We start from the raw sequence: 72089 nt of genomic DNA on the forward strand, positions 1-72089 counted from the left end.
CTGCGACCTGATGTTCCAGGTGGCGGAGGCTGTTAGCCCCGGACGCCGAAGCTAGGCTAAAGGCCTCCCCTGCCACCAAAGGTGGGCCACGAGCTCCGGCGGCGGGCCGCGAGCCAAGCTTCGGTAGCGGGTGAGGCCTTTAGCCTAGGTTCCGTGTCCGGGGCTAACGAAGCAGGCAGCGGCGGGCCACGCGCCGAGCTTCCAGGTGGCGGAGGCCGTTAGCCGCGGACGCTGAAGCTAGGCTAAAGGTCTCCGCCACCACCGAAGCTCGGCTAAAGGCCTCCGGCGCCTGAAAGTCATTCGTCAGACTCCGCGTCATTCCGCCCGAAGAACCATCCGAATATTCAATATTAATTACAGCCACAGGTTCATATCTGGATAAAAGTATTCCTCCGTCTTCCCAATCAACCGATACTGCTATTTCTTCATCAGATTTGGATAAATCCTACAAATCAGCACTGGGCATAACGGGTGTCCCATGTAATCGAGCGTTTGGATTGGCACAGTACATATTACATGACATATGGGATACACTGTTAATGCAAGCACTGGATTTCCCCTTTAAGCGGATGAGATTTGTTCAAGAATGGAGATGAGGAAGAGGCGCGGGTGAAATCAGTCCCCGAAAACAGAGTTGAGGAACACAAGTTACTCCTGAATTCAACGTAGGACGAAGGAGGAGGAGGGAGGGAGGGACAAGCATGTCCAGGGAAACATAATGAGAGTCTCAGAAGTGGGAGTTAGGTGGACTATTCTACATTTAGACCGTGACAGCAGGAACAGTGGCAATTAATTACATGCTTGGTGCGTAATGAAATTGTGACATTGCATAACACCGCATGAGCACGATACCAATAAGTGTCTCCTATTACAGTATTTCTACTGCAGCCGAGAGATCCCTGGTGCACACCAGACGAGCTGCCGCACATACAAATGAGAGATGAAACAATGCGTTTCTTTTCTCGAGGCATACAAGGGAGGCTTTCAAATACCAGAAGGCCAGGTAAAAGCTGCCGAGGGTGGAACTGAAAGACACCAGATGTTGTTCTCGGCCTCCCCTCTGCCACTGCATTCTCTCTGAAGCCTCCCTCGGTTGTTGCACTACAGAGGGATGAAAACCAAAGTATTGGTTTGAAGGTCAGTTTCAATAAAAAAAATACTTTGGCAAGTATGACAGGCGGGTTGTGCTCTGGATAAATGTGGCGCTCCAACGCCAGCTAGCTGAAACTGATTGATTGACTCGCGAGATGTCACAGACGGGCAGCGCGAGTGAGGAGAGGGAGGAAGACAAAGCAACGGCGAACGCGGCTACCGTAGGGTGAGGAAGGAGGCGCCCGTTCATGTCCTGTGAGTGCGTTCATTGTTGCAGAGATGATATGCACACATTTTCACGCTCTCACACATGCACGCTTGCCGCTCAGCGCTGGCCTGGTTCCGGTCAGTAGCCCGTGGCCAAGGCGGGCACGGGAGTCAGCTGTCAGCCTGTGATGGATTGATACAGACACCCCACGCCTCCGTCCCGACACGCTCATATACCCCCCCCCCCCCCCCCCGATCCCCCTGTTCCAGCAGCTGGCCCGTGCCTGGTGGGCATGTTGGAGAGGAGACGTATTAAGCAGGGCTGGGAATAGGGAGCCGTCCTCCATCTTGACTGTGGCCTGTACGAGAGCCTGCCCTCCCGTCGCCCTCACCCAACCACCGCGTTGGATTCGTATGAGTTCGCCGTGTTGTGCTATATGAGAGTGTCAACGCGCTCTCCCTTCATCTGGCCAGCTGCCTGTAGTCAGCTGGAAGCCCGTCTGTGCCGGTGTCTGACTCATTGTGGACTTACTCGCCTCCGCTTTAATTTTTCTGACGAGGATGTAAAAGAATCCTGCATTGTGTGTGCCACTAAATGAAGAATAACTGTTCTCTCTATAAAACTGCTTCACATATTTAAAAATTTAAACAAAAACTAACACATGGAACCTCAGTTTATGACCCACCAGGCTTGGAAACAACATTTTTGAAGGAAAATTACCTTGCATTTGCAAACAGTCTAGCTTAGCTGAGGAAGTCTCAATTGTACTTTTTTGTTTTCGTGCCTTGTAAACATAAATGGCGGCTTTTATGTTACACATTGCCGGTATTTTTTTTTTTTAAATCAATCCTGAAGATGGCCACAAAGACAGTGAAAACTGCTCATGATAGTATAATTAGTGAGCTTGAAAGTATTTCTGGAAAAAAAGAAGGAAATGTAATTGGTTTGTTTAATTTTACCATCTGTATTACAAGAATAATATAAAAAAAAAAGAATTTCTATTACATTTAGACAAATAATTTACACTCACGTTCAGACAGTGGACAGTTTATGGCATTCAGGAGAAACCCCACATGAGCACAAGGAGAACACGCAAGGTCGTCACATAAAAGCTCAGGCCAGGAATTCAAATTCCCAACCTCATAAGCATGAGACAGGTGAGTCCATCATACCCGCAACTTTCATCTAGGATTCTTTAAAAAAAAAAAATCAATAGTCTCAACGGGCCGTGAGTGATGAGTGCAGAGTCAATCAATAGCACTTTCGTAAACACTTACTAATATTTGTAAATCCTCATCATGGCTATGAGATAATGAAAATGTAAAAGGCAAAAGAGTTTGGAAGTTCTGTGCAAAGGCTCGATTTTGCATGCGACCTCTGTGCCGATATATTTCGCTGGGTGTTTGCCCCGCATCTCCACCTCTTGCGTGCGTCTCCTTCTTTTTTTTTTTTTTTTTTTTTCCGTGGCTCGTGTGAAGTGTAATTGAAGGAGCAGTCTTCACATGGCCCCCAGGCATGGAGGGGACATTGTGTGCGCTGTGGCGGCAAATTGCTCTCCTTGCCTCTGCCAGCCGATACCTCTCCTTCTCTTCTCCTCCTCCTCTTGTCATAGTACTGCCTATATTCTCACCACTTTATTAGTCACTTCTCTTTATCACCCCCCCCCCCAACTCCTTTCCACCACATCAGCACGGCGTCCTCCAAGACATCCGTCTTCTGCTGAAGTACTTCAAAAAGAATTTGCTTGGAGGACCGCATTGATACTTTGTTATAATACAATCAAGAATACATAAACAGGGATGAGAATGACCAATTTGGAAAAACACCGACAATGTCTGTCGATGGGGGGGGTGTGGGGGGGGGTGTTGAGCACTTATCGGAACACGGAGTGCACAGCACTTTGCCGGGAATGTCCACTTTTTGTATGTGTTCGGTTAGACATACCGTTTTCGGTCCCATCCGCACGGTTACACTTTTTTCAAGCCATGCCGGTCTGAAACAGTTTTTGATTGCAGCATCCTTGTCAATTGCCCTCGCTCGATCTCCATCCTTTCTTTCTAACACTTTCGCCATCGTTAAACTATGAACACTCCGTCGGTCAGTTCGCGCTATCACTTGGCTAACTAACAAGTTACGCTGCGACTTCTGAGAACCGAGATCACACGTACATGGCAATGGTGAAACTCGATTAACCACTAACACGATTGGATCGTTACATTGTATAACTCTGTTGTCCAATCGAGTAATCTGCCGCAAACGAGTTCAAATAATTATGTCGCAAAATGCAAATATTTACACTACCGAGCAAGTTAGAACGGCATATGATAGTAGTGCTGGTGCTAGCACTGAGCTGAACTTGCAGCTCGGAGCCCGTCACCGAGAGGCAGGTGCACGGTACCCCCCCCCCCCCTGAAATGTTTTTCAACGGATTTGCGCTTATCTCGAGAATGGTCATTTTGGTCTGAAAAGGTCGGAAATCGCTCATCCCTGCACAAAAACTCTTTTTTAAATTACCGTAATTTATCAAAAATAATGTGCAAAATTTTCCAAAAATATTTTCAAAAAGTTAATAGAGCACATTATATTTAGATGAAACATAAAAATTATAATCACGTTGTACAGTTAAAAAAATAAATAAAGGTATACATATACATTTTGATATAATGACATATTCAATGTCTTATGTTACACATTTCTATATATTACGATAATGTGCGCCACCAAATTGAACTCTGGTGGACAGGGTGGGGGGCGTGTTGCATTTTACGATCGTTAGCATAGCATGTTTGTCGCTACCGCACCAAAGATCAGCAACGACTGCCGGTGAGTTTGTTTTAACTTAAACCAAGACAACAAATGTCGACTACAATGGCGAGTTGTGCAGCTGCTTTTAAAAGAAATATGTCATCACTCGTGACGATGTCGCCGCCAACCCGGAAGTAGAGTTGCAGTCCGAAACAACGATAGGTCGCCTCAATGGCTTCAGGTGGCTATCAAAACAATGTGAGCTCAAACTATGTAATACAAGCATCATGGGGACATTAAGAAAAAAAAACGGGAGAGTGCACACAATTGAAATGCTCGCTTTTTAAAAAATGTGCCAATTATGCTCGTTTTTACGTAGTTTGTGCTCATGTTGTTTTAATACCCACCTGAAGCCGTAGTGCTACGGATTGGAGCCGAATGGAGGGGGAGAGGTTGCGCTGCGCAACCCAAAACTCTTGGGATTAAAAAAATATTTCAAGTCATCAATGATGAGTTCCACAGCGAAGGACCAAATAAAGCTACTGTGGATCTTTTTTGGATTGGAGAAGAGTCATAAGGCTTCTATTGAAGGCTTGGCCAAAGATGTGTAATGTAGTGGATAAACTGCAGTATGCACAAACGTTTTATACACAAATACTTAATGCAAAAAAATGTTTCGGTTTGGACATGTCCAGAGGCGAGTGTGTGAATATATTGGTAGAAGGGTGCTGAGGATGGAGCTGCCAGGCAAAAGAGGGAGAGGAAGACCAAACAGAAGATTGATGGATGTTGTGAGGGAAGACATGAGGGCAGTTGGTGTTCGAGAAAAAGATGTAGGAGAAAAAGATGGAAAAAGATGACACGCTGTGGCGACCCCTAACGGGAAATGCCGAAATGTTAAATATTTATTTGAGACTGGAATATTTGTTACCCACAGTATTAATAAAATGTTATGCCATCATTGAGCATTTATTTTAGTTGGTTGAGGGATTCTGTTCTGACAATGACAGGGACCAGGACAAGCGTGTCCTGTGGCCTGTCCCGAGATTAAATTATGGCTACATCACCACATGGACAATGATTATTATTAATGATTGTTGTACAGACATTTTTTTTTAAAAACAATATAAGTACAAATCAAAAAAAATATAAATACAGATAATTCACAATATTTTGAGCATATGGTAGCAGCAAATTGGTGGTGCGCATTGTACATTGGTAGAAGGCTTTTCCTGATGTTTTAGGTCAACATTGCGCTTTATAATTCAGGACACATTATAATGGAGAAATTACGGTAATTGTCAAAAGTAGTCCCTTCTCCTGACTGTAATCAACATTTATGTTTTATTTTATTTTTTTTAACTTTAGACATGATTGTCCTTGTGTTGACGGATGAGAGGGAATAGACATTCTTAAATGTCCCATCACACAAGCACACCAGCAGAAATCTTATCCGGCGACAATATTTGAACGTTGAGTCTGTGAAATTGGGGGGACACAAAATAAGAACATTCCCACTTGGATAATCAAAGTGACAGAAGATCTTTGATAGCGGACGTGTAAAGTCAAGCGCAATCTGAGCAGCTCGTCTGTGGAGAAGTAAATAAATAAGAGGAAAAGGGCCACTGAGAATGAGCGAGAGGGACTGTGGAGGGGAAAAACCTGATGGGGGGGCGGGGGGGGGGATCGGGAACGGGGCGAGTGCTACGCGGGCCGAGACGAAGAACCGCATGCTTCATTAAGTGAGGAAGTAATCCTGGCTAATTAAGGCTCTCCATGACAGCACTGTCAAGGATGACTGATCCTTCAAATGGCAGCTCTCGCCACTGACTGACAGCCGCTTTCGAGGTGGGAACTTTTGTACTTATTCCCACAGCTTTCCCCTCTCATCACCGAATCAAATCGCCGTCTTTTCCCTTTGTATCTTAATTATGAAAAATATTGTCGGGGGGGGGGGGGGGCTGAGACGGGCCCATATTTGCGCGCCGTCGTGCGTGCGCACGTGAGTTTGTCGGAATTGCACCAGTACCTGGGCAAAATACGAAAGGAAATCAGTAGATGGAAAGCACAGCCCATTGATTACTTGACTAATTAATCAGCTGCATTGGCTTCATGCGGATCCAGCCTTATTGAGCGGAGGCTCGGCTCAGGGACTTTTATGAGTCCATAATGATTCTTCGGCCCACAGGGTCAGGGGGGCTCATCTGGCCTTTAGCATAGTTCTGGGGGGAAAGGGAAAAAAATATATGGTTTGAAACTCATCCGCTTGTTAATGTACAGTAAATACTGATGTACCAGCTCACGCGAGGGTGCAATATTTCTCATGACAAACTTTAAGCTATCCATCCATCCATTTTCTGAGCCGCTTATCCCTACAAGGTTTGCGGGAGGAACTTTAAGCTATTGATTTTACGAGCAGCAATTACGGACCCACCAGGTAGTGCATGTGCGCGCTGACCTATGCTTTTCACGCAGGAGTCTTGTCGTTGTTAGCGACTTCCAGCAGGAGAGCCCGCAAGAAAACGACAATCTGAGCCGGAAGCACAGCGAGCAGAGGACAAGCCGGGTGACCTCCACGCCCAGACTTTGCAGCAGCGTCCTGGCCGACAATCAATCCTCGCCTGCTCCCCACCCGGCCAGCGTGACACCGGCTCACGGAACGCAGCCCATCCCAAAATTGGGGGGGGGCGGCATCGCATCGACGTGCTTGTTAACATGCCTATAAAAGTCCCGTTCGCACTCGGGCAGGGTTGTTGCTCCGTCTCGACTCCCCAGAGCTCACGTGAGCAAGCGCCGGACATTGCTGACTATCTTGGGTCGACGGCGACGTGTCACAACAGGTGCTGGCCTGCACAACAGGTTATTGTGGGCGCTCATTATTGTTCATTAAATATCAAGGACAATTTTAATGACTGCCTCGGTCTTTTTTTGGGGAAAAAACGGTTTTGTTTTGTTTACCTTTGCCTGCGGTGAAAACAAAAAGTGCCTGTCGTTGGCGGAGAAGAGCAACTAATAAAACAATGCAGTTGTGAATTATTCTCATTAAAACGTCCAGGGGGACTTCATTTAATAATTGTGCAATTAATTAACAGTGAAAATATAAGGCCTCTTTCTTTTTTAACCTTGATGCCTTTAACTGTGTTTGAAAGAGCTTAAAAGAGTCAAGTTGTCTTTTTGTTAATGGGTTGTTTTCACGTGACGTCACCCGTTGGGCTGTATTGAATGGCGGCCATTATCCATCCCTTGAGGCCCTGATATTTTACTCTATGTGACAGAAATCACAAAGGAGGTGCATTTACCTGTATGCTAAAGCGGAAAACGAAAGGCGGTGGAATATTATTTTTTTAATATCGAGACAAACTCCATTTCTTCAATTTTTTTTCAAAAAGTAAAACCTGTATATTAGTTCACCACAAGCAAAGCGAAATGTTTATTTGTTTAAAATTTGATGACAATGGCAGAAAAAAAAGAATAATAAATAATAATAATATATTAGAATAAATAAAATAATAATAAATAAATAATAGAAAAATCCAGTATTTCACAAAATTCTCAAATCTTTCAAGTGACTCACAAAAAAACGATCTTAACTGCAATGTTCGATTAAGAACAATCGATTAAGCTTGTTAGCTTAGCTCGGCGACACATCGGCACAATGGAGGTTGAGACCGGGCTGCGGGATAGCGGCGTCGGGCAATCGTCCACAAACCCAAGTCTCCGCGAAGCACAGAACCGCAAAACGTCCAAAGTCTTTCGTCGGAAGCGTTAGACGATGTTACCACTCATGCAGCCGGACTTGTGTACTGGATCGCGAGGCTTTGAAGAGGGCGCCGGCTAGCGACTCTGGAAAAAAGCTTCTGCGAATTGGCGAGAGTTGTCAAAAAAAAAAAAAGTCAGAAGGAAAATCAGAAGAAGGCTCTCTGGTGGTTGGCAAGTCCTCTCTTGTGTACTTGAGTCCCGAGACGCCCGTGAAACATAGTAGGCATAGTCTTCCACACTGGGTACACGTTCGGTAGAGAGGTTAAATGGCGGCGCGCAGTGGGGTGTGGGTAATCTAGCAAAAAATGTGACGTCAGTGAAAACAACACACTGCCGTGCTGCGCATCGGCTGGTGCAATGTCGGCAGAACAAATGCGGCGAACGCATATTGAATGTAGCCTAGGAAGGCAATTGAATACAATTGATCAAGGCGGATTGGCAAGTTGCCAATCTTAATGGCTACGTAGCAATTTTGGAACAGCTGCCCGTGGGTCGCCGTGCTGCTGCTGCTGCTGCTTCTGGTTGCGGAGATGGACAAGAGTGGCTCGCTCCCCTTCAATCCCATAAGCTCTCTCAGTAAGCTCCCTGGTTCCCTCGGGTGGCCGGACTGGAGTTTGAACACTAAGACCCAGGCAGTAAAAGTTTACAGTCTCGTAAAGAGGACTCACGCAGACCAGCTCTCTAAAGATAACGCTAAATACACAGTGATTACAGTGTACGGTCGGTAGTTTGGAACTTGGAACAACGCAGAGATGATTTGCTGGATAATGAGCATGATTTCTTTTTCGGACTGCAATCGAGTGTTTGGCACGTGTGGGCCTATCCACATGTAGCTCATGCGTGGCTAGGTTAACCGCACGTTTCCAACGCGGACATGTTTGTACAAACATCTCGTACCGATAACTTTATTCCTAATTACTACTTTGCTCATTGCCCGTAGCACTCGTCGGAATGTGACTAGCGCTGCACAACTGCGAAATAACTTCACCTTTGAGAATATGCGGTTTTTATCGTGAGGCTACAGATGCTTTAACTTACAGTTTACAACTTCCCAGCGATGCTTCGAGTGTGTGAGCGTGTGGATGCGTGCGTGCGTGCGTGCGTGTGTGGGAGAGTGATTGTGTTTTAGAGGCATGAGCACATCGGGCCATTTTTAACCGCAGTCACAAGACGCCAGTATAAGGTTAGAAAAGAGATGAGCCTCTGCTCTCAGAATAGTCCCTGGGAGGCCATGAGGCCCCCACCACTGACCCTGGCTTGCATTCCAGTTGGCAGACACACAGTTGTTGGGTCAGACATGGTTTCTGTATGGTGAGGGACAAGACGATACATGAGGGGGGGGGGGGGGAGCATCGGGGGGTTGATGCGCTACATTTTACAGACAACTGCACTCCATTTGCCACAGCCCTATATGGAGATGAGAAATGGGACTGTAATGTGAGATTTTCTTTTTATTCTTTTGGGAAAAATAGAACCAAAATTCCTCTCGGCGATATTAGCTGGGATTCCAGTTTCATACTGTATATACCCAGCGGTACAGTTCAGCGCAGTTGGCTGAAATCTGGTTGCGTATCCGTAAAGGCGCCTTGGCAGGGCGACGACGACAATGTCTGCGTCGCTTGCACGCTCATTCACACTCACATTCACACCTACGGCCAGTGCAATAAACACGTGCTTTTGGACTGGAGGAGTTGCTGTGAGTGAGTTAGCGGTGCAAATCCCATTGCGCTCCCCTCCAGTTATAGAGACCAGTAAATTCAACAAAGAAGAGAAAAAGACAAGAAGTGGTTGGTCACAGTCACACACAAGTGTTGCTCTCTCGTCAGACTAAAGTACCGCCCTTTGACTCCCTTACCACAGGGGTTGGAATCTTATTGTTTTTTTCCCCTTTTTTTCTTTCGGCTTGTCCCGATTAGGGCTCGCCACATCTTTTTCCATCTAAGCCGATCTCGTGCATCCTCCTCTCTAACACCCACTGTCCTCATGTCCACAACATCCATCAACCTTCTCTTTGGTCTTCCTCTCGCTCATTTGCCTGGCAGCTCCATCCTCAGCACCCTTCTGCCAATATACTCACTATCTCGCTTCCGAACATGTCCAAACCATCTAACTCTGCACTCTCTAACCTTGTCTCCGAAACATCCAACTTTGGCTGTCCCTCTAATGAGCTCATTTCTAATCCTATCCAACCTGTTCACTCCAAGCGAGAACCTCAACATCTTCATTTCTGTGACCTCAAGTTCTTTCATTAGCGCCACCGTCTCTAATCCGTACATCATGGCCGGCCTCACCACTGTTTATAAACCTTAATCCTAGCGGAGACGCTTCGGTCACAGAGAACACCAGACACCTTTTGCCAATTGTTCCACCCCACTTGGACCCGTTTCTTCACTCCCTTACCACACTCGCCATTGCTTTGTGTTGTTGACCCCAAGTATTGGAAATCGTCCACCCCCACTATCCCTTCTCCCTGGAGCTTCACTCTTCCTCCTCCGCACCTCTCATTCACACACATATATTCGGCTAATCTTCATTCCTCTCCTTTTCAGTGCGTGCCTCCATCTTTCTAATTGTTCCTCTGCCTGTTCCCCGCTTTCAGTGCAGATCACAATATCACCTGTTGGAATCTTATTGTAACGAATGGATCAGACATTTTGAAAGGCACCCCATCCAAGCATCACCGCAGCGCTCTTCTGTTAGCCAGTTGAAAGCGGAACCTTGTTGTTGCGACTACATTAGCAATGAGTGCTGCTTTCGCCACCCGCAGCTTTTCAGCTACTCCGGCAATTGCACCCAAAGACACTTTACTCTCAAGTCGGCTCTTGTAACCTCTGCGCTACTACCACTGCCCCGGACTACAAGTGTTACCGCCACTCAGTCCGTAGACTTGCTGTGTATATGGAGATTGAGCACTGATCTGTTTTTCCCCAGTGGGAATGGCTATATGAAGTGCTACGGAAGTGTTGTATGGACTCTGTCTTTTATTTTCAACACCCTTCTCCCAGGTGGTGACAGCCCAGTGCTAAGTGCAGTAATAGCCAATTGATTTTGGTCCCTTTTTTTGTTGGTGGCTGGACATAAATCAAAGCGTCTGTCAGGACCTCACTGTGGTTGGGGGGCTTGTGCACGTGTATGTGAGTGTGTGTTTGAGGGAGGGGTTTGGGGGGGGGGTGTTGCTGAGGGTTCTGTTTGGACTGGGAAAGTGTCAACAATTAATCCAGCGTCTGATCTGCAGGCCACCAATCTCTGACCCTCAGTCAGCAGCTAAATGAGACAGCAGCACCCGCGATAAGCTAAAATCAACACAGATAATGTCCCTGTTAAAGCATTTTCATTGGCAACCTGCTAGTTTAGTTGGTCCGAAACATAAACATCCGGCTTTATTTTCACATTTGAACTGTGGGCTCGTTGATTGACAACAATTTGCAATCTAATATACCCATAATTATTTTACTCATAGCATGGCCTTTTACTTACATTTGTAATTTTGAAAAAAACACAAAATACTGAGACCTCCTCCTTCACGAAGCAAAGACCCTTAAAAAATAAGGTGGATCATAGAGAATACAGATCTGAGAAACACCACCACTGTGGTAATCCTTTTAATCCAATTATGGTAAATAAGGACGGCGCTTCCATCTAAACAAAACATTGAATGCCAGGAGTTCAGCAGGTAGCGATGGGCGGGTCTCTGATGCAAACAAGGATCCCAGTGGGAGACTTGGTGGTCTCCTGGGATACCTTCCAGCTCCTAAGCCCCCTATTGGGCCGCTTCCCCCCAAAACTCAGCACAAACCCAGATAGCTGGATAATATGGCTGGGACAATGGCTTTTGCACCACCCAGTATGTGACCAGCTTCGGCCACTCCAGTGCGGACCTCCTGGGAATGCAGCACGAGGAAAAAGCTCGGATGGAGTGTTTTGTGTCACATCTGAGTATTGAACAGGCATCTACCAGATTAGTTGGGGGCCTGACCCGCTCATTACTCCTGGAATGGTTGTGTGGCACTAACCTGTTAACCCAGACCCGGCTGACACCAGTCCCTCCTCCGCTATGAAAGAGATGATCTGTTCCCTGCAATGAACTCGGGACTGAGAAGGGGAGTGTGTTTTTGAAACAGTTACAATCTGTTTGGATTAGGACCATTGCCGAAGACACATGGAAATGATGGGCAGCCAGGACGAAGGGAGGAGAGGACTTGATGGTGGGGGGGAGAAAGAGATGAGAGGAAGGGAGACAGATGGGGAATAAAGGTGGTGGTGGTGGGGGGGGGGAGACGCAATATGGGGGAGGTGAGGAGAGTAGAGAGGTCGGAGCCTGGAATCTCAGGATCTAAGGCTCTTTTGGTTTGATGGTTCCCAGATGTTGTGGACCCACCTCAGCCCCTCCCCTCCCCCCCACGGTGTTTCTCTGCCATGATGAATACACAGGAGCCCAGTTAGCCGTGCGGGACAGATGGGTCAGCGCTTGTGTGGAGATGGGCCTCCTGCGGAGCGGGGAAATGCGAGGTGAGACGCATTCTCTCCTCTCCTCCCGACAGCCACGGGGCCAGAGAGGCCAGGCCCGCCTGTGCTTTGTCATCGTCTTTCCACCCACTGGCAATCTCCCTGGGTGACGGGAGAGTGCACAAATTGGCTGCACAATATGCACCTATGCCTACAGTACGCAGGTGTACACACGCAACGGCGTCAAACCGCTGCTCCCGTTTGCCAGGGACTGAAGATATTTGGTTCGAGGTGTCAACATGTCAGGTGGTACAACCGTACAATGTGACAAGGTCCAAAACAAGAGCTGGGTCAAAAAAAACAAAACAATCCTCTGGTTTTACATGACACTTGGTATTGAACACGCTATTTTTAAGATTAGATGAATGAATGAATTATGAATTAGATTAAAACCCGGCGTCTTTGCTGCTTTGAACCTCCCCTCTGGCCGCATAGTGAAAAGTTGAGTGGCCTCTGAAGTACACATTTGTCAACATGTCGTAAGGTGTCAACACTTTGGAACAACAGCCAGCGGCCCACCCACCTCAGTTCATGGCCAAAAGCGCCTCCCACCTGCATTTGTTCATTTCCATAAGAAGCCAGCAACAGCTGGGGTAAAATTAGACCTACTTTTTTTTCTATTAAAAAAAACAAAAACATGTGTATACACAGTACGTGAAGCTAGTTTGGAGGGGAATAAACTCGCTGGTGCAGTACAGACTACATGTATATACTCGCAGCGAGGAGTTTTCTGGGCATCTGCACTACACGATGAGCTGGATCCTTCCCAGGGTTCTCATCCCAAATTAGTGTGTCAAAGCTGTGTGGCTTAAAATACTCGCTGGAGCCGTTTATTGCCGTTGAGCCCTTAATTGTGACTTGATGTTTAAGCGTTCGCTCACATGCTGCTGCTCTCTTGAGTGAGGAGTTAAGTTTGGGATATTTCACAGACGCCTTTGCTTCATTTGCGGTAATGCATCTGGAGACAGACATTCTATCTCTCAGGGGAAAGCTGCGTATCCTCCTGTGGATGACACAGAGGGGAGCGTTCAGATGACCCGGACGGGAGACCCGGGGATGGGACTAATGCGGTTCTGCCCATGTGAAGTCACATTGAGGTGGGGGAGTCTTTATGATCAGGATTCCACAGCTGCTTCGTGTCACTCCTTGACCCTCAGCCCCAGCAGCCCCTCCAAATAAAAAGTCTAGACTGAACTCTGTCTCTCCCTCCACCTCACAGCCAAAACAGCACACCAGACCAAAAGGATGTTCTTCAAGACAGCCTCTAAGGTGTTTTTTTTCCGAGACTTTGCTTCTGCCTGGCAAGACACTGTTTCTATTACGGCCATTAATAAATAAACTGTGGCAATAGCACAACCAAAGAAATAGATAGCACACGATTACTTATTTAACCACTCAGATTAATTATTTATTGTTTATTCCAAATGATCTTTCTTTTGAGTGTACATTTTCAATTGGGTATCCTTTGTAAACAAAACCAGCAGTGCGTGATTTTGGATTGCCGGCGTTGGTTGATTTGATGAGAGGCAACGTGTAGCTGCTATACGGTGCAAAATGTACTGGGGGGTGGGGGGGTGGGGGGTATTCTTGATGATCATGTTACTGACATCAAAGAATAAGTACACCAAAGTCAACAGCCAAGCAGTATTAAACATCAAGCGAAAGACAGACCCAAGCACGCGCTCTGGTCCTCTCTCACGCTCGGCTCTACCTTGCTCGCATCAGAAACCGCCAGGTCCAGGGGGGACAGATAAATTATAATCCTTGCATCTTTTTCAAGTCTTCTGGCATCAACACTGATAAATGCCAAAGCACGCTCCGCCTCGAAGCTCCTAAATGAAGTAATTATTACCCCTGGTGTGACTGGGTGATGCGCCGCAAAAACCCGAGGTCAGCGATGAGCCGAGGCAACGGCAACTAGTGGAGCATATGTCCTCTGATGAAGTAAAGACCTTGAGTGGGTCTGAGTTGAATGATTTACACTGATGCCGAGCGACCTCGGAGGATTCCTGGGTCAGCACTTGTGGATCCATCCGTCCATCCGTTTTCTATCCCGCTTCTCCTCACTCGTGTCGCGGATGAGCAGGAGCCTCATTTTCAATGTTGGCAAACCGTCTATGAGGAAAAACTCCGGCTACGGGCTCATAGACAACAACAACATTTTTCATTTTGCCACTTAATTTATTTATATTTATGGGGACTAAAAATATTCTAAAATATAAACAATCTTTTGAAAGCAGGTCTCAATTTTTTTTTTGTGGGGGGGTGTGATTGGATTACTGTAGTATTTTAAAAAATGAAACTCGTTTGTGGAAATGCAGGGCGTCCACATGTAAAACTACTGTATATAAAATCCAAAACTATAACGGAGGAACCCCATTATGTCGCTTAACAAAATGAGTTTGATAAAGCATCGCTAGCAAATTTACTCAGGTAACGGAAAATTATTCATACGAACTATTTCAGATCAAACCTGGAGTACGCGGAGTTGGTGAGCCAAAGTGAAAGGAAGACTCTCCCCAAAATTCATATGTACAATAAATCCTCCATTTTTTGTTCGACCTTTTCAAACTCACGATAACCCCGGCATTCCGCCACAGTTGGCATTAGGTCACAAAGAGAACACGAACACCAGTCTTTCGAAACGAGCCTGCCTGAAACATCTCCGAGGTCCATGTTATGCCCCTCCGTCAGCGTCACGCCCCCTCTCCAACATGTCAAGTTCCGCCTGTGTGTATTCTGGCTCAAACGCCTGAACATTGTTATTTTTGTTTTGTTTGCTCAATGGCTGGAGTAGTAAAAACACGGAGCATGGACTCGCTGTTATACTCACTTTATTAGCTCTTAGCACACAACACTTCCTGGCTCCTATTTACAGTGATGCGCACGTGCACAGATTACACCCGCCCCGCCCCCCCCGCTCTTAAAGACGTACACTCATAATTACAAATTTATAGGACTTAAGCAGGCTATCAATGTGTTTTATAATGACAGCGTCCACCACCGCTGCTTTAGTTAGCAACACAGACTGGGCAACGTAGAGCAAAGACGAGCTAGACATGCTGCTTATGTTTACTTTTGATATAAATGGAGAAAGTTGAAAAGAAATGCTGTTGTTTTCAGATGCAAAGACTGTCGGAGTATGTGAAAAATCGAAGAAAAAGGGGTTAAACTGGATGAGATTTGGACGAGTGGGAAAGGTCTGGTCTCAAGCCAAAGTAGAAAATGCAGGATGAGATGGTGTGTCATTTTAAAATTCCACCTTGGCACAGCCTGATCCAGGATGAAAGCACAGACAATACAGTGCACAAAAAGCTAATTCTGTATTTTAAATATAGGAGGCAACATAAACTTAAAGCGGTTTGGGAGCATCATCATCATCATCATGAACCCATAGACCCACACCCACTCGAGCTCTGTCGTTGATAGCACGCAAGAGGGTGGCTGGTTGAAAAGTAGATCTTGGGGTAAAAAAAATCTGGGCACCCCTGGTCTAGACCACGTCTGAATAAAACTTGGTTCAACATTAAGTTTTGCTAGAAGAGCAGAAGTACAGTACATTTGCATCAGCACATCAGATTCCGATTTGAATGCAAACAAAGCCAAAACGTCTTATATTTCAGTACTTTTACATTAATTTTAATTGTACGCCTGAGGAAACGTGATGTTCAGTACGCTTTTTGCCAATACTTTTTATGTTTGTTTGTTCCCTCTTTGCCGTTTCTAACTGTCCATTGCAAATGTAAAAGCAATAAATTGTTTTGAATCTCCTCTCCTTCTGTTTCCTGACACATGCCCATCTGGCCGCTGCAGTAGGAAGATTGTATAAACCGAGTGTGTAAAACAGTCTTTACAACATTGTAAAGATTTACTATTGGAGTAAATAACGGTGAGAGAACAGGGCTTTTAAATGGAACCCAATCAATATGTCAGGGGAGATTGCAGTAGAGGACAAGGCTGCCTATGACGCTTCAGACGGGGGGGAACTCTATACAAAAAAATAAAAAAAATGTCTTAAGCATCTTATGATATATGGCCAGTCAAAATACAACACCAACACCAACCAGACAGTGTTTACAGTTTCTCCAGAGTATGGGCTGCCTTACATAATCATCGATGCTATAAAAAGAAGCAGAAAGATTTAAAAATTGGTCTGAAAAGGAAAGCTTTTTTTCCCCCCTTTTTGATGGCCTGCAGGGGGTGACTCCGGTGGTTGCAAAAAGACTGCATTAAAGTGAGAAAATGACAAGCTCCCATTACTCCTTGCTACTTCGATCCCATCGGCCGGCATTTTCATCCCCCCGCATCAGTCTCAACTTTTAAAGCAGTCGGGAAGAAAAAAATACCTTTGAAAAGACACTTTGTCACAGCCCAGGAAGGAACTTGAGAGGACCTCTTCAGAAAAAAAAAAAAAAAAAAAAAAATATATATATATATATATATATATACACATATCCATCAATTCTCTGAGTCGCTTATCCTCACAAGGGCAGGGGGAGTGCTGGAGCCTATCCCAGGCGTCGTTAGGCAGGGGGCAGGTACACCTTGAACTGTTTGCCAGCCAATCACTGGGCACATGAAGACGGACAAAGGTCACACTCACAGTTTCACCTGGGGGCAATTTAGAATCTTCTATCAACCTACCATACATGTTCATGGGATGTAGGTGGTGAACATGTAGATGACACAGGGAGAACATGCAAACTCCACAGAGATGGGGCCGGGATTTGAACCCCAGTCCTCAGAGGTGTGAGGCCAACACCCTAACCAGGCGCCCACCTTGCCGCCAGATATATATGTATTAGTCTTGAAGGACAATTCTGTTTGTAATTCCCAATTCCGATTAAAAACTAGATTGACTCTATCAAAAAAAAAAAAAAAACAATTTAGGGCAATACTATACAACGGTACCTTGGTTTTTCGAACGTCTTGGTTTTTGTACAAATCGGTTTTCGAACGAAAATCGGTATTCGAACACCCCGAGCAGGTGACCCATGACGTTTTGTTATTGTGCTTTCAAACCCACCCCCAAAAAGAACGGAAAAGACGTAACGCGCGCGACCGAATTAGTTATTCTGCACTTTTGTTAATAAAAAAAAAGGTTTACAAGGCTGGTGGCCGAGTCGCTACAGATACGGCAATGCACTCCCAACCTCGCATACTCTACTAGGCTAAAGCATACATTTTAAGCAAAAAATAAATATATTTCTTAAATGAATTATTTATATAAAGTATTTAAACAATACATGTATCTCTACTAAGCAGTTTATTATCAGGAAAAGCTAAAAAAAAATTGCTTAAAAAATATTTTTTAGGCTTGGAACGCATTATTTCATTTTCCATTCATTGTAATGGGAAAACGTGCTTCCGTTTTCGAATGTTTTGGTTTTCAACCGGCCTTCTGGAACGGATTGTGTTCAAGAAACAAGGCACCACTGTATTTTCAATGACCACTCAATGTTCCATACCAGTTCGTTTTCAACCCACTGCAAAATGGCTCAGTCACCATCCAAACAATTTCATACAGATAGCGCATCGATATTTGGACACGCATACACGTACAGTTAAATGCAGAAGTGCGATACATTTCCAGTGCAAGCAGCATTACCCCCCCCCCCCCTCCCCCACCACCTTCCCTCCAACCTCAGCCGCAAGAGCAATAAATCGCAGAGCCCATCTAACATGTTCATTTCCGGAGGCCAGCGAGGATGTGCCCGCTGACTTTCAAGTCAGCAGCCTTGTGAGGATCAATGGCAGGAGGCGGGGGGTGGGGGTCGGGGTGGGGGCGGGTGGGGGGGTGTTGAGGGCGAAGGAATTGAGCGGACATACAAAATCAATCAGCAATTTAATCGCTTCTGGAGAGGATGACATCAAAACAGAGGGAAGGGGAGAATTCTGCAGCTTCTCTGTTTTGTTTTAATTCAACACTTCGGTTGGACAATCTGACACGTTCGTAGTAACCACTTTTCCACTTTAGTTGAGCGTTTCTCAACGAGGGGAAATGCTCCCAAGGGAGCAGATGTATTTTCAATCTGAAGATCATACAATTCCTGTTTCTTTTACACACTCGTTGGCTCTGTTTACGCTGAAAGTCTGAGTGGCCAAGTTTGAATGAGCGCCTATAAATTTTCTGACGGTTTCAAAGTGGTCCCCGTCTCGTATGACAGTGTTTTCATTTACTGTGAGACGACACACCAAAATAGCGTGCTTGCACAGGCACACAAGTGTCAACAGTATATAGAGCACCACAGCAAAAATATGTAGATTAAAAGAAAAGTTTTATTAGCAGAGCTTTTTGAAGTGATTGTCCCGCAGATTACTGTTTGTCCTAAAATTGCTCAACGGAGGGGAACAGTTCCAGTTTGATGTGGTGTTCCCCGTTGAAGACGCAACCCGTTTAGCTCCATTTCCGAGTCTTGGAATTGACTATTGAACGCGCAGGCTTTACACCAACCAAACGAGTGACAACTTCGGGCTGCAGAATCAAATATATGGATTCTCCGAGCGAGAGAAGGGGAACACATAAAACCGCAAACGCAGTTGACTCAATAAAAAAAGGGAGTAACTTGAAAAAAGATTGCTGTTTTGAATGACTCCATGACTTTTTTTTTTGTATGGCGTAATGCCCATTTGCACATGACACTTGTGAGGATAGACAGTACAGAAAATGGATGGATAGGTAAACCATAATTATGTCCCTCTCCGTATGCTCATTTTTATTGAACAACACTTGTGAATATCACTCTGCATTAGTGGCTATATTCTGGAGTTTCTATAAGACAAAATTGCATCCAGCACGTCTCGGGTCTGTGCCAGACTGGCGGGTTGAAACCGACACATTCCTCCAGAAGCCAGACGTTGCCGAAACTAACAAACAGGAGTCAGGGGCCCCTTTCCCCAGAGAGGCCGACTGCCGAGACACATTCATTACCAACCCCCGAATCTTGGGTCGGATTAAAAATTCATGCTGTTTACAGCTACGACGCCCCCTCCTATTAAAGAATAGCGGCCCTTCTAAATAATGGCTCCACCAAACCGTGAGCAGATCGCTGACATCTCCGACGAGACCGCCGGTCGCGTATGAATGAGTGGGTTTGAAACTTGTCTGCGGAACACGGCGGCGGTTGTGTATTCTCCGCGTACTCCCACAGCCACATCGGCAACGGTGATATAAATAATCATACTGTTTACTGCAGCGAGGAGTGAAAACAGCCCGAGGGCGCGCGGTTCCCTCAAAGTCTTGTGCTTTGTCATGCTGCGTACGCCCATAATAAAGGAGCAGGTATTGTCAATGTGGTGTCCTTGGACTAAACTGGATTTTTGTGCAGCCCGTGCGGGGCTCACTGGCACCTGCCTGCGTGCTCTTCTGTTGGCTGATTTATCGGTGAAGGGCCCGCGATTATGAGCTCCGTTCAGTGTTAATTAGCATACTCTGCAGTGATCATTATATCAGGTTCCTGTGGTTACGACTGATTGCATTGTCCCTGTTGGGGAGGGGGAGATTTACCAATAGGGGAGCGCACATATTTGACAGGCCGGCACACACTAGCCCGTAAGCAAGTAGACACCGATGTCATACACATGCATATAAAAACATACGCAGCACATGGGTGCATTTTTGGGCTAATTACCATGTCAATAGGCAGTGGTGTGATAAACATGATAATGAACAAGTGAGAATCATATGGATCCACACCGTGCACAAATCCAACCCCTCCGCTCCCACCCCCAGCATCCCCCGGGCCTCAAACCGCTCCCCCGACGACCCAGCAAACAGGTGCAAGGTCAAACCGCTACGGCAAAAATAGATGCTCCTTGTCACCCTCCAAAATACTTCTCACATAGTCAATAAATGTTGCAGCTAGCTTGTGTGCTGTTTATGTTAGCATGACGCGCAACAGGTTGAGAGGTCATGTGCGCACAGGTCAGACGGACTCCCGTGTGTGCCCATAAACTGACCTTTGACCTGTCTTCTCCATCAGGGCCTTGAAAACAGCACCAGGATTTTACAGCGCATTGTTGTACTGTTTTGACCTGACGTTTCCTTGATTTATTTACGTTAACACACGAGGCCACAGTGGTGCATGCGGTTACCACATCTGCTGCGATGCAGGTTCAAATCATTGACTTGGGCCTTTTGTGTGGCGGGTTTGCATGTCTTCACTCCCTGTTGTGTTCCCAATGTATGCCCCACGGTCCAACAACTCCATGTTAGGTTTTTGTAAGACTCAACTGGCAACTGTGAATGGTGGTATTGTAAGTCTCTACGTAGACTTTGACTGACGGGTGGTCTGTTGACCCTAATCCACCCCAAGTCAGCTGGCATTGACTTAGCTTCTCCATCAACCCAGTGAGGATAAGTGTGAAAGAAAATGGATGGATGACGTGTTCATACAATTTTGCTTCTACCATGACCGTCAAGTTGACAGGACCATGAAGATTACTGAACATTATGTCTCAGCAACTAGTGCTAATTCCTGAGTGCTTGCTAATGTTGAAGATTTTCACCGTCCAACATTATCATCACTGGCGCCTGATGAAGGGCGTCGTCTTTTCTGTAAGTGACCCTCCTGTGAGCGTGGTTCAGAGTACACGATGTCAGTTCCAAAGTTGACCAACTTCCATCTCCTGGCGGTGGCAAGCCATTTCTTTTGTTGAATCTCATTGGTCGAGCGGGTGGGAGTGTGTTCACATTTTTCAGGCTTTAATTTTGCATGTAAGTAGCGGAGTAGTGGAGTTAGAAAGATGGAGGCACGCACTGGAAGGGAGAGGAATGAAGATTCGCCGAAGTAAAACAGAGTATGTGTGCATTAATTAGAGGGGCGGTAGGGGAAGAGTGAAGCTCCAGGGAGAAGAGATGGCGAGGGTGGACGACTTCAAATACTTGGCGTCAACAATCCAGAGCAATGGAGAGTGTGGTAAGGAAGTGAAGAAACGGGTCCAAGCGGGGTGAAAGAGTTAACGGAAGGTGTCTGGTGTTCTATGTGACAGAAGAGTCTCCGCTAGGATGAAGGGAAAAGTTTATAAAACAGTGGTGAGGCCGGCCGTGATGTACGGATTAGAGACGGTGGCACTGAAGAAACAACAGGAAGCAGAAATGGAGGTAGCAGAAATGAAGATGTTGAGGTTCTCGCTTGGAGTGAACAGGTTGGATAGGATTAGAAATGAGCTCATTAGAGGGACAGCCAAAATTGGATGTTTTGGAGACAAAATTAGAGAGAGCAGACTTCGATTGTTTGGACATGTCCAGAGGCGAGAGAGTGAGTATATTGGTGGAAGGGTGCTGAGCATGGAGCTGCCAGGCAAACGAGCGAGAGGAAGACCAAAGAAAAGACTGATGGAAGTGGTGAGGGAGGACATGAAGACTGTGGGTGTGAGAAGAAAGATGCACGAGATAGGCTTAGATGGAAGAAGATGACACGCTGTGGCGACCCCTAATCGGGGTAAGCCGAAAGGAAAAGAAGAAGAATTTTGCATGTACCTCATAAAAACAACAAATGACATAATTACGATCATAATTACAATACTGTTCGTCCAAGGACGTAATGTTGCGACGTGAACAGACCTTGAAAGGCCAAGTAGCGAACATGTGACGAACTCACAAGGAAGGAGCCTGTACTTGTGATCGGCCTCGGGCAAAAGCAAAGAAGAAAAAAAAAAAAATCCTTGAAATCCACATAATGGAGGACGTAATTGAAGCCCTGGGTTGGTGTTACAGTCCGTGAGAGAAAACACTCATATGTGGTACTAATTTATTTTGCAAAGCAGTACTCATGTTAATCCAATTTCTGGTTGAAAAATGGCCTGCAGAAACTGTTTAGCTAAGCATGTCCATCTGTAGTGATTCTTTGACATTTGATCTGACATCGTGGATTGGGACTTTTTATGTTGATATTGTTGGCCTCTCACCACAAGCAAAACTAAGGCACTGGCATGTCGACTGTCTTTAAATTCTCCCTCTTCTCTCCCATCACTCTTTAACATCACGACCTGAATGCACGTCGCGAGCACAAAATGAACAGAGACAAGGCGAAATCATACCCTGTCTTGATTAAGAAAAAAAAAAAAAAAAAAAGAAGGCAGTATTGACTTAGTCACGGCGGCATTCACGTCAATGCTCCTCTCAATAGATCAGCCACGCTATTGAAGCTTTCCTGCTATAGATCACCCGTCACCGACATTGGCACGCCAAATATCAAGCCGTCCGACCCACTGGCGCTCAACCTCGCTGCGGTTTGCTCCAGTACAACTAGATCCGACTTGTCTTTCCACCACAGGCCGTGTAGGCGCGATGCTGTCGGTTGCGTCAGCTACGTCAACACAGCCGGCACAGACCAAAGAAACGATCAAATTCATTCAAAAAAAGCGGACGGATGCGGTGCAGGAAACAAAGACCAACAGTACAGGGAAAATACGTCATTTACATATTATTGTTTATTCCGAGAGAGGGAGGAAAAATAGTGTGATTTTGTATTCATCCCATTCCAACCTGAACAGTCGCACTGAATGTATAGAACATGAGTCGTATTTCGTGCAGTTGCTGTATACTTTTAACACCTTTGAAACAAAGGTAATAACTGTATTACCTTAAACACGCTCTAAACTGTTGAAATCATTGATTGATATGGCTGATTCTAATGAATAATATTACTGCAGAATCTTGGGTACAGAAAATCCCAGTCATTGAAAACAAAATGTTCACACCGGTTGCGTTTCAGCGCGTCGGATGTGTCACAAACTGTAAGTCTCGATATGAGATAAAATATTAGGAAATCTTGTCAGGTTTCCTCAAAATGTGTGATATTCATGTTAAGGGCATATCGCATAAACCATTTGGAGCAGTCGGGAGTTTCAGCACCAATCCCAACACCTTCTTCAAATCCAAAAAACACGTTTTCGGTGTGGATGTGTGGGAGCGGCAAGCGTCCTGATTGACTCGCTGCCACCAAGCACAGATTGGCTGACACCTCAGAGGTTGTTATGGCTGAATCATAACGTGACTTTCTGTGCTGAGGCAGAGCCAGGAGCTCGTCACTGCCTACCTGCCTCAGGGCGGAGCTGCTTGATTTGATGAATGTCAACCAGAAACGGCCATTCTCACCCGCTACACACACACACACACACCACACACACACACACACACACACACAAGCCGTATATAAATCTGAAGTGATAAGAATGCGTGTTAAAGACGGAGACAAAACACGCATTCCAACGTGTGCGCGAAATGAGCAGGACACGCGATATCTCTTTGACCTTTCTCAGATTAAATTTGCCATTTTGTTGATTGCATGTCCGTAACCTGCCCCGAGTGCCCTGAAGTCTGGACCTCTGAAATTATTTCCCAATGTCATTCAGATCTTTACATTTTGTACAGGCGGCATGTAACTGGACAGACAGTTGCATGATGGGACGAATGCATGTGATCTGGTGACACCCACCCGTATTGATAAAGATTAGTTCAACCGGTCCCCACAAGTTAGTAGAGCTGTGCTCTGCTCAGAAACGCTCTGAATCTGACTCGGGTATAAGTGAAAAAGCAGTGACGACTTCATACAGTTGGCAAGTGGCCTAAACCCTGATCACGGCAACCCTCTGGTTATGTTTACAGAAAATGTATCTTTTTGTACGGGGAATTTCCAGTAAAGAATGTTTTTTCCCGCACTCACAATTTCAACTCCATATTCTAGCACTTAAAGTGTCGTACTACTAGCTATGTGTTCTTTTTTTGTGTCTTAATGTATGGAAGTAAATATGGATTCAACTGGCTACAATTCGCTGTCTGAAATTCACCGTCTCTGCCACCAGGCAGGTTACATAAGGTCAGATCCAAACAGCCAGCCAATCCAGTTACGCTTTCTTAGTATGTGATGTCACGTGACTAAGAAAGCGTAACTGGATGGGCTGGGTGTTCGGTTCTAACGTGAAGTAACCCTGCCTGGTGGCACAGACGATGAATTTTAGACAGCAAATTGTAGCCAGTTGAATTTCAGACGGCAAATTGTAGACAGTTGAATTTCAGACACCGAATTGCAGCCGGTTGAATTTCAGACAGCGAAGTCTAGCCAGTTGTATTGTTAACGTTGAAAAGTTACACTGAAATACAACTATTGACAATGTGATCACTTTACATTTCTAATCCAAATCCAGTTTTCTGTGGCATTTCAAATTTAAATCCTGGTGGCACATATTTCCTTTCATAGTAACATACCTCACCTTATTTGTTGTCCACCCTGACGAACTGTTTAGAGAAGTCGTCTATAACCACATTTGTGGTCTGCAGATTAATGACCTATGAGAAAGTCAGCATGCTTTCTAAGAATATGGTGATTCTTATCACTGATCACAATTATACATCTTGTTGAATTTATAACTATCTGTGGCAATGCTGTTGAAGTGCCATCGGAACCCTGACTCTTACAACCTAGCTTATTTTTCCAAATACACTTCCCTATAAATGCAAATTCCAAAATCTATCATGAGTAAGAGCAAATTTTCAACACATTTTATGCATGTGATATGACCGTTCACTTTAACCCAGCAGAATTACCGAAAAACTAAATGACATTGGGCAGCTCTCAGGCCCCCTGGAAGTTGGGGCAATAAAGTGCCTTGCTCAGGGGGAACCTGATAGAGGCTCATTCATTGGTTTTATGGGTGCTCGAGGAATCTTACCTCACCCACTGTTTACATTCTTAAACGTGTCCAAAGCAGCCAATAAAGTGCAGGGAAGCACTAATTTAATGTGACTGCGCTGGCTACCGCCAGAATGTAAGAGTAAACACAATTACTATGCATCATTAGTATCCAAAATCGGTTTGAGGGTTGAAGCCAGCCATACAACACGAGTTCGGCTCTCGCAGGATTTCCGCCGGTGTTAAAGAAGGAAGTGATCCTGATGTCTTCTTTTGAAGTCATGCTCAAAATCACATTAGTCAGCACTCAGGGCTCTCGTCATCTTCTTCTCAATGAACGATGAATGGAGCATTAAAAAGATCCAAATGCATTTGGAGGACCATGAACAGATCGGCTGTTGTTGTAATCAGAGCAAATAGGACATAAAACTGTCAACAATCACAAAGAGCCTGGATATTCCATTATTAGAAGTTTTTCCCCCCATATGAACAAAAGCATACTTAAGATAAAACTCTATTACATTTTGCAAACATGACAAAATCTTACTACGGTATGTGAGGTGCCCTGTATGAGATGCACTTACAGTAAAGAAAATAAGTATTTGAACACCGTGGGGTCTCAGTGATCCTTAGAAAGGTGAGGAATCAGCCCAGGACTACACAACAGGACTTGGTCAATGACCTCAAAAGAGCTGGGACCACCGTTTCCAAGGTGACTGTCGGTAATACATGAAGACGTCATGGTTTGAAATCATGCATGGCACAGAAGGTTCCCCTGCTTATGCCATCATAGGTCAAAAGGCCCATCTTAAGTTTGCCAATGACCATTTGGTTGATACAGAAGAGTCATGGGAGAACGTTTTGTGGTCAGATGAGACCAAAATGGAACTTTTTGGTCCTAATTCCACTAACCATGTTTGGAGGCGAGGGATGAGTTCCATCCCAAGAAGACCATCCCTACTGTGAAGCATGGGGGTGGTAGCATCATGGGGTGTTTTTCTGCACATGGGACAGGACGACTGCACTGTATTAAGGAAAGGATGGCCGCGGCCATGCATTGTGAGATTTTGGGGAACAACCTCTTTGCCTCAGTCAGAGCATTGAAGATGGTCGTGGCTGGGTCTTCGATCCGAAGCACACAGCCAGGAATATCAAGGAGTGGCTCTGTAAGAAGCATATCAAGGTTTTGGCATGGCCAAGCCAGTCTCCAGACCTAAACACAATGGAAAATCTTTGGAGGGAGCTGAAACTCCATGTTTCTCAGCAAAAGCCTGGAAATCTGTCTGATCTAGAGAGGAGCTGTGTGGAAGAGCGGGGCAAAATCCCTCCTGCAGTGTGTGCAAACCTGGTGAACAACTACAGGAAACATTTGACTTCTGTAGTTGCAAATAAAGGCTACTGTACCAAATATTAACATTGGCTTCCTCAGGTGTTCAAATACCTATTCGCATCTGCATCGGCATCACACAAATAAATCATTTAAAATCAAACATGGTGGCAGCGGCAGCAGGATCGTGGCTGACTGAGTCTATCGATGGGACTGGGAAGGTCGCAGGAAGGAAATGCTTTTAAAGTCACCCACTTGCTGCGAAGAGGCTTCAACAGGTATTTGACTGCTTTAAAGTGAAATAGTCAAGCTGCTACCTCAACACACCGAGCAAGCAAGCCAGCTTAAAAAAAAAACAAAAAAAATCAAATGCGTCCTTGTACTTTGGTGAAAGTGTGACAGACATTGCTGAAAAGACACACAAATATTCATGGAACATATGCAGGGGTTTTGTTGTCACTGCTCATTAAAACCATCTTTATTTTTACACATCAATCACCTCAATCCTGTCATGCCAAATCCAGATATATCGAACATTTTCATTAGCACAGTAATTTTGGGTTAATTATATTGTTTTTTCACAGTAATTTACTGTCACACATTTGATCTGTTTAAGCGTTTCTATCGAGTCAAACAATAATTTTATGCTATAAATAGAATAAGAAATTTTTTTTTTTGGCCTGCAACCGATTGAGGGTGTAGCCCACCTCCTCGCCCACAGTCAGCTGGGAAAAGCTCAGCACGCCCGTGACCGCAATGAGGACGAGTGGATAGAAATGAAATAAAGTATGTCGTCACCTCTATAGCTGACGTGGTATGATTGCAATATTGTGGGAAAGCTCAGAACATTGCAGGATTGTTCACGGTGCAGGTGGGGCAAAGGCCGAAAGTAGGAGAACCGAAGAAAATCTCTTCTTCTTAACTCTTTCCGAGTCCTTCTCAAGTACGTTGTAATAATTCCTCAAGGTTTTCCCATGGGTTTTTGTGAAAATCAAACATTATTGTACACTTGCATTTGTATATGGCTCGTGCAAGTGAATACCAACTGAAAAGACGAGAAAAGATCGATGGATTTCGGCAATTAAACGTGATGGATGGTGTCCAACCAAATACACACGACTGTGTAGCGATCACTTCATTTCAGATGGGAATTATTCTTCTCGATCTCAAATTCTCAAGAAGTATTTATAATGCCAAGTTGGCTCATTTGAGAACTTCTTCTTCTTCTTCTTTTCCTTTCGGCTTGTCCCGTTAGGGGTCGCCACAGCGTGTCATCTTTTGCCATCTTAGCCTATCTCCTGCATCTTCCTCTCTAACCCCAAATGCCCTCATGTCTTCCCTCACCACATCCATAAACCTTCTCTTTGGTCTTCCTCTCGCTCTTTTGCCTGGGAGCTCCATCCTCAGCATCCCTACCACCAATATACTCACTCTCTCGCCTCTGAACCAAAGTCCAAACATCGAAGTCTGCTCTCTCGAATCTTGTCTCCAAAACATCCAGCTTTGGCTGTCCCTCGAATGAGCTCATTTCTAATCCTATCCAACCTGGTCACTCCGAGCGAGAACCTCAACATCTTCATTTCTGCCACCTCCAGTTCAGCTTCCTGTTGTTTCTTCAGTGCCACCGTCTCTAATCCGTACATCATGGCCGGCCTCACCACTGTTTTGTAAACTTTGCCCTTCATCCTAGCAGAGACTCTTCTGTCACATAACACACCAGACACCTTCCGCCAGCTGTTCCAACCTGCTTGGACCCGTTTCTTCACTTCCTGACCACACTCTCCATTGCTCTGTATTGTTGACCCCAAGTATTTGAAGTCGTCCACCCTCGCTATCTCTTCTCCCTGTAGCCTCACTCTTCCCCCTCTACTTTTCTCATTCACGCACATATATTCTGTTTTACTTCGGCTAATCTTCATTCCTCTCCTTTCCAGTGCATGTCTCCATCTTTTCCAATTGTTCCTCTGCATGCTCCCTGCTTTCACTGCATATGACAATATCATCTGCGAACATCATGGTCCAAGGGGATTCCAGTCTAACCTCATCTGTCAGCCTATCCATTACCACTGCAAACAGGAAGGGGCTCAGAGCTGATCCCTGATGCAGTCCCACCTCCACCTTAAATTCCTCTGTCACACCTAAGGCACACCTCACCATTGTTCTGCTGCCATCATACATGTCCTGTACTATTTTAACATACTTCTCTGCCACACCAGACTTACGCATGCAGTACCACAGTTCCTCTCTTGGTACTCTGTCATAGGCTTTCTCTAGATCCACAAAGACACAATGTAGCTCCTTCTGACCTTCTCTGTACTTTTCCACAGCATCCTCAAGGCAAATAATGCATCTGTGGTACTCTTTCTAGGCATGAAAACCATACTGTTGCTCGCAGATACTTACTTCTGACCTGAGTCTAGCCTCCACTACTCTTTCCCATAACTTCATTGTGTGGCTCATCAACTTTATTCCTCTATAGTTCCCACAGCTCTGAACATCCCCTTTGTTCTTAAAAATGGGAACTAGAACACTTTTCCTCCATTCTTCAGGCATCTTTTCGCCCGCTAGTATTCTGTTGAATAAGTTGGTCAAAAACTCCACAGCCATCTCTCCAAATTGCTTCCATACCTCTACCGGTATGTCATCAGGACCAACTGCCTTCCCATTTTTCATCCTTTGTAATCCCTTTCTGACTTCCCCCTTAGTAATCATTTCCACTTCCTGGTCCTTCACTCTTGCCTCTTCAACTCTTCCTTCTCTGTCATTTTCTTCATTCATCAACTTCTCAAAGTATTCTTTCCATCTATTTAGCACACTACCGGCACCAGTCAACACATTTCCATCTCTATCCTTAATCACCCTGACCTGCTGCACATCCTTCCCATCTCTATCCCTCTGTCTGGCCAACCTGTAGAGATCCTTTTCTCCTTCTTTCGTGTCCAACCTGGTGTACATGTCTTCATATATGCCTCTTGTTTAGCCTTTGCCACCTCTACCTTTGCCCTACGTCGCATCTCGATGTACTACTCTTTCGCCTCTCCTCAGTCCTCTCAGTATCCCACTTCTTCTTCGCTAATCTCTTTCCTTGTATGACTCCCTGTATTTTGGGGTTCCACCACCAAGTCTCCTTCTCCCCTTTCCTACCAGATGACACACCAAGTACTCTCCTGCCTGTCTCTCTGATCACCTTGGCTGTCGTCGTCCAGTCTTCCGGGAGCTTCGGTTGTCATCGAGAGCCTGTCTCACCTCTTTCCGGAAGGCCGCGCACAACATTCTTCCTTTCTCAGTTCCACCACATGGTTCTCTGCTCTACCTTTGTCTTCTTAATCTTCCTACCCACCACCAGAATCATCCTACATACTACCATCCTATGCTGTCGAGCTACACTCTCCCCTACCACTACTTTACAGTCAGTAACCTCCTTCAGATTACATCGTCTGCACAAAATATAATCTACCTGCGTGGTTCTACCTCCGCTCTTGTAGGTCACTATATGCTCCTCCCTCTTCTGGAAATGTGTTTCACTACAGCCATCTCCATCCTTTTTGCAAAGTCCACCACCATCTGCCCTTCAAAGTTCCTTTCCTGGATGCCGTACTTACCCATCACTTCTTCATCGCCCCTGTTTCCTTTACCAATATGTCCATTACAATCTGCACCAATCACAACTCTCTCGCTGTCTGGGATGCTCAGAACTACTTCATCTAGTTCCTTCCAGAATTTCTCTTTCAACTCTAGGTCAGATCCTACCTGTGGTGCATAGCCGCTAACCACATTGTACATAACACCCTCAATTTCAAATTTTAGTCTCATCACTCGATCTGATACTCTTTTCACCTCCAAGACATTCTTAGCCAGCTCTTCCTTTAAAATAACCCCTACTCCATTTCTCTTCCCATCTACTCCGTGGTAGAATAATTTAAACCCTTCTCCCAAACTTCTAGCCTTACTACCTTTCCACCTGCTCTTTGGATGCACAGAATATCAACCTTTCTCCTAATCATCATGTCAACCAACTCCTGAGCTTTTCCTGTCATAGTCCCAACATTCAAAGTCCCTAACTCAGTTGTAGGCTCTGTGCATTCCTCTTTTTCTTCTGACGCTGGATCCGGTTTCCTCCTCTTCTTTGTCTTCGACCCACAGTAGCTGAATTTCCACCGACGCCCTGCAGGTTAGCAGTGCCGGGGGCGGGCGTTGTTAACCCGGGCCACGACCGATCCGGTATGGGATTCTTTAGATGAACGCTCATATTTGTTTGGCACAGTTTTTACGCCGGATGCCCTTCCTGACGCAACCCTCTGCATTTATCCGGGCTTGGGACCGGCCTACAGATTGCACTGGTTTGTGCCCCCCATAGGGCTGCATTTGGCTCATTTGAGAACAATGCATTTAAAAAAAAAAAAAGGCAGGAAGTCGTCTCCAACATACACGGAAGCGTGTTGCAGCCACACGTTAAACTTCGGTAAACCTCTCCCCAACAGACATTTTTTTTTAATATGCATTTTTCTCAAATGAGTCCACTGCGTATTTAAAAGAAGAAAAGAAACCGTCGGTCACAATGATGTTTACATAAGTTAATGTGTGGCTGCAACATGGTTCCGTGTATGGGGGCCTATCTCAGCGGTTTATTTTGTTTTTTTAAATATGAATTGGACTCATTTGAGAACATTGCATATTTAAAAAAAAAAACGTCCGTCATGGAGAGGTTTACCGACGTTTAACGTGTGGCCGCAACACGTTTCGTGTACGAACGAGCCAACTCGCTGTCTATTTTTTTTTCCCAATCATAGTTAATGAATGCAAGTTTGTGTAAAACCAGGGGTCATTTCCAGACTTTTACACACTTTCAAACTCTTGCGTGTAAATCTCGACGACTTACTCACCAGATCCATGTGTAGATCCAGTTGGCCATGACAAGCAGAACCGGGTTAACAGTCCACTTTCACATCAGGGAAAACATCAACTCTGGCATTAAATATGGGCCCTCTATGCCAAATGTCTCTCACTTTCCCATGTACCTTCGTTTATTATCACCGTCTAAATGTTTAACGGTAACGGACAAAACTCTGGGTGTCGTGCTATAAGACGCATTTTCGTGCCGTCTCCAGCCGACGTAGCATTGAGCAATGCTTTGCTAGACCGTCAATATAGCCAGTCACGTGTTTTCTGTGACGTAGGTGCACAGACTCGAAAGTCTACATCGAAAAACAGTTTTATTGCTGCAGCTATACATGCTCGCAATAACAAAACTGTCTATTGAGAAATTGTCTGTTCAATAATTGATCAGTATTTAACATATCATCTTTTCTTCTTATTTATAACAACAGACATTGGTTACAGTCTGCTAGCAGTGATGTCTTTGCCGGAAGCCCAAGCGCACTTGTAATGCCCGTGTATGATGTCACGCCGGCGAACATTATTTTTCCAGGAGACGTCGAAGGCTCCTCTCTAAATACTCCCACTCTTGCTTGCGGTGTGTGACTTTGCTATTTGCATAACTCGCAAAATAGTCTTGGTGTAGCGTCAGGCGCTGCCTGAATGGCAGATGGGAAGAGTACCTGGCTTAACAAGTGCGTGGCAATAGCCCGCAGTCGCATAGCCTGTCACTCACCTAAAAAGGAACGGCCGATTGTTTCGTGGTCCACTGAAGTGTCGGGACAATGTGGAATTTGACTTTCAGGTTTAAAAGAGCGGTGAAGGGCACGGGCTTAGAATTGCTTCTTCTTTTCCTTTTTTTTAAACGCGTCTGGTACATTTCTACGGATTGTGGCGGAGGTAGTCAGCGGAACAAACACACCCCGGGTTGTATCTGGATTTCATCACCGCTGAACAATCCTGCTTCCAATTAACTCGTTGAGAGAGAGCTAAGTGAGGCGAGAGCTCTTTAAACTGAGAGCTGTCGCAATCACTGTTTAAATGCAGATTTTTAAAGGGAATGGCAAAGGGTCATGCAACATCAAAACCACCAGGACTTGTATATAATGAGACCTGAAGTCACTGGTTTATCTCTCAGCCGTACTCTTGTTTTGTAGTAGAGCGTGTACATTTAGCAAGTATTTCACTCAACGCCATTTGACAACTGATTGTGAGGCTATTTGGATCATCCACCAATCGAGCAGTCTTGACGAGACCTCGTCCGACTCCGACCAGTGTCAAAATCTCTTGAAAGTAAACCCAGCTGTCAAACTCTGTAACATCGGGTAATTAATAAGAGTCACTAACGGGAAGGGGGCCCACGCTGTCAACAGCTGCTGTGGCTGTCGAGCTGGATTGGACCGACAGGAACCCATCAAACAGGTTTCCATTCACTTGCGTGCGGTGGCCACTTCGTCAATGGAATACTTTGGCTAATCATTAGCAGTTTAAAAAAAAATACTGGAAAATATCACCCTGCGTTGTATGATCGTTGAGCTCCATTCATTTGTTACCTTAGTCCCCCCCCCCCCCCCACACACACACCCCACGCCTCAATCCCCACCATTACAGCCATTTACCTAATTGGATAAAACGACTCCTGGATGGAAGCCAAAGGGGTTTTATAGTCAGTGTTTGCGATTCGGATGTTTGATTATAAGCTCTCTTTGATAATTACTCCCCGTTTGCTAGCAGCCAGCCGGGCCGGCTCCCTCCATTGCCTCGGTGCCGTGCTGCGCGAGCCCAAAAATCAACCACCGGGCTGTAAAAAGGTACCGCAGCGTGCCTTCTGGGCTCAACATCAGAGGCGTGTCTGCAGCTCGGTTTACCGAGGCTAATTAACCCTAATTTGAGGTAATGGCGTGATCAAGTGTACGCTATTAGCACAAATCCCCAATCGCCCTCCTCTTCGGAAGTACTCGTTCCTCAAAGGTGAGCCTTCTCTGCGCTTTACCTGAATGGCCTCTACTTGTTTCCTCTGCCTCCACGTTGGTCTCCTGATTCCCCTCTGTTCATTTAAGCGCAGACCGGTCTACGGTCTCATGCATCGGAAGCACATTTAATGCATCAAGGAGTCGTGACTATAAGTGAGAGCGATAGCTAGCCTCACCTGTAATGGCCCTGAGGGGGTCCTTGAAGCTGATGTGGTTATCAGTGCGCTGAGTGCGGAGGAGACATAATCCATTCCGTGGCCCATGGGGGTCTTTCATCGACCTTCCCTGTTTGCCAAGAGTCTTTCCTCCGTGGTCTGTCCCAGGCCTGTGATACGGCCCCATCCTCAGCATCCCTCTAGCCTCCTGATACGGTTGAGCTCCATTAGGTCCGGTCTGGATACGGTTACGGGCATGAGACCAGAGGGCATTAGCTTTCGTTCCTACGAGGCAGAAATCCCAAGGTCAAAGTTATTTGGCTAGAAAGTGCAGACACACGACATTCTCAATGCTCAGTTTGAAGTCGTTCTCAACTTTCTTTCAATCGACAGTATTTCCTGCTTTTACATCTTGGATCCCTTCAATAAAATAAGCGACAAACTAACGACGTGTGCATTTTGATAACTAAAAAAAAAAAAAACCTGGTTTTAAAAAGACATTACCTTTCACCTGAATAGTTTTCCTTCTTGTTCTTAGTATCAATCTTTAGAAGGTGAATGCTTGTACTTACTGTCACTGTCGAAGATTCAAGTGCACGCGTAGACGCGCGCACACGCACGAGATTACTATTGTTCTAACCCTTTTATTTTATTTCCTTCCCTATTGCTGCCTGCTCTTTGGCAGCCTGCATGCAAATGTAGTGGTTAATGAGCAGAAAAAGGCATTGAGGAAGTGGGGTGGGGGGGCGAGAGAAGATTTCTACGCCTCTGAACAATCAAAAGCACAACACTCCCCCATTCTTTGTACTTTTCTTTGGTTTACGAGTGTGTGTGTGTGTGTGTGTGTGGTGTGTTGGTGGGCGGGGAGGGGCTGGGCGAGCGGAGGGGGGTGGGGGGGTTGTTGCTGTCATGTGTCTGACAGATATTGAAGATAATTGTCCGCTTTCTTCGCCTTGCCTGTGTAATTCCATTGCTGCTGAAGCGCCGTCAACACTCACCTGGGCGCAGGAGGAGGGAGCGGCAGATGTGGGAGGGGGGCTGGGGAGCATGGTTGGGGAGGAGGGGGATGATGTGGGGAGTCCTTTCCACTTACTGCTGGGGATGAAATCGGTGAGATTCGTCCGGGTTTTGCACCGGTGAAGATCAGAAACAAGTTTAATGTGGAGACAAAAAAAAAAAAAGTGCCTCTTTCTCCTTCAGACGGTAAAAGCAAGCTCGTGTTGATGATGTACTCAATCTTGAAGACTAATCGTTCATTGGTCGGAATATATTTGAATGAGAAATAAAAATGTATGGTTGCCATTACAGAACAGCGGTGAGGTGTGCCGTCGGTGTGTCAGAAGAATTTAAGGTGGAAGTGGGATTGCATCAGGGATCCGCCCTGAGCCCCTTCCTGTTTGCGGTAGTAATGGATAGGCTGACAGATGCGGTTAGACTGGAATCCCCTTGGACTATGATGTTCACAGATGATGTTGTGATCTGCAGTGAAAGCAGGGAGCACGTGAATGAACAATTAGAAAGATGGAGGCACGCGCTGGAAAGGAGGAATGAAGATTAGCCGAAGTAAAAGAATATACGTGCATGAATGTGAGGGACGGAAGAGGAGGAGTGAAGCTCCAGACAGAAGAGATAGCGAAGGTGGACGACTTCAAATACTTGGGATGACAATACAGAGCAATTGAGAGTGTGGTAAGGAAGTGAGGAAACGGGTCCAAGCGGGGTGGAACAGTTGGCAGAAGGTGTCTGGTGTTCTATGAGACAGAAGAGTCTCTGCTAGGATGAAAGGGAAAGTTCATAAAACAGTGGTAAAGCTGGCCGTGATGTACGGATTAGAGACGGTGGCACTGAAGAAACAACAGGAAGCAGAACAGGAGGTAACAGAAATGGAGATGCTGAGGTTCTCGCTTGGAGTGAGCAGGTTGGATAGGATTAGAAATGAGCTCATTCGAGGGACAGCCAAAATTGTACGTTTTGGAGACAAAATTAGAGAGAGCAGACTTCGATTGTTTGGACATGTCCAGAGGCGAGAGAGTGAGTATATTGGTGGAAGGGTGCTGAGCTTGGAGCTGCCAGGCAAACGACCGAGAGGAAGACCAAAGAAAAGGTTTATGGATGTGGTGAGGGAAGACATGAGGGCAGTTGGGGTTAGAGAGGAAGATGCACGAGATAGGCTTAGATGGAAAAAGATGACACTGTGACGACCCCTAACGGGACAAGCCGAAAGGAAAAGAAGAAGTTGGCGTTACAGAAAGTCAATGGAAAGCATCCGCTATGAATGAGATTGAGAGCTTTCGAATGCTCTTGGCTACATATTGAAGTTATGCAATGTTAATGTGTTTACTCAAGATGTTGGTACGCTATACCTTTGTGTATTTTAAATGAACGATTCAAACACTCTCCTGAATCTGGGACATTTCACCATTGTGTACACACGTGTCGGTAAAACGGATGGAAAAACTGTTTTGGGATGGACCGTGCCTATGGAGGATACGCTTTAGCGACAGGATTTAAGATTCAAAAGCTCCAAGAGAATTCGATCATCGGTGCTTATGTACAGTAGCTGGCGGCACAGTAGTTAGCATGTAGTAAGCGCAGCAAGGTACGTCACCTTACCGTCGATAACATAACACGCATGCAAGTTAATCCTTTCGTGCTGGCTGAGTTAAGTCTGGCGGGATACACTGAGGTCTCACAAATTATATCTCGAGGCATGTCATGAATGATGGATTTTTTTTTTAAGCAACAGCATCAACCACAAAATAGTTGAACTTCAGTATTGTACCACCGTAAGCATGTTCCCCCGCACCTCAAATAATAATAGTATGAATAAGTCTTTTGCATATTAAATAGAGGGAGAGAGCTCATTCTCATTGTGGATCTGTTGTGGAAGGAAAGAAGGACAGTGAGAAGGGTCTTTTCAGTCCAAAATGATTCACCCCCCCCCCTTTTTTTTTTCTTTTGGGCAATAATGAAAACACAGGAATGTGCAGCCAATTCAAACAATGGTGCGTCCCACTGCTCAGTATCGTCTAGAAGGACTGGGCCGGCCTCCAGAACTGCGGTTACTGGAACCACTGCTGAATCCTGGGTGTACTACACAAGTACTGCATTTTTCCTTCCTCCCACATGAGCACAGCGACACACCGCTCACGCTGGCTGTAGAACAACTGCGGCTCACACTCAGTGGATACATCACACCTGAGTCGGGAATACTCTCGGTGGCGGTCGCTCGTCCGCGTGGAGGTCAGACTTTGACGGCGATATCGTGGGAGAAGGTCCTGGCTGTGTCCATCCGCCACTCGGTTCAATCAATGGGCTGCAGGTTCATCCTCTAATTAGCGCGGTGGGTGCCCCTTGCCTTCTCTCAGCAACTTATCAATAACACACTTCCACTTCTTCCCCGGGAGCCATAAATCTCTGGTGCTGAGCCTCCTTCAGGCGAGAGGAAGCCTGGACACATATGTTAACAATCGTTGACAGGTCTGCGCCCTTCCCTCTGAAGACCGTTGGATGAAGGAACGTGTTTACGTGTTACTGCATTGACTGAACAGCGTTGCTGCTTCCCTGAGCGACTCCTCGCTGCCTCTCTCAACCCCCCCCCCCCCCCCGTCTGTGTTACCGTCCTGGTCCACCCTCTGTTTTTCCTCTTTCCGCACTTTCACCCCCACGCCTTTCTGTTTTTGTCAGGTGTAGGGTCTGGGATTATGTCTAGTAGAGAGAGATAACCTGTAGGCCATGGATGAAGGGATTTGGAAAATGGATTCCCCCCCTCCCCTTAAAGTTAAACATGGAGGAGCCTGGTAGATTTATCACCTTCTAGAAAGGGCCATATCAGGGATACAGTCACATGGTTTCAATACCCTGTGATCATCATTTCAGTACAAATCTGATAATTGCACAATAAATCTCTGATTGTACTCCGGAAATTCCAATTGTTTACCTGAGATTTACAAAATCATGCACCTACTTACCTACCACTAAATGGAAGACAAAGGGCCAACGCTTGGCAACCACAGCAAATTGTCGCAAAACATAAAACTTGAAGATGGCTGAGCAGGTCTGTCATATGTCAAAATCTAATCGTACAAAATCAGGAATGAAATTGGACCCATGGTTACAATACGTTTTCACCTAGATTCATTTTCATTTATTTCTCAAATTCAGTCACTTTTAAAGAGTTTTGAAGAGCAGTTGTTGCCATGTAGTGGGGGGATTTGCGGTGAGTAGTGGCTTCTTTGCATGAGACAGGACTGGCTCCTCTGAGTTGTGCAAGGCTTAAAAGTGTACTGTATTTCTTGATCCTTTTTGACAAAAAAAAAAAATTTAAACTCACTGGCATGCCATCAAGACCTGGCTTTAATTGTGAAAAAACTGCATAACACGGCTCCTTCAAGTTGAAGTCAACTTTAACAACTGCTTTATTAGTGTACTGAGTAAAGTAATGCACTCAAGAGCCAGGTCGTTACGTGCTGATTCGCGTAGCATAAAAAAAAAATCTAATAAATTTGTCAGGAGGTTCATAATATTGATTTGGCTAACCAAGCGTTTGCAATGCCAACAACTGAATGCAAAGTTTCCAAGTCTCAAGCCCAATAAACAACTTTGGAATGCGCTTGATAGATTTTCAGCAAGACGCTATAAAACACCTGCGACCTCTGACCTCACACATCCACACGTTTTACGAGAGGACGCCCGCGGGTGGCGTCTTCATTTTTGTCCAGAATAATTCTCTAACACAGCATTTGGGAACAGACGGAAGTCGAGAAGCGAACAAGCAACATGGCTTCCTCTTGCCTCGTTTATCTCCAGTGTGCAGATCGCGACAGCTCAAGGGGGAATCTCAAGACACTCCTGCGGGCATCGTTAATTCGCGCATGCGCTCACGCTTACGGTTACAGTCTGTTCAGCGGGCCTTTTTTTTTTTTTTTTTGGTTCTTCTTTACATGATTTGAAAGAGCGTCAAAGAATGCGTTTGTGCGGGTTGAGCAGTCCCAGCATCCAAGTGACGTTCTCCAGACACGTCACAGCTGAGAGCTCTCACGGCTACGGAGCCAAACAGGGTGCGGCAATCCCATTACCGACTCGTCCTCGGCTGTCTCCTCTCTGCCGTGTTGTGAGCGAACGCCGCTTTAACCGGACAGCTTGGGCAAGGTGACATCCAACGTGTACCGGCGTGTACCGCCGTGTGCTTCTGTAGCACCATTTACCACCCAAATGACTGCAGCATGGTTCAGTTCCCTTCATGTAAAGGTGCACTGAATACAATAATAGAGGTCATGTGGTGAGTGCACCGCGCTCCACTGATATCTGTCAAAAAACACAGACCTTATATTTCCTTTCCGACACGTTTTGTAACATCGCTCAATACAACTCACGAATTTCAGACTTTCACATTTCACAGGGCGTCCGATGCACCAAAAGTTCCACGAGTCATCCCAGAATCGGAAAGTTTTCTGCCCGCCCCCGCCAACAATTGGGCTCCGTGAAACGTCATGTAATGCGTTGTGTTTCGAGCTGTCCCGAGACACAACGGTGACTGCGGCTGTCATAAAAGTCATTCCTAGATCATCGTTAAATAACTAAACAGCTCTTAAACACTCATTAAAAATCACTTTGTTTTTCTTGTCCCTCCCTCATGATGACCACACATAAATATTAAATATAGCACAAGTTTTCAGTATTGTTTTTTTTGCCACAATTCTGTTGATGTCTACGTGTAATTGTTAAAAGATTGTATGATTTCCACATCAGATTTTCAAACCAGTTCTTTTCAATCCCATTCGTGTCATTAGAATAGTAGAAAAATTAAATGGTCAATTTCGAGGAGGGAAAAATTGTACGTTACTTTCTTTAATTGTACTTGGGGTCAACAATACAGAGCAATGGCGAGTGTGGTAAGGAAGTGAAGAAACGGGTCCAAGCGGGGTGGAACAGTTGCCGGAAGGTGTCTGGTGTTCTATGTGACAGAAGAGTCTCCGCTAGGATGAAGGGCAAAGTTTATAAAACAGTGGTGAGGTTGGCCATGATGTACGGATCAGAGACGGTGGCACTGAAGAAACAACAGGAAGCAGAAATGGAGGTGGCAGAAATGAAGATGTTGAGGTTCTCACTTGGAGTGAGCAGGTTGGATAAGATTAGAAATGAGCTCAGTAGAGGGACAGCCAAAGTTGGATGTCTTGAAAACAAGGTTAGAGAGAGCAGACTTCGATGGTTTGGACATGTCCAGAGGCGAGAGAGTGATTATATTGGTAGAAGGGTGCTGAGGATGGAGCTGCCAGCCAAAAGAGCGAGAGGGAGACCAAGGAAGAGGTTGGTGGATGTTGTGAAGGAGGACATAAAGACAGTGGGTGTTAGAGAAGAAGATGCACGAGATAGGGTTAGATGGAAAAAGATGACACGCTGTGGCGACCCCTAATCGGGACAAGCCGAAAGGAAAAGACGAAGAACAAATTGAAGTAGAAAATGCATAATTGGCTTCATAATTCGAGTGGATGAAAAGTGATCCCTCGTTATACAGCAGAAAACAATAGGACAAGCCGAAGGAAAAGAAGAAGGTTGTTTTAAAAAAATCTCACTGCATAAATTGTCCTCCTTTTAAGGAATTACTCATACGCTGAGCCATGCTACCTTAAATAATTAACCTTTTTTTTTAGGAGGGCGTGCCTTGATGCACATAACACATAAGGGGTTTAATTTACATTCATGTAGATTAAACATCAAACAATGGAGTCCTCCCGTATCCCCAATTTGCATCAAACTTTGCACTACTTCCATTCCATGTATTGCAAGAAGGTATTTGGCCCTGATTCTGGAGTCATTTTTCATAGGTGACCTTTGGCTGAATTGATGCGCAGACTGATGGCAGCAAATGAAAACCCGAAGAGGATCACCCGAGTTTCAAACGCCAACGTAGCAGAGTTGCATTTTGATCTTCATGACGAGCGAACAGGCAACCGCAGCCGTAATCGGCACAATCTCCACGATCGCAAAGGCTTCCCTGGTTTTCATAAATGCAGATTCTTTCTTTCTTTTTTCTTTTTTAAGAGAAGAAAAATCTAAAAAGCAGTATAGATCGGTTCCACTTCCCCGTTGCCAAAGCGATCCCATGAGAAGATATTTGTTGGATCCGACAATCACGAACCCCACCTTGAAATGTTCACTTTATTCTTTCAGGGGGGAAATTTGAGATTATCCATTGAAAATTGGGATTTTGTCAGAAGAAAAATAAAAAAAAGAGAACTGGCTAATAGTTTCCAGTTTCCTATGCCATAGAAACATGAAGTTGTACTTGTGTAAAATGATACTGTTGGTTGTTTAGTAGTTGCGTCCTTCTGTTGTAGCAACACTGGCGTGTCTATTTCAGAGAAAAATATGCGTAGCAGTTTGAATGTGGAGCGCGTCTCGATGCGTGTGTGGGCGAGGATGCTGTACAAGTGTGCAAGCTCCAGCAATGTGCAACGCATTAGGTCCTGGCAGGCCCGCCGCATACTGTACATAAGTTTGATTCATACGCGCGCTCGTCTTCCAAACCTGATTTTCACTTCATAGTTTGCCAAAGATGACTCAATTTAGTACGCAGGATTCTCAACGCAAGGGACTTAAAGGGAACTTTTTTTTTTTTTTAACTAGATAAGGTCAATGGATACATATATACATCTACACAGGTATTTTTGAAAAGTGTATTCTTCCACTGTTGGGGTGAAAACATTTTGGTACACAAATCACATTTTGACAAAAACAACAACAAAAAAATGGTTGTAAGAAAAAATTTCTCTATTTGAATCTATCTTTATACACCCCCACCCGTCCAAAAGAAAAAAAAATCCCCAAAAAAGTCATAATAATAATTTTGAAATGTAACATCATAAAAGAGGACTGATACAATAAATTTACTGCACACACTTAAATAAACAGTTAACATAATGAGAAATGGCAGAATTACTCGTCTTTTCAAGCTCGAAATACACGTTAATGTGCAAGTAGCCATCATTTCATTTACCGTAAATCCTGGCCTACAGAGCGCACCTGGTTACAAACCTCACCGAGTACATTTGTAAAGGAAATACCATTTGGTACATACATACCCCGCAGCTGTGTAAAAGCTGCAAGTGCCCACATTTAAACCCACATTGAAACACGAGATATTGACAAAGAAAGATGGTACACAGAAAGAGTTTAACGCTACCGCTAACTCCAGCGCCGTGCTAACACTAGTGCTAACGCTAGCGCTAACGTTAGCGCCTTGCTAAAGCTAATGCTAATGCTAACAGGGCTGGTAAAAGTCACTTCCTCGGCACATATATTCCCCCGGTCTCATTCTTACCTTTTTCGCCCGAGTGCCCCCTTGCGGCCGTTAGAAAAAATAGACAAATTAGCCGGATCACCGCATAAACCGCAGGGTTGAAAGCGTGTGGAAAAAAGTCACGGCTTGTATCCCGGGAATTTCGGTACGACATGTACTAGGATGTACTGAGGCGTTATTGTGTGTGTTTGTGGCCACTTTTAAGTATTTGAAAACTTTGTTATTGCAGGTTTTGAAATGTACACAAAGTGCGGATGGAAATGTTTTTTATATTTTTGGTGCTAGTAACGGTTATTTTTCAAGTGTTTTTACGTGAGACATTACAAAAATTCCTCAACAAAAAGAGGAAGAAATGTAGAAATATGTATATAGATTTTATGAGATCAGAACTGTATAGTATACCGTACAAAATTTGAAGATATTTTGGGCGGGATAATAAACGAACTAAATGGTAGTGTTAAAACCTCATGCCAATACTCTATGAAGATAAAAAGTGTACTCGTTCTTATACTCTATGTAGTTTTTGAGAGTAATTAGAGCATGTCTGACAATTTGCAAGGTTATGTTGTCAATGTTTTAAATGATCCATATTTTACATTGTTTTTTTTTTTTTTGGGGGGGTTGGGGGCTCTTCTGTTTTGAAAGAAAATAGCACCTGCATCGGCCTCCCGGAGTGCGCTGCCCATCACAACATTGTTGTGCACTGCTGTTATTCCAGGTCGCCATGGTAACTGTCATCTATTTCTTGGGGGGAGAGGTGGGGGGCAGAGACATTTGGACTGCATATTTTATGCGTTGAAAGTAACTCCTAGAAAACAAAGAGGTCCAGGGGTTGAAAAAGTTCAAGAGGAGCAGAAGATTCCAGCGTGAGTAGCGCCACCACTGTTGTGTGTCTTCTCACGTTTGGGATTATGATTATGGCTTCTGCGTATGTTGCGTAATAACATGTGAAGACAGGGAGTTGGAAAATTTGACTTCATTTTTTTTCTTTTTATTTATTTTTTTTAAATCACTTCTCAGTAGAATCAAACCATTGCTGTGCCCCTCGCAGACATTTTCTAAGCTGTTAATACGTTATGTGCTGAATTTGGGTTTGGGTACTTTTCAACTCTTTCGCAATGACTGAAACCCAAAGAATGTCGTAATGATCGCTAACTACAAGTCCTTGAGATAATGAATGCTTTTTTTTTTTTTTTTTTGCTTTAGCTGCAACGTATAAGAGAGAAATTTAGAGCTTGATACCGTGACAGCTAAAAATAGAACGTGAATCGCTAACTCTGCGCTTATCTTTGATGTTGTTACATTGAACATGTTTAACCAAAATAAAAGCAGTGAGCGCTAAAAATACTTCATTTTCCAGCGAATGGCACCAGTCAGACAAATCCGGGGTCTCACCCGCCACCCTGACGACAACCTCTATTTCCGACCCACGGTGGCGACGTGACTCGAAGCGCCGCACACGACCGGTCTGCCGCCTGCCCGCTGCCAGAGGACACGATGACTGACCTCTGCCGTAAAATGTCGAGTGCCACGCACGCATACGGCTGCCGGTTGTGCACAGCGCTGGACGTGTGCGGCTTTGTGATTGTCCGGAACCATTTTGATGACGTGTTTGAGTCTTTCCCTCTGCACTCAGCGGGACTATTAAAGCATTTCCATTGGCCAAACTACTTGGCTGTACCTGGGATTTCAAGTATCGTAATTTCCAGCCTATAAAACGCGACCTTTTTCCACACGCTTCCAACCTAACCCGGCTAATTTGTGCGTTTTTTTTTCTAACGGCCACAAGGGGGCACTTGAGCGTAAAAGGTAATAGTGAGACCGGTGGAATATATGTGCCGAGGAAGTGACTTTTACCGGTCTGGCCCAGATAGCGCTGCGCCAGCTTGCTGCTGCAGTGAGGGATTGCCAGTCAGGGATTTTTACCGGTATGTTTTTTTTTTTTTTCAAACCGGACCTGTTCGTGCGGCGTTAGCATTAGCACGGCAGCGCTAGCGTTAAACTCTGTGTACAGTCTTTCTTTGCAAATATCTCATGTTTCAATGTGGGCTTTTACACAGCTGCGGCCTATGTATATACCAAATGACATTTCCTTTACAAATGTACTGGGTGAGGCTTATAATCAGGTGCGCTCTGTAGGCCGGAAATCATGGTAATTGAATTGCTCCATGCTGTGCTGATATTCTTAATGTAAATATGGCTAACACGCTATAATAGCCAATTCCCTGAGCCTCTTTCATAAACTCAATACAATACTTTTGTTCCATCTCTGCACATACATTTGATAGCTTTCCGGAAGTTTTCATATGTTATCACTGACTGCAAACCTCAAGTGCAGTATTATGTTTTACCTCTATGGGGCGTTGGACTTTACTGCAGTCTACAAAGCGCATAAGAGGAAGGGTGCTTAAAGTTCAAGTGTCATGCCTATAAACATTCTAAAATAGATATTGTAATGAAAAATACATATAACATTATTCACTTCAATGTCCTTACGAAAAAATAAATATGAGCGGAGAGCATGGCATCCATGCGCAAAGTTGCGGAAGTCTCATCCGACATCCAAGTGGTCGCCATATTGCCTGCATCCTCTGTTCATTACGTCACATCGCGACATTCGCCATTGAAAACACGCTGTGCCACCTACTATGGGACACGGAAGCTCTTTTCAAAGAATCGAGTGAAGTGACCGGGGCAATACTAACCAATCGTTTCGAGCCATATTTAGATGATATGCGGCTCACTTCTAACAAACAACAGACTCCCAGACAGTATTTATGAGCCAGCCGGGCCGAAGCCAAGCTCCCTATCGTTAATTTATCCGATTGGTCTGCCGGTGGTGGTGACGTCATTGGAAACCTATCCACCACTAAGGCGATGCCAGCTAACCTGTACATGATCATTTACAACCTCAACTCTAATATTTGTTGACTGAAATCTATATTCTTTAGTAGTGTTTCTCTTTCCTGATCCTAATCAGGATAATGGGAAGTCAGCTACTACTGTTTATGTGCCCACCGAAGGCCCGAGGACTGTCCAAGCCACTAGAACATAAACCATTGCCCGGTGGCTCATTTGAGGAAAAATGGGGAAAAATGCTTAACATGTGCAAATATGCCAATTTGACCTTTGCCCTTACAGTCTGCACTTTGCTGTTCCCAAAACTGGCCTGAGTCTGCTCTCAATACAATTTGTACCCTTATCGTGGCCAACAGCCACACGGTAAGAAGTAAATACAAGAAACATCTCAATCTCCTCCATTGTCTTAGCCTTCAATGCAAAAATGTTTTTTTTTTTTTTTTTTTTGTGCTTTCCCGCAGTAATATTTGGAAGCGGAAAACTGACCACCCAAACAGGAAAAGCAGAGCGGAGCCACGATGGCGTTGCAAAGTGACGTTTGTGAGTGATCCCTGGCCTGACTTGCTGCTGTTTTCACACGTTCACTTTTGAAAGTGATACACCGATGTGGACCACAACGAGGGAGGGTGAGACTTTTGTCTCGTACGCCGCAGTTTATCGCTTTGTAAACAATGTCACTTTCCCCCGTCGGTTCCATTTCTCTTCAATAAAAATCAAAGAACACGTTTGACACAATCATGATGTAATTAAGCAAGTTCAAACTATCTTTTTTGAAGTTTCTGGCAAGCACGTACGAGTACGAAGGCCCGCCCGACGTCTGCGGACGCCATCTTGGACTATGGCAGACTGCATATACACATCGTGGAGGAAATGAGACCTTTTCTTCTCCTCCCTGCTTCCAAATGGACCTTTTTCCGATTGGCGATCATAAGCTCCGCCCCCTTAGCTACAGTTCCCATGTCCCACAAGCTTCCAAAATGGCAACTGAACGGAACAGGTTTTAAGTCGATTCTCTATCGCATTTTTCCAGATAATATTGCTGGATGTTTTTTTGGCAAATGCGTCAGACTTGTCCGAGAGAGTTCCACACAACGGTCTCGACTATTTCACGCAAGGATAGGTACACGGAATTAAGATTTTGGATGGAGCAGGACGCAGTGTCAGAGTTACAACGAAACGTTGGCGATCCATGCAAAAAAGTTTGACGCCTCACAAACTTCATATTGAAATGCAACAGGATAAAATAGTGGAATCATTCTGCACACATAAAGCAGGGTGAGTACTTTTTACTTGGAAATATCATGAGTAATATCATTGCAGTCTTTATAAGTGAGTGGGGGTATTCATTTGACTTGGCTCGTAATGGAACCCAGATCTCTGTCTTAAAAGTCCGGTGTGATACAAATAAGCAAATAGACCTTTCTCTTACATGACATTGCATATTTATTTATCACTAACCCGACTCTTCGGCATAAAACATGACACACTTCATTCGGCAGGTCGGTGATACACTAACAAAGTGAAAGTTGTTCTCCTGCAATGTATAAAGCAGTGATAATAATTCTATCAAACTCAGAGAAGATACTTGTCACTCCCTTACCTTCGAACATACAGCCTTGTGTTTGTTGATATTGTTCACATTTGGTTGTACGTGCGCTCTTCCGCGAGCCTTAATCCGTCGTAGACACTTTGTCAACTGTGTTTTAGGCTTTGGAAAATGAATCAACCAGGCCCCTTGTAATCTAGCCGGATATCTTTCATCCCACATTCCCCAAGCGCATCTGAGGACCATTTTCTTCATAACATTAACTTTTCCAAGCGCACGCTACTGGCAACCAGCATTGCTTGTGGGACAATATGGCGAGAGGAGCGTGCCTATCTGATTGGCTATTATTGTACGAGTGATTGACAGGTCGGAAAGGTCCATTGTTTAGTCTCTCCCCTTTCTCATCTGAGGACAAAAAAATTAAAAAAAGTTGCCATAAAAGTTTCAGGTGCCACTCGTCGCCCCCGTCAAGGTGGATGGTCGTCACCAGGGTGGAAGCTGGCTTTGAATGCAGGAGCAGGACGGGCATCGCTGCAGACATGCAGACGAGTGGGACAAAGGACGCTGGAGGTGAACGATCCCCGCGGGGATATCAGTGGGGTGGGAGCGTGGGGGGGGGGGGCGCATTGCTCCGACTGGGAGGTCATCGTTTAGCATGCAAGGGATCTCTTTGTGGCACACCAAACCATATCAAGACAACTTGGAGAGAACTGGACGAGTCAGCATCGGACGGGGCACCTTGTTTGGAGGGCCTGATACGGAATGATATCAGGTGCATACTTGGGGAGGGGGAGGGGTGGGGGCTGAAAAGCCTGCTCGGAAAAGATTGTGAGTCTTAATGAAATTCAGTATTGATTTGGGCAAAATAGACTTTATACATCATTCATGATCTCTATCAATCACACCTTGTAAAGTTTTCCAAAGCAGTTTGCTTTGAGAGTCGCAGGAAAAACTCCAAGCGGAGCAATAATTACTTTGAAGAGGTTGTTTTATGGGCTTTCCTTTATCCCTTTTCTCGAGGCATAACGGGCTTATTTGTCAAAGACAATGTTCATTGAAAGAACCGCTTAATTTGAAATTGATTGAGACCCAGCCCTTTGGTTTACGTGGGGGCAAAGTCTTTTTCTGGGGAATTTAAGAGGCAGGTCACCCTTGATGGTGGCAGGAGAGTTTGCCCGCCAAGAGATAATGCCGCACTTGTCATTGTGGAAAACTTGTTCTGATGGTAGTGCCATCCTCTCTGTGCGGTTGGCTGGATGTGAGAAAAAGAGAAAAAGAAAGAAAAAAAAAACGAAATAGGGTGGATACAGACAAAAAGCAAAGAAAATAAACACAGGACATGGTGGCCTGACACAGGAAACCCAGTGAATGCTGGGAGTGAGCGCCCAAGCGTACTTCCTGCAGGACAGCACAATGGTAAGCGCTGGCCCCAGATTCCTAAAAGAGTCTGCAGTCGCAGGGAAGGGCAGTCCGTGTCCTCCGGTCCGGGCCTGATAAGAGCAGAGCTACAAATGGCATTTTGGACTTTTCAGGGGGAGGGGGAAAAAAAAACGAAGAAAAAAAAACATCCTGACGTTGCCGTGGATACTGATTTGATAACGGCATTATTTCCAGTGTTATGTCAGCGGGGGCCAAAGGTCTACCTACAGGTTGGTCTAGTCTATTTCTCGGACCCGCAAGGAAACACTTCATCTGGATGTGGATGTCTCGTAAAAACAAAACCAATAACATGTCCCCGTTTATTTTCCTGCTCTTGGCTTTTAAACCCCCCCAACCCCCCGTTCATACTTTTAATGTCTCACAACAATTCTGCTGAAAGAAGGCAAATGAAGAAGGAAAACCTTTGGCTCTTTATCACATTTCAAAACGAATGACAAGTAACGCGAATAAAGGTGGCAAGAATCAGTGACTTGATCAATGTTTTTTTGTATTACGGCATACCCGGCGACATATTTTATTATTCGTATTGAAGATTACAGCCGTTGACAGGTGACCAATCCAGCGTCGGCCAGGAGAGACTCGAATTGCCGCGAAACCTAACGGGGGACAAGTGCAGCTGGAAAGCGATGATTGGACAGATTATTAATTATTAATACATTTTGGAGGGTGAAACAGCAATATTTAAAACGGGCAGTAATTCATTTTAAAATGTTTTACACAATCTTTAGACTTTTTTTTCCCTGTCCTTAACTTGTTTGACTTCCATCGGCAATACACAGTCCAAAGTTTTCCCCTTATTATAAAATGTACTTAAAATACTTGTGCTACATTATAAATAAATCGCTTACTCCTGTAAACGTAATAAAGGCTAAATCGTTACAAATTTCAGGTAATTGCCTTCCGCACAATATAAAAGGTGCGTGGCCTTCCTTAAATAGTTGTTTAAAGCCCAAGTGTCATCCTATAAACATTCTAAAATAGATATTGTAATGAAAAATACAAATAACATTATTCACTTCAATGTCTATATGAAAAAATAAATATGAGCGGAGAGAGCGTCATCCATGCGCAAAGTGTCATTCGACGACATCCAAGTGGTCGCCATACTGGCTGCATCTTCTGCCCGTGACGTCATTCCCGGACATTCGAATATTACCCCTATCGTTTCAAGCCATATTGAGATGATATGCGGATCACGGCCAAACCGCATGCGGCCAGACCACCTCCCCGTTCGATCCAACTCCGTGCGGCGTAGATGAGCCACCCCGGCCAAAGCCGTGATTGACGGACACGACGCCGATGGGCACGTCGACACATTTCGCAACTCTGACTTACGGACGTGGATCTTTTGTTGTTCTGAAAGGATTACGTCCTACCCCCAACTATTTTTTTTTAGTAGCTCTATGCACACCCACCTGTCATTTGGAACACACGAAGCTCTCGTCTTTTGCATCCGTGCAATCTATTTTTCACGACTAGCCAGATGTTTTGGAAAAGTATGAAAAGCGAATTTATCCTCTCGAGTGTTCGAGCAATATCAAGCAGTGCAACGAGTCGGCATTTTGGCTAACACGAAGGAACAACAAGCTATCTTCCAGCAGGTAAATCTAGTGTAAACAGACGAGACCGCTCGGGTGCGCTACTGCCCTGTACGTCACTTCCTGCTTCTTGTTGAAAACAAATCCCTCGAGAGTATTTTCATGGCGGCATATACAGAAAGCCAAATCATGTTTTGTGGTGAAAAAAACAGATGGGTTCATTAATAACATACTAAAAATCATGGATTTCATGACAGTGGACCTTTAAGTTAGTTTCGTTGCTAGAAAAATTAAATTCGAGGTCACAGGCGAAACAGCGTCGGTGGGATGTGACGCGTATGCGCCGAAAGGTGTCTTCCTCTTTGTTGAAACCCAAATGTTTATCTTCAAAGCACATCTTTGTACCCACAGGTGACAAAGCTGGCTATCAATGCTCCTTATCTGCCTGTTTCGCTTTGTTTTGCTGTTGACCTCCTAGCTCGCGTTTATATTCACGTCCAGTTCCCGCAGACCCCTTCCCGGTCAAACGCGCGCACGCCAGCTCGCCCACACCTATCTGCCCGCATTGTCCATTCAATGCGATTATCGCTGAGCCGCACCGCCTCCTGTCTCCGGGGCCCACACGAGCCAGTACTTCCTCGGAGGAAGGAAACGTTCATTACGCGCGGGCCGGTGTCACACGACAACCTCGCAGAGAGTAGAAAAAAAAAAAAAAAAGAGCAAGTTCGGGACTTTTGGGCGTCGTCGAACTCTCACCCGGGAATCCGAATGAAGCGTCACGTCAATCCACATCCAGGAATCCGCTTTGGCAGGCGAGCTTCGGCTCGTGGTAGCTCCTCAATCCGCCTCTCCCGGCACGAGCGCGGCAGTCGAGTGCTGCTCCGGCCAGGGAGATCATTTATCTCAATCTGCATTGATGATAGTTTATCAGAACCTCCGGTGTCAAGTGGGAAAAGCCGCAGGAAGTGAATTTGGTGAAGAGAGTCAGTGAGGAGCTCGGCGAGTCCGGCGCAGAAACGTTACAGGGCCAAATACCTCCACTAGGGGGAGATATCTAATTGACGGCCCAATTATAGTGGAAATCACACCAAATTGCACAAAGGCGGATAAAGCAGGAAAAAAAAAAAGACATTTTCATTTTGCGACTGACTATTCAACACATACATTATATGCATTTTAAAGGTGACTATAACGGTGGTCCCATTTGAGGGGGGGGGGGGACATTAAGAAATGTCATTGAATGCAAAACCCTTCAGAGACTGAAAAGGAACCTTTTGGGCTTGCATTTCTTCTCCTCTTTGACCGATCCACTTGTGACAACAATAGATAGCCTCCTCTCATTCATACTATGTAGTGTATAGTAGTACTACCGCCGTTGCTATAGCAACCCACTAGTCAGACAATCTCATTGCTGGCCTTTAGACATTTCTCCCTCCCTCCCTCCCTCCCTCCCTCCCTCCCCTCTCCCTCTCTAAGGAATTACCACTCTTCATTCCAATTTCCCTGCTCTCTCTATTCCGACGACTCCTCCCTCTTTATCTCTCCTTCCTCTCTCCCTCATACTCGTCCCTCAAAGGTCAGATGTCTTCCATGGTGGGTAGAGAGGAAAGCTGTAAAAGCATTGAGGTCTATTCAGTAGCCCCCCCCCCTCCACCCCCCCACCTCTGTGCCTATTACACCCCACAATCATTCTGTTCCTCAATATCAGCTGCAAAGAAAGATGCCAGAAAAGCCGAGAGGCAAGAGTGGAGTCTTGAGTCTGCTTTTCTTCACAGCGCATTTTCAAACATCTCTTTTTTTTTCCCCCTTCTTCTTCTTCTCAAAGGTTACTTTTGCGTGCAAAATAGCGCATTGAAATAATGACTCACGATTTGTCCGCACTGGTTTTACATGTTTTTTTTCTTCTTCAAGGATGACATCACCTACATCTTAACCAAACACACAGATTTAGGTAATGTTATTTGCACGGTGGTTTAAGGTTCGAAGATCTCGGAAAGACGTCCCAAATAAATAAGATGCTTTTAAGTTTTCGATACGTTTTCTGCTGTATGACGAGGCATCACTTTTCACCCACTGGAATTACGAAGCCATTTATGCATTTTCGATTTCAATTTAAAGCAGGTAATACATCAATATATCTTTAGGAGGAGGCATAGTGGAGCAACTGGTAAACCGTTGGCCTCACAGTTCTGAGGACCTGGGTTCGGTCCCAGCCCCGCCTGAGTGGAGTTTGCATGTTCTCCCCATGCATACGTGGGTTTTTCTATAGGGATTCCGGTTTCCTCCCACATCCCCAAAACATTAATTGGAGCCTCTAAATTGTACCTAGGTGTGATTGTGAGTGCGACTGTTGTCTGTCTCTACGTGCCCTGAGATTGGCTGGCAACCAGTTCAGGGTGTACCCTGCCTCCTGCCTGTTGACAGCTGGGATAGGCTCCAGGACTCCCCGCGACCCTCGTTAGGATAAGCTGCAAAGAAAATGGATGGATGGATGGATGGATATCCCAAGGATCAAGAATTGAGTTACAGGGATTTCTAGCATACGGGCAACACTGGTAAGGATAAGCGCGACAAAAAATGATTAGTTTGATGGATAGAGGCCAGGATTTGAACCCCAGTCCTCAGAACTGTGATACCAACACTCTACGGCTGCCCCATCATTCCGCCCAAAGAAACATCCATCCATCCATCCATCCATCCATCCATCCATTTTCTTAGCCGCTTATAGGGTTCATCAACATTCTGGCAACAATCGAGGAAAGCCCTTGTACGTTGCAGCTCGACCGTCCACTAGTGCGCAAGCATAAAAGCAGCGAGATCCATAAAGATAAGGTCGGGTAAGCTCCATGTGAAGGAACTTGAGCGCATCGGCCCCAGCGCCATCAAACACCTTCGGGATGAACAGAAATTGTGATCTTTCTTTTACGAGCTCCAAATAGACGCGCAAACGTCCTCCGTGTTCTCATCCTTTCCACACAGTGACGTTTACAATAAGCGGAACGGTGACGACAACGCCCGAGTGCACGCAGTACTTGGCGCGACGTCTTGGGCAAGGCAGTCCTTTATTGTCTGTACGTTACAAAGGGACGGCGGGCAGTCGAGCGGTCGATCGGCCCTGTTGCTCCATCACGCATTGATCCTTGCGGGGCTCTATTCAACTACATTGACCACACAATTGATCTCTGCCTCTCTGCTGTGGTAAACATTTTACTCGGCTTGCCTCCATCCTGATCAATATCCTTCTTTTAATAATGTATCGCATCGATCAATTTGGCCCCAGAGTAAATTGATCAATTATTTAAATCTGCTTTGTGTGTGTGTGTGTGGTGTCAAACGAGGGGCGTGTTGCTCGGGGATAAACATTCTCAGAACAATACTTCATTTCAATTAAGTTATTAGACATATTTTAGATGATAATTATGCCACCTAGATGCGAGGAGACAGAAGAAAGCAGGATTTCTCGTCAAAAAAAAAAACACGGAAGCAGTAAATCTAATCATTTAATTTACGCGCTTGTCGTCATTAACACGAGGTGATAAGTTGACTTCTTGTGTGGAGCAGACCCAAAGTGAAAAAACAAATTTTTAAAAATGAATTGTTAATTTATTTACTGAGGGAATTACTTTGAGAAAGTAATACAGGGGTTGCGACAGAAAAGTCTCAACAAAGTCTTAAAGTTGGCAACATCAAGAACTTCAATGATGTTGATATAAAACTTCAAATTGCAGTTTATGTATTAATTAGTGATATTAAAGAGTTGTTTTGCTCGACTCGGAGCCTTTTCTACTTGGTGGAGTTGGATTTTCAGCACCGGTAGGAAAACCCCATTGAGCAGACCTCATAACTACAAATTATGAAAACACGTGTTGTACGGACATTGCACAGTAGTTCATTGAGAGTCACTTTGCTTGCGTGTACTGCAGATGTAAAAAGAGTTGAGGTAAAGTCTTGAATCCTGGTCGGGATTTTGCGGATATATTGCGACAAATTGCCATACGGTTTAAGATGTCTACAATGTCAGTGCCGCGATATCTGATCTTTACATACAGTGAAGGAAATAAGTATTTGAACACCCTGCTATATTGCAAGTTCTCCCACTTAGAAATCACGGAGGGGTCTGAAATTTTCACCGTAGGTGCATGTCCACTGTACGAGAGATAATCGAAAAAGGAAAGTCCAGAAATAACAATGTCTGTTTTTTTTATCGAAATAAATATTTGAACACCTGAGAAAACCAATGTTAATATTTGGTAGGTCAAACGTTTCCTGTAGTTGTTCAGCGGGTTTGCACACACTGCAGGAGGGATTTTGGCCCACTCCTCCACACAGATTTTCTCGAGATCAGACAGGTTTCTGGGCTGGCGCTGAGAAACAGACAGTTTCACCTCCCTTCAAAGATTTTCCATCGGGTTTAGGTCTGGAGACTGGCTAGGCCACGCCAGAAGCTTGATATGCTTCTTACGGAGCCACTCCTTGGTTGATAGCAGTTGATAACAGTTATAACAGTTGAGTTGAGTTATAGCTGATAGACAGGTGTTCAAATACTTATTTGCAGCTGTTTCACACAAATAAATCATTAAAAAAGTCATACATTGTGATTTCTGGATCTTTCTTTTTAGATGATCTCTCTCACAGTGGACATGCACCTACGACAAAAATTTCAGACCCCTCCATGATTTCTAAGTGGGAGAACTTGCAATATAGCAGGGTGTTCAAATACTTATTTTTGTCACTGTATAATATATGAACACCTCTCCCCCTCCCCTATAAGCTATTGATCACAGATAAACATATTCCTTTCTAGCAGTTTTTCTTTGATCGTCTCTTGTCTCCATCAGGATTTTGTGTCCCAATCCGTGGATGATCTCCTGCGGTGTTGGATGTTAACTCTTGGAGCCTTTTCCATCAAATTCCAAGCGCTACCTGCAGTGTCTGAGATGTGCCATGATCTAATCATCAACTCAACATTGTTGGTTTTAGTGTTGCTTGTTTTTTTCCCCCACTGAGAGCCGTTGTCACGATGCATTAGCATATTTCACATCCCAAGTCAAGGTAAAATACATGTTTGCCTATTCTGTGGCTAGTAAACAGTAACATGCCATATTAGGCACAATTGCACAAAAACTGCTCCGAAACATGCTCATAATACTCAGTTGGGATTGACTTGTGGTTTGTAGCGGTGTCGATTTGCTCAACTTATCACTGGAATCTGTCAAGTAGCTGACAAACAGCTACAGTATCACATCTCTCGAAACAAATGTCATATCTGAGCGCAAAGAGAATTTAACACATCCCAATTGGTTGAGCTAAAGCACTGGGAAAAAAATGGACAACAATCAATTTTGTAAAGTAGCTGTTTTATCCATTTCTCAGTGAATACAAGAACAATTTTCAGAAAGCTGAGCATATGCGAATTATTGATTTTTAATACAAACTACCATTATTTCCAGCCTACAAGCCGCTACTTTTTTTTACACGCTTTCAACCCTACGGTTTATGTGGTGCTAGCGTTAGCACGGCGCTAGCGTTAGCGCACTTGGTTATAAGCCTCGGTACACAGAATGAGTTTAACATTAGCGCTGCGCTAAAGCTAGCCCCACGCTAACCCTAGCCTTGCGCTAGCATTAAACTCTTTCTGTATACCAAGGCTTATAACCAGGTGCGCGCTGTCTGCCGGGAATTACGGTATTGCTCTGGAAGACGTTCACTGATATGGAGCAACTTGAACATTGGAAAATTCTATGACTTCATTGGAAATATTTGTGTGTGCACATTGCTCATCGGACCCCTTAATGTAATAGAACTTGCCACAGAACAAGTCGGTTATGAAATAAAATTCACAGATCTAGAAATTCTGTTGACGTTCATGAAAGTCACCCAAGTTTACACTGCCGATAAAATGATTACTAATGGAAGACTGAAAGTTACGAGTTTGTCAAGGACTTCAAATGTGGAAATGCGTCCAGGAAAGCATTTAGGAATTTTTCCACACAATCGCGTCAAGTTGGCGCTTCGGAAAAGGTGAAACATTCCTTTACGAGAAAAACAAAGATTTCATTTTCCGGTCAAACATCCAGATACTTGTGCGACTGAAAGGGTCATTAAAAAAAAAAAAAAAAAAAAAGCTGGCCTTTGCTCGCAAAAACTCGGGCGTTTGCGTCGTCGCGTTCGCTATTGTGTGTCTATAAAGAGACTGCTAATTGTGAAGGATGTGGCAGGTTCAGATAAGGTTATCTGGATGCAGCGCAACGTCTGAGGGAGAAGGCGAGAGCGCACGGACGGAATTAGAGGGCTCGGGAGAGCCAAATTTGGGCCACAGATAGGCCTTTGGTGAGCCTCATCCCCTTCCCCTGGCATCGGTCCCCTTTCATGGCCACCCTCACCCCCAGCTGACACTCCTGCTGTGCAGCAGGACAGCTGATAGTGCCACAGGCTGTCACTCACTTGCTAACCGACTGGCCACTGCAGGCACGAGATAGTCCCAAAGAGTCTCTGCCTGTCATCCACAGTTGGGGGTGGGTGGGGGTGGGGGGTAGAGAGAGAGAAATCATGATAAAATACAACAATATATGCCGTGCTGTTTGTATGTGAGTGTGTATTTCTCGGTGCAAACTGTCCTCTGAATGGACTCTTACGGATTTAAACACTCAATTCAGCTCTTCGTTTTTAAGTAGCTTCAACTTTTCCATTTTGCCTTCTTCCTTATTTCTTTTTCTGACATGTAGGCAAAGTGATTCCCACCGTGACGTTATGGAAGGGATGAAAAAAACTGAAAAAAAACTTCCATTGTATATCTTTTTTTTTTTTTTTCAGAAGAGGATCTGGCGAGAAAGTCAATCCCCCAAAATCCGGCACTCGATTCCCGCCATCGAAATCCTCCATTAGCCAAGCATTAGAAACAAATTAACTCTTCTCACTTGAATGGCTTGTCAGGGAAGTGTGGGAAAATCCTCTATTAGGCAGGAGTTAAGTGCCTATTGGAAAGCCGAGGATGGAATTCTGCCTAATAAAGGAATAGTCAACCATTGGAACCGCAATTGAATGGTGGAGGAGTGCTAATTAAGAGAATAAAGTGTCAACTTAACTTACGGGCGACTGCGAGTTTTCATCTCGCCGGCCTTTCCCAATTTTCAAACGCCGACGCGGTCGTGTGCGATTTCCGACGTGCGTGAGATAGAACGAGATATGTTTATTTTGCGGCGCGGCGACAGCATGTAAACATATAAATAACGAACCTTTAGCGGGCCCGCCGCCGCAACGCTTTGGCCGAGCCTCCTTCTCCGAAAATGACACGTCTTAAGCCGTACAATAAAACACGCCGCTTTCAAACTATTTGGGGCGTTACGTCTTGGGCGAGCTGAGCCAAGTCAAACCGACGCACCGGTCGCCTCTGCCTTTGCGAACGCGGAGCATTTTCCAATTTCCAAGCTGCGAAAAGAGAGCGGGACGGCGAAACAGCGTCATGGACCCAACCGGGCCGAGACTCAAAATAAACTCGCGCAGGCTTGGCTGAGCGTGGCCTCCATTTCTGTTTATCTTAGTTGAGAGTGAGCATGGGAGCCCTATGATGAAATATAAAAAGGGAGGAAAAAATGACACAGAGTTGAACGGTCCGGCGTATTTGGTTAGCGTTGCCGTGGTTACAGAGTGCACGGATGCAGATAAACAGCACGTTGAGTACTCGGAGCGGAATGCGGCCCTTCTCCTTGCGGTTTGGAGAGGAGGTTCACACTTCTCTCTCTAAACAGCCTCACCACTCGACCACATGTGGGATTGAGAGGGGATCAGCAGAGGAGATTGCTCTTTAATTACACACTAAAAGGATCAAAACCTATGGGTAGGCATGCTCGCCTGAGAAAACTGTGTGCGCGTGTGTAACAATTACTGAGAATGGGAGCATCGTCTCATGAAGAAATTGCAAAATAATGACTTTAGACTTTCTCGAAATGTACTCAAAAGTTGAAATAATAACTTGGAGCGGGCACGTCGGACACTGTCAAGGAGAAAGTAGCTGGGCAGAAAAGTCAAAGAGGGCAAAGAGAAGCCAGTTTGGCGAGTGATGGAGGCTGCAATTTACTGATAAGATGCATCTCCGCTTGCGGAAGCCGTGACCTTTGCCCCCATAGCGGCCATATTTACAAGTACACGAACAGCCTTCAGTCGGGTCAGAAGTGGAAGATGGCGACTTATGCAATGATTACCCGAGTGAAAAGTTGCGGTCATCGTGGGGACGGCCAGGCCTTGAAGAATGGAGCAGACGTGCGGAGTCGTACATGACTGATTGTCTCCTTGTCTTTATAGCGAGACCAACGTGTTGGTGCAAGATCAAACTAAGTCCATGCGTGCTTCTCAAGTCCTGGTGGGGCGGGATGCGTGTCAGTGCTAGACTAGCGGCTTAGCGCGGAAAAGCCAAACACTTTGGCTACATGCAGTATAGAAATAAACATACAGAAGATTCAATCATGTTGCATAGTTGATATTTCTTATATGGAGATCCGGTTTTATTGCAGTTTTGTATGCGGTCACATCGACTGCGCAACAATATCGCAAATTTCTTTCAGATAGTGGTTTCCTTCACTTACTGGCATTTTTTGGATTTCACCAAGGAATAGCGCTTGAAGTTGAGCAACTTGATGTTCATGCAGTATGTCTGTCTCTGAATTTAGGAATGTTGGGCCTTCCGCTGTATTTCCATCCATCCATTTTCGGGGGCGTGCTGGAGCCGATCCCAGCAATCTTCTGAAAATAATGTCGGCCGATGCAAACTTCAGTTGGTCTCCAAGGGCCTCCCAGACGCTTAAGTCAGGAAAGGAACGCAGCTAAGCACTTTTCTGGGTGCACGGATTCTCCCATCTACTTAAATCTGCCATTTAACCCCCTTCGTGTCATTCAGGGGGGGAGCAACCCAAAAATGTGCTCGCTCCTTGAAAAATGTCGCTTCAAGTGCGACTGTCATGAAATGCATGATTTTTAGTACGTTATGAATGAAAAAACGTCAGCTGGAATGGACCCATCTGTTTTTTCACCACACAACGTTTTTGACGTATATGGCTTTTTGTCACTCCCGCCATGAAAATCCTCTCAAAGGATGTGTTTTCGAGAAGAAGCAGGAAGTGACGTTAGTAGCAGATGACCACTCAGGCGGTCTCATATATTTCTACGTGTTTTACCTGCTGGAAGCTAGCTAGTCGTTCCTTCGTGTTAGCCAAAATGCCGCCTTGTTGTATTGCTGGATATTGTTCGAACACTCGGGAGGATGGATTCATTCTTCATACTTTTCAAAACGACCCGGTTCGTAATGAAAAATGGATTGCAAGGGTGCAAAGGACAAGAGCTTCATGGTTTCCAAATGACAGGTAGGTGTGTATACAGCACTTAAAAAAAAATAATAGTTTGGGGGACGACGACATAATCCTCTCAGAATGTTACAAAAGATCCGGGCACGTAAGTCAGGAGTACTAAATGTGTCATTATACCTGTCGGCGCCGAGCACGGCTTCGGACGAGGGGCACGGCTTCGACTGGGCTGGCTCATACATACTGTCTGGGAATCTGTTGTGAGTTAGAAGTGATCCGCATGTCATCACAATATGGCTCAAAACGTTGGGTAATATTGCCCCGGTCACTTCACTCAACTGTGAGATGTTCTCTTCTTTGAATAGAGCTTCCATGTCCCATAGTAGGTGGCACAGCGTTAGCACGGCGCTAACAGGGCCTAAACAAAAAAAGTACCGGTAAAAATCACTGAGACACGACAGTAAACAAAAAACATAGACAAACCAAAAAATATAGAGGTAAAAGTCACTTCCTCGGCAGATATATTCCACAGCTCTCACTCTTACCCTTACTGCTCGAGTGCCCCCTTGCGGCCGTTAGAAAAAATGCACAAATTATCCGCATCACCTCTTAAACCGCAGGGTTGGAAGCGCGTGAAAAAAGTTGCGGTTTATAGGATGGAAATTACGGTACATCCCGTTTATTGTTGCTGGCGGTGTAAACATGAATTCGATCCAAAGTGCAATATTCAGATGAAAACCCCGATGGAAGCCTCAGAATTCAAGACATTACGCCTGTTTTGTGTTTGCAAGCTTATTCCCAGGTTAAGAACGCTGGCTGTGTCCAAGGTCTGGACAGCACAACACGCGTCCATGTTCTAGACCCGTGCCATGAGTACGATGCCTTGAAACAACCTCTGTTGTAATCTGGCGCTGCGCATATGATTAAAATTTGACCGTATTCAAGTGTTTAGGTACAATTCATATGAGCTCAATCAAGCCCAGCACAACTTTTCTCCTCCAAGAAAACAAACAAAACAAAAAACTTCTCATAAAAACTCTAATTATCAGTCTACTGCTCGATGTCAGAACACTGGACTCCCTTTTCCCGCACGGCATAATGGCTGTTGTTTTTTTCGCCTTTCCTCTAATTGCCTGTTGTACTGTCCCGCTGATTCTTTTCACCTCACGGCGCTTCCATCGGCCGATGTCACGCAAACCACATTTCTCCCCAGATGCCGCGAAGGGTGCCCGAAGCGGCGACATTTTTAATGGTCCCTGCAGGCCTGGCCCACGGTGCCACATGAGTGGCTTTATGGAACTTATTATAGTGTTTACCCACTGGCACTTAGTCTGCCCACACGTGTCCAAGGCGAGGCTCTGCAACCCCCCGACTTCTGATTTGAACGTTCCGCTTCACATTATAGCTCTGTCCTCCTTCGCACAATCGTTAACTCTGTGACCATTTTATGGGGTATTAATTGAGTTGTAATTTTGACTCAATGAAACCATGTAACAGTTTAATGCCTTTTTAACTCAGGATCTAATTGAAAACAGGCACTTAGCTCTCAAGCTTGACGCGTGTTCGGTGTGATGTGCTTTTCTTCTTTTCGCGGTGCGGCATTTTTTTTTTTTTTTTTTTTTTTTTTTACAATCTGCATTCAACGAGGGACAATGGGGATCTGGATTCTTGTTGCAAATAAGAACGTCCGTAAAAATAATTCCAAGGAGCGAAGCACATGTGCACGTGTTGAAAGATTTGCTCAAAGAAAAGCTCGGACGGTACTGCAAAGGGATCACATTACCTCATCTCCCGTGCATTAGCGAGGCCGGAAACCTGATACCCGTGCAATTGTTATTTTAAATCACCACCCGGGAAAAGTGGACCCGATGTTTACATGACACGGATTCATGGGGGGAACGGAGCGCTCAGACGGGATATATCACACGGACAGGTGCTGTGTTATGAGCGATCAACTTTTAAGGCAAAAAAAAAAAAAAAAAAAAAAGGACCAAGTGTGGGTTCATTCACAGCAGGTAGCCTCAATTATCTTCACATTTTCTTGAAATGTTTATCTACCGTTTGGGATTTTCTGCTTGGCCTCTGAGGTGGTTTTTCAAGGGCTCGCTGTGACGCGTGGTCACGAGAAATCAACCCGGCACGCTTTAAAAGACAAGTACTGTAATTTCTCGTGTATAACGCGTCCTGAAGTATAATGCGCACCGCCAAAGTACAATTGAAGTGAAAAAAGAAATTGAGAGGGAAGGTTCGTAATAATAATAATAAAGTCGTGGTAAATCCAGACAGGCCCCATTCCTGTGATTTATCCCAAATAAAGTTTGGCTGTTCATGTAGGCTTTTTTTTCCTCCCCTGTGCACGTTTGGCACGAAGAGATGGATTGACCAAATAATATATATGAACAAACATTCATTGAGCAGTTCTGTTCCATCTAAATTATTAGGTTGAATCACATGATTGTGATATTAATCCATGGACTACGAACATCCCATACCATATTTAATGAGGTTTTTTTTTTTATGTGAACATTGATTCGAGCCAAAGATTTTTTTTTAATGATCGTGCTTCAGGTCCATCTGCAATGCAAATCATTTTTATTTCAGGGTTATGTTTTTTTGGCTTTAATCTGATTTTTTTTTTTTTACACTTTATTGTGTAAATACATTTTTTTATTATGATGACAATTTGACCCTTGAACAAACGACTCTATGGCCATGATTCCCTTTGGGGGAAATAGTTTCCAAATCGAAACAAGAATCTTACACCAGATCGTGGTTGACCTTAGAAGGTCCACTGTTGACAGATTCAATATCCAAGAATGTTTCATAATAAAATCCACCATTAGTTTGTTTTGGGTTTAAAAACTGGAAACAGGAAATAGTAGAATTTCAATGACTGTAATGTAATAATAATAATAATAATACAATACAATAGCGATTCAGTTTGGGTTGGTAAAATAAACTTTCACACGTGTAGCTCTTACTGTGTACTCACTCGTGTACTGTTTATTTTTAATTCAGTACATTTACATAATAAAGAAAAACAATCTACAGTCCTGAATTAGATTGATTGAAACCAGAAAACCAACCTTTTAAAAATGCACGGCAACGTATGATCTTAAAAATAGATGAAGACAATAAAGTGTTTGAGAGGAAACAAAATCCCTCTCGCATCCATCTGCCGAATATCAAAGTTGCAAGATGCCCGAGTCTCCATTGCTAGCCTATCCAGCCATCTATTTTCGACAGCGCTTATCGTCATTTGTGTCACAGGTTGTCACGAACCTCCGGTGCGGGGCTGGAGCCAAATGCAGGACTCCAAGACGAGGACATGATGTTAAGCATGGTTATTCAAAGCTGAGGTCATACACGGTGTAAGCTGTCTGAGAAGGGAGGGGTACAGAAAACGCTAAGCAAAGGCAGGATCAAAAAACGTGAAGCAAGGTCTGGTGACTGGGAGACAAACTATGATCTAGGACTTGAGTATGGAACATAAACTAAGACTGGACTAAAGTGCGGTGGCACAGAAACACTGGGATGAGGGTAGCTCAACACTACAGTATTTTCAGTGGTGGAGATTCCTACTGTCAGTAAATGCAACTCACTAACTCAGGGCACAACGCACAACGAACTGGCAAATGCCAGTGACCAAAACTCCACCAAACACACCATCTAATTACAGTCCCAATGTGAAACATCTGTGAACGGTGACAGGTGTCACAAGCCAGGGCAGTGGCCACGCCCCTCTTGGCCAGGGTTCCAGCCTGGCTCAAGACACAGATGAGCTGAAGGCTATGCCAGTTGACCCAAAATTTAGGGCCAGAGGGAGAGTAAACCCCGGTCAGGTCGCCAGCCGATGACGTGGCAAATGCAGAATACAGAAGACAAAACCCTTTGCGCTCACAATTACATTTTGTAGTCCTCAGTTTTTTAGGGGGAGGAACCCAAAATAACCAACCAACCCGGCTTAATTGACGTTTATCACATATCTCTGAGATTATCTTCACAATGTTCAACTTCATGATAATGTTGCATTCAATCAGCTGCATGATTAAGTCACGAGAAAGGTCTAAATACAAAAGATTTAGAGGCGACACGGTGGGTCAGGTTCAATCCCGGGCTGGCCCATGCGGAGTTTGCGTGTTCTCCCCGTGCCTGTGTGGGTTTTCTCCGGGCACTCCGGTTTCCTCCCGCATCCCAAAAACATGCAACATTAATTGGACACTCTAAATTGCCCCTAGGTGTGATTGTGAGTGCGACTGTTTGTCTCCATGTGCCCTGCGATTGGCTGGCAACCAGTTCAGGGTGTACAGCGCCTCCTGCCCGTCGACAGCTGGGATAGCCTCCAGCACTCCCCGCGACCCTCGTGAGGATAAGCGGCAAAGAAAATGGATGGATGGCATACTGTAGATGCTTGAGCGGGTCCTTCCATTCCACTTTCATGATGGCTAGTCCAAAAGCTCGAGACCGCATAATTTGAGTCGTTTGTTCAGGAACAAGTCCCGTTTCGGAGAAACTGTAAACGTAACACCGATGTTGCGCCACGTTGGGCTGTTAAACGGCACCGGCTGAGGAAGTTGCAAAAATGAATTTGATGGCATTTAGCCCGTCGCAGAGGAACGGCGTTGAATTAATGCTAACGGAACAGTCAGGTACGCACAGCAGCAAATTCCAAATGTTATTGCTCCTGACTATAAATTCACATACGCTGGTCTTGTGAGCACAAATGATCTTTATTTGAATATTACTTTAAGTGCAACAATGGGACCGAGGCATGAACAATAGCTGACGGAAGTATGCGTGACACTCATTCACACACACACACACAAACATTAAAATATGTATGCAGAAACGGATGCAGATGTGTGCAGAGATGAAATATGTAGACAAACTATGATAGCATTAAATCAGCCATGCATTGCACAGCTTGCATGCTGTAAATTGCTCAGGATTTTGTATTTATTGGAATATTTGCCACCTTTAGACCTAATTGGAACATGGGCTGAGATTCTTTCCAAGTAATCCGGGTGGACAAACCCACGTTAACATTCGTTTTTAAAACCGATTTTTTCTTTTTATTTTTTTTTGTAATTTCTCCTCTTCCATCACATTGACTCTTTTCGGGTCAGTGACTTGAGGCAACTTATCGGACTGTGTCGACTGCAATTCTTATATTCCATACCCGTTAAACTTCATCTCACTGTTTTGCTTAAATTTCTGGCGTTTCTTCCCCACGGCAATTCTATTTTGAAATACCTCCACCTCATACAGTAATTCTTTACAATATTCAAGCGTTAGGCTTAAGGTTAAAGGGCCACTGTCATGAAATGCATGATTTTTTAGTATGTTATTAATGAAAAAACGGCAGCTGGTATGGAGCCATCCGTTTTTTTTTTTCAACCACAAAACATGATTTTGACGTATCCAGCTTTTTGTAAGTGCCCCCATGAAAATCCTCTCGAGGGATTTGTTGTGGTGGAAGTGACGTTATAGGCACTAGCGCGCTCAAACGGACTCGTTTCTTTCTATTCGTTTTACCTGCGGGAAGGTAGCTTGTTGTTCCTTTGTGTTAGCCAAAATGCCAGCTCGTTGCATCGCTGGATATTGCTTGAACACTCGGGAGGATGGATCTACCCATCATAAGTTTCCAAGAGACCTGGTTCGTCGTGAAAAATGGATTGCACGGGTGCAAAGGACGAGAGCTTTGTGGGTTCCAAATGATAGGTAGGTGTGTATACAGCTACTAAAAAACAGCGTAATCCGTGAGTCAGGGGTGCTAAATGTGTCGATGTGCACATTGGAAGAGTTCCTGCAACAGCCACTGAAGGACGGTGGCCTTGTGGATCGCCACCGGCCTTCCCCCTTGTCAGCCGAGGTAGCTTGTGGCTCATCTCTGCCACAGAAGTGGATTGGACGGCAAAGCAGTTTGGCTGCGGCGTTGTCGGGCAGCGTTTATCACTGCCGCGCGGAGGTGGATCGGGCGGGGAGGTGGTTTGGCCGTGGTCCGCATATCATCTAAATATGGCTCGAAACGATAGGGCAATATTGCCCCTGTTGGTTGGTTGTGAGATGTTCTCTTCTTTGAAAAGAGCTTCCATGTCAGAAGGGGCGTGTTCGTCTGCCACAGTAAGGGCCACAGCGTCTTTTCAATGGCGAATCTCGCGGTGTGACATCACGGACAGAATATGCAGGCAATATGGCCACCACTTGGATGTCGAATGACACTTCCGCAACTTTGCGCATGGATGACGCGCTCTCCGCTCATATTTATTTTTTCATATAGACATTGAAGTGAATAATGTTATGTGTATTTTTCATTACAATATCTATTTTAGAATGTTTATAGGGATGACACTTGACCTTTAACCCTATTATTTAAAAGTCAGCCCCTAGACTTCTAGCCAATGATTGGTAAATTCCATGGGCAATCATATCACTGACAAATGGACGAAATTATTGGCCATTACAGTTACAGAAAGTGAAAATCAAGACAAAACCATTAATGGAGTCATCTTGTAAAATAAAAAGGCTTGCAGAAAACTCTTCACACAAAGTTGCCCAAAACCTAATTGTTAAGATAGTCGATAAATCCTTCCTCGCATACAAAACGAGACGATTACAAGGAAGCGGTTTCGTAAATGTTGCACATGGCAGAAAACGTGACACTGCATTGCAGATATTAGCTGTTTCTTTTAAGTGCTCTTTTCTGTGAGTAAACATTTCAGGTGTGCTGCTGCTGCTGCTTGAAAGCCTGTTCCCCTAAAATGCGAGCAGAAATGCATTACAAGTGGTGCAGAGCCAAAATAAGTTATTTCTGGCTGGATAAGCACAGGGGGTGATGTATCAGAGGCAGCCAAAAGAATCTACATTAAGCAGAGATATCTGTTAATTAAATCTGTCCCTTCCTGATCTCTATCTGTAACACGTAACCTACACCGCCGCGGCTTCTGTTGCTGCTGAATGCACGCACACACACACACACACACACACACACACATAAATCTTTGTCCCCTTTCTATCATCCCATCAGCTATTGCCGACAGGAAAGGAAACATTTCCTCGTGTGCAGGCAACACAGTTAGGCAGAATACTTTCTCACATGGCTGACACTGACAGCTGTAATCTTAACATCTTACACTATATAATATCTAATGTTATCGCTTTTTTTTTTTTTTTTTTGTGGAGCAGGGCTAACGGTCAGCATTATGTGGCCAAAGAGTCCGCAGAGACTGACGCTGTTTCCTCTCCCCGTGCCTGACTGATATCTTTAAAACACAACATTAAGCCTACAAATACATTTTTAAACGCACAGTTGAGTCCAAAATGACTCAGACGCTGGTAAATTTTAACATCACACAAGAAACTAGCAAAATACTTTCTGAGGTTTGGTAGGTTTCATTTCATTCCTATGGAAATAAATATGTGCCACCAGGATTTGAATTTGAAATGCCACAGAAAACGGGATTTGAATTTGAAATGTAAAATGATCACTTTTTCAATAGTACTATTTCAGTGTAACTTTTCAATGTTAAAAATTCTACTGGCTACAATTCGCCGTGTGAAATTCAACCGGCTACAATTCGCTGTCTAAAATTAACCGTCTGTGCCACCAGGCAGGGTTACTTCAGGTCAGAACCGAACAGCCAGCCAATCCAGTTACACTTTCTTAGGATGTGACGTCACGTGAATCAGAAAGAGTAACTGCGATTGGCTGGGTGTTCGGTTCTGACCTGAAGTAACTCTGCCTGGTGGCACAGACGCTGAATTTCAGACAACGAATTGTAGCAATTATTGAAAATGTGATCACTTTACATTTCAAATTCAAATCCTGTTTTCTGTGGCATTTCACATTCAAATTTTATTTATTTGAATTTTTTAAATTTATTTACTTCCATAGATATCTTTAAAACTCAACATTAAATGTACAAATACATTTTTAATGCACAGTTCAGTCCAAAATGATACAGACGCTGGTAAATTTTACAATCAAGCAAGAGGTTTGGTAGGTTTCACTTGATTATTTTAAAAAAATAAATAAATTCAAATCCCTGACAATTTTGAGGAAATGGAATTAGTCGCGGTACCTACCTTCCCGCACAGGGGTGTCCAAACAGTTTTTTTTTTTTTTGACACACAGAAATATTTAATTAATCTCTGTATCTGCAGAAAGCGGCATAAAACAAGGCAAAATAAAAGCGAGGTCAAATAAATACATAGTGGAAACGTGATTTAATGGATTAGTTTAGCATTAGGGTTGTCTGTATTTGAAGCACTTTCTTTCGTGGTCTAAAAACACATTTTACAGCACAAAATGATTGTAAATACATGTAAGTGGAACCTAAACCTAGCGTTAAGCAACGCTGGGATGTTCTTAAACTGCCACAAAAGGGCCAAGATCGTTGGCACCCGGGAGGGGGTTGAAAAACTTGGTTGAGACTCTGACGGTCAATAAAATATTTACGTCCAGTCTCTCTTTGTGGCCCGGGACGGGTCCACGGCTCGCCAATCTCATTTTTGTTCCCGTGAAGCGTTCAGCCGGCATCACCGGGACAGCTTTCTTCCGTTCTTCTTCACCTTTTTGTTTTTCTTCCTCTACATCTTTGGGTTTGTCCAGCCTCCCAAATATCTGGGGAATCCGTCTGGAAAGACGGGGGCTTGGAGGTGACCGTGGGGGGATGAAGACATGGGGTGTATGTGGACCAGATGTCTGGGCTTTCAAGAGACGCGGAGGGGCGGTGTGAGAGCACGGCAGAGAAGTGGGGGTGCGGCGGGTTGGGGGGACGTGGCTGTTCTCAATTACCCTGATCAATTGCGAGGAGGGGGCTCGGGGCGCGGGCTCAGGCTAAAGCAAGCAGGATATTTGGATTTGCGTGTTCAGTGAGAACAACCTTCTTCGGCTCCAAATTTCAAACTGCAGCTTTTTTTGGGTACCGCACACCCATTAGTGGAATTAGCACGTCGGAGGCCTTAAATATGCCATCTTTAAGTGAAGCGCGCGAAGAAGTTATGAATATGCACGTTTGTCACTTCAACGGCAAATGTGATTCAATTGAGTGGCTGGAACAATAATAAGAAATGGTGAACTGGAGGACGGTTCAGCTTAAGATGAGGCCCCCTCAGATCAAGTGGGAGCTCTGTTCTGTGTTTTAATTAGGATTATATGTCCTCTTTAAAGGATTCCCCCTCTGAAGTCCCTCCAATTTAGAGCCCTATAGGGTTACACAAGATTAAAAGCACTTTTCCATCTTTACTCTCTGATACATCTTTGAAATTGCGCTTGGTTCTCCGTCCCTGGAACACTTTATCTCCCTCCAAGAAGGAGCGAGGGCTGAAAGAAGGGGGCAAGATGAAGGTTGCCGTGATGCCAGACGTTTCTTTTTCGCCTCATTTGCTTTGTACTCCGTTCGCTTCACTCTGAGGTATACGGTCAGCTGGGGTGTTTTCATTTATTTTATCGGCGTGATCAGATTTAAAGGAGTGTCGCATTACACCGTGCAGGTTTAATGCGGCCTCCCCTTTTGGTATCCAATCAAAGAGCTCTTCCCCCGTGACCCCTGACCTTTAGCTCTGTTGGTATAGAAAGAGAAAGGCATTGGTTTCAGCAGAAGGAGGGGCCCGGGCTGGCTGTCTTCAACCCGAGACTGTTCTGGCCCCTGACTCCCCCATTACACCCCCCTTTCACCCTTTTACATTTTTTTTAACTCTTCTGGAAACTAACTTTATTCTAAACACTTGAAAATCTTCCACATGTGCAAGCCATTAAGTTTCTCAACTCTAGATGAGAAAGACCCGCAGTCATGTCCACAAAGACACACGAACACGCAAAATCCAACAAGACACCGCGTACAGGTAAAAGACATGCATTACGCAAACGTACATTGTGAATGCACACACTGTGCAACAAACCGAAAACAACATACAAGGACAAACTAAGCAATGTGACGAGATAGAATTCTATTTTCCAGAGATTGAAAGATTCAAACTCTTTAGTTTAATTGTATGGCACAAACAAAATGTATTAGCAGGCATTCTTTTAAACGACGACACAGCCGCACCTTGTTAATTGTAAAGAACATCCGAATAGTGAGTGCACGTTCTAAAATGCTCTTTCTTTCGGACTAAAAACTCAAAAAACATGAAAAAAAAAAAAAAAAAAACGTGCCTTTCAAGTTCAATTCTGTGGCTCGGATCCCCATCGGAATGTCATGGACTCGGGTTAAATTTAGCAGACAATCCAAACCACTAACACGGCAACGTGATCTCACCAGAAATGGCAGAAAATGGTTAGCGTCGTATTGAGTTTGAACAAAATTCTTTTTCCAGCATGGTGACTGTCGGCACCCGAGCCGTAAAAGCTCACGCTTCAAATGTTCCTCCGAACGCACCGTGACCATATTGTGGTGAATACGCAACTGAATGCCGCCAAGCAATTTCTGGGCCACATTCTCAAAATCAAACATTGATCCATCCATCCATCTTCTACTGCTTCTCCAGGTCGGGTCGCGGGGGAAGTAGCGTCAGCGGGGATACCCAGACTTCCCTTTACTCAGCCACTTCTTCCAGCTCTTCCGGAGGGATCCCGAGCCGTTCCCAAGCCAGCCGAGATACATAGTCTCTCCAGCGTGTCCTGGGTTGTCCCCGGTGTCTCTTTCCAGTGGGACATGCCCGGGACACCTCACCAGGGAGGTGTCCGGGAGGCATCCGAATCAGATGCCCCAGCCACCTCATCTGGCTCCTCTCAATGCGGAGGAGTAGCGGTTCGACACCGAGTCCCTCCCGGTTGACCCAGCTTCTCACCCTATCTCTAAGGGAGAGGCCGGTTACCTTGCGGAGGAAACTCCTTTCGGCCGCTTGTATCAGGGATTTTGTTCTTTCGGTCACGACCCACAGCTCGTCCCCATAGGTGAGGGTAGGAACGTAGATTGACTGGTAAATTGAGAGCTCTTTACCACAACGGACCGATACAAAGTCCGCATCACTGCAGACGCTGCACCAATCCCTCTGTCGATCTCCCGCTCTATTCTTCCCTCACTCGTGAACAAAACCCAAGATACTGTACTTGAACTCCTCCACTTGGGGCAGAATCTCATCCCGGACCCGGAGAGGGCACGCCACTCTTTTCCGACTGAGGACTATGGTCTCAGATTTGGAGCCGCTTCACACTCAGCTACGAACCGCTTCAGTGAAAGATGGAGATTACGGCTTGATGAAGTCAACAGAACCACATCATCTGCAAGGCCACCAAACCGAACACACTCTACACCTCGGCTGCGCCGAGAGATTCTGTCCATAAAAATTATGAACAAAATCGGCGAAAAAGGGCAGCCTTGGCCCAGTCCAACTCTCACCGGAAACGAGTCCAACTTATTGCCGGCAAATCAAACATCATCTCACGATATTTCTTAATAAATCACACAAACTAACCAAACCAACTGCGGCCTTAAAGTACAAATGATGACAACTGTCACTGTCAATTATTTACTTCCAGGAAATACTTGAAAACGTAACACAATGGAGATATTGCGCATTTATACACAATTTTGGTTAATTAGCCAACAGCGATTTGCTAACCAAGGATGAATCCCTTAAGTGGTTGTCAACTGGACTTATGGTGGCTTTGATCTCATTTATTATTTCGATGTTAGCCGGGCTGCCTCCGCTAGAAAAATATCAGCAGGTGGGTGAAATGACAAGCGGCGGCCGTCCTTTTTCTGCTCCGAGATGCACGCGTTGTTTTCGCAAACAATTTTTTTTTCTTCACCCTCTCACCGGGTTATGCTTATTTGATGATCACCGCGAGACACGTCAACGAAACTAAACCGAGACTAAATAGCCGAAGATTCACCGAGGTAACGTCGGCGTGCTGCGGATCATCATTCTATTAATGACACGGGCTCACACTGGGTGTAATTTAAAAGCAATTACGGGATCGGTAACCTTTGCAGTCCAATCATCAGCCAGCGTAGGCAATGCGTGTCATGCCGCTTCACCTGCAAAAGGAAACATGAATAAAATGTTAATCAATCACACGGGAGACGACGGAGTTGGCAGGTAGGTCACAAGGGGGAGTCCTTTCGGCCCCGAGCTGCAGGTGAGTCGGAGATTGCGCGGCAATATTACATTTCTTTATGCCTGCCCAGAATGTGTGCAGACAGAATTTCCTGCACGTTAAATTCAATATAGCGCGCACTACATTTTCCAAAAAGTGCCACACAGCATATATGCTACACAAAGGATCATAGATTCCCATGTGCAGCGCCAACGCAGCCCTTCACATTTGCCACAGGATGTTTTTTTTTACCCCCCCAACAGTCGAAACCATGGTGCAAATTAAATGCTCAGTCATTGGAAGAAAACGGAAAGCAGGATACCAGTAATTACTGCTTGATTGGTAGATTGGCTGCATTTGGAGTCATTTTATTTGCATACAGCTTTCACGAGCTCAGTCGAGGTTTATTGTGGTTGTGGCGAAGAAAAAGATAGCAGCAGTTTATAGAATATAAACGTCAGCACGGTTGCAAAAGCAAGCCAGTGATGTTTACAGTGCTAAAGAATATGCTTGGTACATAATCAAGGATGCGCAATGGCCTGCCAAAACAACAGATTACAAACAACCATCGCAATGGATATTTTTCAACTGAAATATTGTACTTTTTCCACAAAATCACATCATGGTGAATCTAACTGAATTAAACCACCAATTGTGAAAGACATTTCACATTCATTCAAGTCTAGAAGATACCTTGTGGTCAAATATCCTCATTGGCAGATTTATATGAAACCCAAATGATTTCCTTCAATAGTTTATAGCATAATTGTCTGACTGTACCCACTTCTTAATTGTTTGCCCCTTCTGTGCATCTTCCCCAAATGCAACTTCAATTGTCACCTGCAAGGTCTACATTTGCAATCCAATCCAAATCCAATCTATTCCAAATTGCGCATTCATCATTGTCCACTCCTATGATTCCATCTCCCCGCCAGGTTCAGAGTCTTTTTTTTTTACAGGCGAAAGGGTGTAAAAGTTTACCACAAAGTGGCACAAATGCGTCAAATTTCACCACCGTTCATTTTGCGCAATACAATATTCTTCAGTTTGATGCATAGTATTCTCATTCACTGGATAGTTATTTTACTCCCGTTTTCGCCCCCCACCACAAACATTCCACTTTGGATCCTGAGCCTTGATTCAAGCCGCCAGCTAACATGAGTGTGGGATATTCTGGACCTTGCTCATGGGCACCTCGATAGCTTGTCACCGCTATTGCGCCGGCTGCATTTTCTTTTTGCTGGCAGCAGGATTCAAACCTTTCAGAAACACAAGTCATGTATTAAATGCAATCACTAGCAGTCTAGTAAAATCGCAGATTTTTTTGCGGGCAAAGAGGACACCTGGGACAACATCCATCCATTCATCAATATTCTTTTGCCGCTTATCCTCACGAGGGTCGCAGGGAGTGCTGGAGCCTATCCCAGCTGTCACTGGGCAAAAGGCAGGGTACACTCTGAACTGGTTGCCAGCCAATCGCAGGGCACATCGAGACAAACAGCCGCACTCACAATCACACCTAGGGACAATTTAGAGTGTCCAATTAATGTTGCATGTTTTTGGGATGTGGGAGGAAACCGGAGTGCCCTGAGAAAACCCACGCAGGCACGGGGAGAACATGCAGACTCCACACAGGCGGGGCCGGGATCAAACCCGGGTCCTCAGAACTGTGAGGCCAACGTTTTACCAGCTGATCCACAGCGCCGCCCCTGGGACAACAACACTTCTCAAAGTTGCGGCCGGTGTACCTTTGAGACTCGGCTTTTACAGCTTCCGAGCATTTCCTG

The 72089-nt window shown here is 44.9% G+C and overlaps 1 long non-coding RNA gene across 1 annotated transcript; it reads right to left on the minus strand.

The window, feature by feature from the left end:
* Positions 1-484: 484 nt before the first annotated feature.
* Positions 485-31400, minus strand: LOC133499129 (uncharacterized). The gene is made up of 3 exons (XR_009794556.1): positions 31156-31400; positions 993-1101; positions 485-918 (listed from the first exon to the last, which is right to left on the minus strand). It is a non-coding gene; the product is annotated as an uncharacterized LOC133499129 (long non-coding RNA).
* Positions 31401-72089: the final 40689 nt, after the last annotated feature.

The sequence above is a fragment of the Syngnathoides biaculeatus genome, chromosome 4 (assembly GCF_019802595.1).
Source record: "Syngnathoides biaculeatus isolate LvHL_M chromosome 4, ASM1980259v1, whole genome shotgun sequence".
Classification (NCBI taxonomy): domain Eukaryota; kingdom Metazoa; phylum Chordata; class Actinopteri; order Syngnathiformes; family Syngnathidae; genus Syngnathoides; species Syngnathoides biaculeatus.